The 69961-nt window shown below is 47.5% G+C and overlaps 1 protein-coding gene across 4 annotated transcripts; it reads right to left on the bottom strand.

Annotated features, from left to right (window-relative positions):
- Nucleotides 1-22931: 22931 nt before the first annotated feature.
- Nucleotides 22932-68147, bottom strand: PROSER2 (proline and serine rich 2). 4 transcript variants are annotated; one of them, XM_036074374.2, is made up of 4 exons: nt 67806-68147; nt 47288-47506; nt 27473-27713; nt 22932-25811 (listed from the first exon to the last, which is right to left on the bottom strand). In XM_036074374.2, exons 2-4 carry the CDS (start codon nt 47423-47425, stop codon nt 24799-24801), a joined length of 1392 nt encoding a protein of 463 aa, XP_035930267.1. In that variant the 5' UTR covers nt 47426-47506; nt 67806-68147; the 3' UTR covers nt 22932-24798. The 4 variants fall into 4 exon arrangements, with proteins under 4 accessions (XP_035930267.1, XP_035930278.1, XP_035930261.1 ...); XM_036074385.2 differs by lacking the exon at nt 67806-68147 and adding an exon at nt 67327-67373; XM_036074368.2 differs by lacking the exon at nt 67806-68147 and adding an exon at nt 67238-67364.
- Nucleotides 68148-69961: the final 1814 nt, after the last annotated feature.

Here is a 69961-nt window from a genome sequence, read left to right as displayed (position 1 = left end):
CTTAAATTCCACATATGAGTGAAATCATATTATAATTATCTTTCTCTGATTGACTTATTTCGCTTAGCATAATACCCTCTAGTTCCATCCACGTTGTTGCAAATGGTTAGAACCCCTATCTTCAAATACAGTCCCATTGAGAGTTAGGGTCTCAGCATATGAATTTGCGAGGGGACATAATTCGGTCCATAGGAGGACCTAAGAGACCCTCTAGTCCAGCCTCCTTATTTTCCTGATGAGGAAATTGAGGCTCAGAGAGGTTGAGCAGTTTGCTGAAGGTCACACAGCTAGCTAGCATCCCAGCCAGAATTCGAAGTCGGGCCTGACATCTCCCAGACGTGTGGCGGAAAGTACAGTGTCTTGTAGCTGATGCAGCTGTGTGCGGCGAGGCCTGCCATAGGCACCTTCACCAGCAACTCTCTGTTTACATGAGAGAGGGAGCAGAAGAGGAACAGGCCCACCCCGAAACCTGAAGGGTTTAGTTTAGATCTCAGGAAGACTTTCTGTTTGAAAAAGTTGAGTCCCCACCAAGTGTGTCCAATGGCAATTATGGTTTGGTTTGGTTTTTTTGTTTTTTTGTTTCTTTCTCAGAAAATGGCAGAAAGTTTGGCAAAGGGCTGGGGAATGGACTTCATAACTGTGAAGATCCTTCTAGACTTAGGTTTCTATGCCGATTAGGACACTATTCCACTGAAACTCCCTGAATCCAGAAGTCTTGCTGGCAGGAAATAGTCCCTGAAAAAATCTCTCCGAGCATACCTTTGGCCCAGCAGCCTGACCTTGGGGGGAGGGCAGGGACCAGGCATGTGCAGGGCTGTTTACCTTGGTTAGGCAATGCAGATAAGTCTCTCTGTTTGTGTTTGCAGGCGGGGGCCAATGTTTGGGTGGGCAAGGTCAGGTCAGAGCAGGCAGGAGAAGCTGTGGGCGGCTGGCTCCCAGGGCGGGACCCCGTGCAGGGGCTGGGGGTGGGGAGGGCCAGGCAGCTGCAGCCCTGGTGAGAGGCCTCAGCTCCCCAGCAGGCATCCCTTCTGTCTCCTCTGTGCTCTGCAGGACTTCTGCTCTGACAGCCTTAACTCTGATGTTCCTTCTCTCTCTCTCCTCTGTCTCTGTCTCTCTCCCCACCACATACCCCTGACAGCAAAGTTCAGCACTGACCCAGGCCCAAAAGACTTTTTTTTTTTTTTTTTACAAAATGATGTTTCCATTGAAAAATGAATTTTCACCGTCCCTTTCAGACCCACAAATGCCATCTTCAGGAAAATAGGAACATTCTGAGACCTGCCTGGTCGGGTCGTATGAGCGATTGGCATTCCGGAGCAGCGTCACTCCCGACTGGCAGTGGGAGAGCATGGTCTTTGGAGAGACCACATGAAGGCACAAGGATGAATCAGTCTATTCTTACTTACAGCCTGATTATGACCGGTGCTCAGTGTTTTCTGGCTCAGTGTAATGAAGCCATTGCTCCGCCTTCTGAAGACCAGGAAAGAAAGGAAGAGGCAGGAAGGGCATCTCTGGGTGGCTGCCAGTTGCTGAGGTCTCCACCCACCCCCAAGCCTAGGAGGCCACAGCCAACATAAATAGCATCCTCTCTTTATAAAGAGATTCCAAAAGACTATTCAGAACACAGATTCCTTCTCTTACACCCTGCCTTTGGGCTGGGAGAAAGTCATGCTCTGTGAGACCCCACGCTCAGCCCCTTTCCACAACTGTGCTGGATGCTTCCATCCCACCAGGCTGGTGGAAGAAACTCCCGGCTGGCAGTTGGCTCTGTGTCTTGTGGCTATGCCCCCCCCACCCGCCTTGGTGGGCGCCTGGAGGTGCGTGGGCAAAGGAGGGAGGCAGAATGTCCAGAGGCCACAGGACCCAGTGTTGGTTCAATCCCGATTTCAGACACTCGGCTCCACTGTCCCTAGAGGCGGCTCTAGGGGGAGACTGGTGATTTGGGAGATGTGGTCTGTGGGCACATAGCGTTCATTCCACGGTGTTTGGTTTACTAAAGAAACGAGTGCATTTAAGACTTGAATGGCCCCTGCCAAGGAAGGCAAGGCTTCCTGCTGATGTGGCAGAATCTGTTTCCATTCTTAGGGCTCGCCTTGTTGACCCGGGGTCAGCGTTATTCTTTATGCCCGTGTGCCCCTGAGAGTGTGGGTGTGACGCCGCCCCGCCTCCAGATCCTGTCCCGTGTGTGACTGAGATCTCTGGGCTGCAGGGATGGAGAATGTAATCTCCTCCAATGAGCTCTTGAGTGCCCTTGACCAACATCCTACCCAGCTGGACAGGATATTTGGACAGTGCCCCTGACCCAGGCACTTGAGCTCAGACATGTGGATGCGGCCTCACCAGCCTGTTGTGTCCCCTGGAGCAATCTCATCCCACACACAGGACACTGGATGGGGTGGGCCGGCTGGCGTCAGACAACTGGTGTGGTGCCCAGTCTCTTTGGTCACTTGCTGGCCCCGTGACCTTGGACCTTGGTCTCTCTAACCTTCAGCTTCCTCATCCTTCACTAGAAATGATAAGGGAAGCTACTTCACGAGTTGGTCATGAAGAGGAGTCACGGCGATCCACAGAAAGCCCTTAGCACGAGACCTGGTGCAGAAACATGCACTGCCTGTGTGGTCCCCAGGGGCCGTCGGTCATGTTGCTCCTGGCTGAGGGGGGTCAGGACCGAGTCCGAGATGTCTGCTGTAGGAGAACAGCAAGCCAGGGGTCATTTGGCCGTGAGGGGGTCCACAGGGCCTTGTCAAACTGAGTGCTGGGCACTTGGCTTTGAAACAGCCTTACCTCAGACGGGCTTTGTTGGCCCTAAATTACAAACTCAGCTTAAATATGTGAACTCCATGCCAACCCCCTTTAGCACACCCTTTAGGCCCAGGGGCATTACTCATAAGACCCCACAGGTCTAAAGTCATCCTAAACTGAAAGGGCTCCTGGGGCCCAGCGACTCACTGAACGGGCTGCACTAACCTGACCGAGCCAGCTCAATCCCCTTCCCAAAACCCCCTGAGGAAAGGATATGCAGCTGGGAGCCCGCGCATGGCCGCCAGAAGTGAAGACATTGCAGCAAACCATCCTCTGGGCCCTGGGGACAGGGTGGGGTTTAGGGGAGGCATGATGTCGTTTCTGGCCTGGCCTGTAAATCATCTTCGGGTGGGTCTGGCCACACCATTTGGGGTCTCCTCCTCCGCAAGGGTGGGGCCCAGGCAGCCCAGGAGCCAAGAGGGAATGAGGAGCTGAATGAGGAGCTGAAAGATCTCCCGAGGAAGCTGCCCAGCTTGATAATTATAGTGGCCTGAACTTCCAACCAGGTCCCAGCCAGGTCCTGCTCTCCCTGGGGCTTCACACAGCCTTCTCTTGGCAAGGAGCCTCAGAATGGAATGTTCTGGGACCAGCAGGTGTGTCACGCATGCTGCAAACGCCTGGTCCATGATGTCAGAGGATCAGGACTGACCCAGATGCAGAGAGGTGAAGGCTGACTTTGCTAATCCCAGCTTCCCTCCTTCTCCGCCCCTTTGGCTGCCCCCTCCCATCCCTGTCCTCTTTTTTCTCTCCTCTCCTGACCTGAAAACTTCTCCTCAGGGAAAGGCAGACTTTATTAGACTATAGCATTTAGACTACAGTGTAAATGACTGGCAGCACTCTGCCATCCCCCTGTCTGTCTTTTTAACAGGCTTGACATGGCCTTAGTCTTGGCTTGTGAACCGTGAATCTCTGGGGATACCTGGTTACCCCTGGTATACAAGACTTACATTCTTTTCCGAACATTTACAAAATGTTTTTGAAATTAAGGTTAGACTTTTCTATCAGCATAAACCCATATTACCCATACTGAACCTAGCACAGAGCTTAAAGGGAATTCACAAGAATGTTCTGCTTTTCTGAGCATGTGTTTACTTAAAGGCTTACACGTTTTCAGAAGGGCAAACAGGACTGAACCAGCTATAAAAACTGCAAAATCACAAGGGAAAACTTTTAATGAAAGCTTGGTAGAGAGTACAGGCTCCAGGGACAGCTGATGCTTGGAGAGCAGGGGGGAGGGGCAGCAGCAGGCCCGTCATACAGGAGCTGGATGGGGAGAGCCGGGAAGCTGTAATCAAGGCCATGAGGAGCAACCTGGGACCCTGTCCTCGTTCTACACCCACACCCAGCATGCCTTGTATCTTTCGAGGGAGAAGGTTCCCTAGCATCTAGTCGGCTTCACAGTCAAAGCCACGGGGACTGACTTGGACAGTATCTGCTTCTATTTTCCCCAAGCTTATATTTGCTCCGATGGTGGTGTTCTCGAAGCTTCCAATATTGTAATTAGTAAAACGTATGTTGGGAAGAATGAGATTAGTTGCCTTTATGGTGAGACAAGTGAAAAAATAAGTAAAATGCATTGTTTTGTTAAGGACTCCGTCCTATCTCACTTCTCATGGGGGTCTGTTCCTAGAACTGGCATCTTCCTTTTGGGAACCTTCCTCTTTTCTCCTGAGATCCCCTGGCGTCCTGGCGTGCCTCCATCCAGCAGGCCCTCAACCCCCGTGGGCTCCAGGACTGACAGTGAAGATGTTTCTCGAGAGGCCAGAAGTGCTTCCCAGACCACTGGTCCCGGCATGCACTGGGGTGCCCTGCCTGCCTCCTTCTGTCCTCTGGTGATGGTAGCACTCTGGCAGTCACTGGGGTCATGGGTTGGCCAGAGCACAGCACAAAGGGCAGGAAAGCCACACAGATGAACACAGGACCCCCTCTGCGGATTGAGCACCAGTGTGAATGCTGTTGGGGGGCAGGAGGGGATAATCATTTTCTTCCTGCTATTTATAGAGAAGCCAGACCCAGGAAAGCAGAGAAGGAAATGTATACATCAAAAACCTTCTAGAGATGCAAGACATTTTCATCCTTAATGTCCCACGCTGAGTTGTAGAAATAGTTTCCTCATTTATGTGCAAGGGGAAGCTGAGGCTCAAAGAGATTAAGGCATAGGAGTGGCTGATGCTCATGGAAAGCTTACCACAGGCCAGACACTGATCTGTGTTACCCATTTATTACTTACCAATCCCCCCACGTAGGCACAAAGATCTCCATTTTACCCATGGGAAACCAAGAACTAGATTCACCAGGTAACTTACCCATAGTCCCAAGGTAATAAACACTGGAGCCAGGACCAGAGTCTAGAAATTCTGGCTCCAAAGCCTGTATATTTCACCACCACGCTGTTCTGCCCTTCAGGTCACAGAGTCATTAAACACAGGACCCTGACTTCCCATATCTGCCTTCTGCTGAAGCCGTCCTGAATGCCCAGTGTCTGAGGCCAAACGGCACCTCCCTCAGTACAGAAGGATGCTCCAAAGTGGCTCAGTTGCAAAAGAAATGCAGGGATGCATCTGCCAGCCACGTGTGCAGCTGGGCCCTCAGCCTGGCAGCTGAGGACAGGTATCCCTGCTGTTCTTGGGCATCCGCCACTGACACAGGACACTACACGCGGGGGATGGTGATTTTTACCCTTTCCCTACGTGCCCGCAGGTTGGCTCTGACTCCAGCACACAGCACAGGCTGCACTGGGGGCTGCTTGATGAGCTGGAGAAGTCCCCCTTGGCCAAAGGAGGCTTGTTTCTCCTGGGGCAGTGGGCGGCGGGGGGGGGGGGGGGGGGCGCTGGGGGTCACCTCTCCCTGGCCAGATGGAGGCAGGCGAAGTCTTAATGTGCAGAAGGAGGTGCCTGCCAGCTTCCCCCTGATGACAGAGCAGGAGGCCCCGGGCTGAGTCCAAAGCAGATAGCATGCAGACGAGACAAGAGAGTGTGGAATGTCAGGACAGATTCCTGAGAGAGGCGAGGCATGCACACAGATCTAGTCTGGCTCAGATCCAAGTGTGCACTTCTGAGCAGAGAAAATTGGGTCCAGCTTAGGCCTGAAAGTGCGAGCACTGGAGAAAAAGACTTCTCTGTTCTGAGCTGCTAAGATGCATTACCCATGTGGCAGAATTGCTAGTCAATGCTCCAGTATGCATTTATCACATAGTACTATATTGCGTAGTACTTTATTATTACATAGTATATAGTACTAGAGTTGCTAGGTTCTTAGCTTCGCCTTTAGCTGGCTGTGACCACGTGACAAAGTTCTGGCAAATGCAGTGTGCATGGGAGTGAGGTGTGTGCAAGTTCTGGGTCATGCATGTCCTTGAAAGGAAGTGGTGTGCCCTTGCCTTTTGCCAGGCCAACCTTCCTCATGGCTGGAATGCAAACATGATGGCAGGAACCGGAGCTGCGATTTTGGGCCACAAGATGGAAGCACATGTTGAGGCTGGCAGAGCAGATAGTTAAAGGATCCTGGATCCTGAGGGTTGTGCAGCTACTATCCTAGCTCTGCCTGCCCATTTGAACTTTCACAGGACAGAGGTACAGATTTCTATCCTAAGCCAATATTATCTGGGTCTCTTTGTTACAGCAAGCAAGCTGATGTCCTACTCATGCAGCTCGAAGCTCAGATAGGCTCCCTAGGTGCCCTTTGGGTGTGATGGTTTTGTCGTTCTCCTGTTTATGAAACACCATGCTGTAAGGGCTCTGCACACACAGGACCTCATCTGCCTGGTCTCAAAGGGAGCGAATTTTGCAGTGAGTTTATAGGAAGACAGGAGAGAAGACCGGCCCAGGCAGCCTCCTACCCTGCAAGCCTGTGACAGCTTTCAGGCAGGCTGTCAGTTCTTGTAGAAAAATGGGACCAGGGGACGCCTGGGTGGCTCAGTCGGTTAAGCGTCTGCCTTTGGCTCAGGTCATGATCCCAGGGTCCTGGGATCGAGTCCCGCATTGGGCTCCTTGCTCAGCGGGGAGCCTGCTTCACCCTCTCCCTCTGCCTGCCGCTCCCCGCTTGTACTCGCGCTCTCTCTCTCTGACAAATAAATAAATAAAATCTTTAAAAAAAAAAAAAAAAACGAAAAATGGGACCAGATGTGGTTCTGTTTCATTCAAACTGAGGTTATTTTTATTATTGTTATTATCGTTTTAGAGAAAGAGAGCACGAGGTAGGGGCGAGGGGCAGAGGGACAGAGAGAATCTCAAGCAGGCTCCACGGTGCAGAGCCTGAGGCGGGGCTCGATCTCACAATCCCGAGACCATGACCTGAGCCAAAATTAAGAGTCGGACATTTAACTGACTCAGCCACCCAGGCGCCCCTCAAACTGAGGTTATTTTGATAAAAACAGCTGGTAGGGGAAGAAAAACCCTAAGGGCAGGGGGAAGGATTGTGTTCTGGTCCTGACCAGGTGGCAGAGTGGCCCTGGACCAGTTTTTTTATGTGTAAAAACAGAAATGACAGTGACCACTCTTCACCCTGATGTGTCCCTCAGGAGCCTGGGAGCACTCTTTCTATTCAAGTCTCTGGCAGGTTGCATTTTTTTAAAAGATGACTGCCAGCTTTGCTTTGATGTCTCAAGGAGTCTGACTTAAGGGGGAAAAGCCCTTCTGCATGTTGGTGTAAGGATTTGCAGCCCGGTGCCACCCCTGCGTCCTCGGAGTCATCCCACCACGGGACCTCAGCAACCTCTGTGTTCCATTTTAAATCATGAGCGTGGCATTCCAGCATCTGTGGTCTCCTGGGGCTTGCTTGGCACAGACGGGACCGTCTCACGGTCAAGGGCCAGAGCGGCGCAGGCAGCCTCCCTGGGAGAACCATGTGTCTCCTGCCACTTTCCACCAAACTCACAGCCTCCCCTTCTATCTGTTCCGTCCCCTAAAGTACACATCCTTGTCTCCCCTAATATCAATGTCTTTTCACGAGCAATATCTACCTCTCTCCTGGAGAAGACTTCTCCTGAATTCCTTCTCCACCTGACCCCCCATGCCCCCAAGGGGACCCCGGTGCTTGAATGGGCCACAGAGGCAGCTTCTCTTCTTGAGAGAAACCTAAAGATTGATGGGAGGTCCCTGGCCATCCAGGTTTGGCCCTGATTGTCAGGTCCACACTTAATTCTATTATGTTTTCCTCTTCTGATTGTTGTCCAGCAGGAATGCCCCTTACCCCTGACTTCCCCGTGTTGGGGTTGGATCCAGGACCTTTCCTGACCTGGAAAAGACCCCACGGCATAATGCAGGGTCGCGGTGGAAGGGGTGACCCCCGAAAAGGTGCAGGGGCAGCCTGCGGGGTTTTATGTCTGAGTGCTGCCATCCCCTCCTTCAGCTCCATTTATGAAACGAGTCCATTGCACTTTGAAACAGGCCCATTGCGCTTCCCGCTCGGTCTCAACTATCTCTTCTGTGAAATGGGGATAATAAAACCTGGGCCCTAAGACAGGGGACCCGACCAACTGATCTCTCGAGCCCCCTGCCATCCCTGGGAACCGTTTTTATGGAATTTTACAGAAGACTGACTGATGCATTTAGAAACGACCTCAAACTTTTACAGAGAAGTTGCAAGCACGGTATAAATATTTGTCCAGATCCATGTGGGAATAAATGGCTGACATGGTGCCGCATTCACCCCTGGACATTTCGGCATTGTCACCTTACACACAAGGACATTCTGCTACATAACCACAACACACCCGTCAATCGGGAGTGTGTCCGCTCCATTCCTACCACCTGGTCATCCTGGCCCCTTCAGATCCCCCCACTGTCCCCAGTCAGGCCTTTGACCAGATGTGCCCAGCAGAGAATCATGCATCACGTTTGGCTGTGAGCTCTCTTCAGTTTCCTACTGTCTGTAAGAGTCTTGTGCGCTTGCGTGGTGTCTAGACTTTTGAGCACCACAGACTCCGTATGGGGTGGCCCTCGGTGGTTCGGGTCATCAAGTCCCGTCCACTGGCATGTGGTCTCCACTTGCTCCATCACAGATGGATCATTGATCCCCTGATTAGGGTCCGTTGGCCAGGTCCTCGCAGGAAGCCAGTTTGCATTTGTGATTATTCAGTATTTTTGTGGGGCGGCGCTTTGAAACCATGGAAATATCCATTTACTCCTCAAGTAGAGTTAATTAATTCAAAATACGATTATGATGATAACTAATTGATATAATTAATTAATTGGCATACGTGTGGACTTGTGTTTCCTAGTCCCTCCCGTGGGGTATGATTCATTATTATTACCATGTATCTTGATGCTTAGGTTGTCCCCAGTGTGGTCAGTGGGAGCCCATTCCAGATGGCTTCTGTGTCCTTCTGACGTGTCCCCATCATTCTCTGAGCACTTCTGGATTCTCTGGCACAAAAATACGTTTTAGGCTGATCTTCCAGTTTCCTGTCCCAAGCTCTGGAGCTGGCCATTCCTCTCAAAAGCCCCAAGTCTTTCTGGCAGACAGTGGATGGTGACAGGGACTCTCCTTGATCTAACTTTACTTGGGCTCCCCTGAGCTCTCTGCTCTGCTGGGCCCCGCATGGGCTTCCTCTCTGTCCTTGTGGAATCCACTTTGAGCAAGAACTGTGCTAAGTCAGTGTATCACCACCCCTCTGGCCCACACCAACCACCCTGGCTATCTGATCAAATTCCTCGTCCCCAACCTGGACACCTTAGCACCCTGGTCTACGTTCAGCAGGAGTTCTGTGGAGTTGTCGAGCAAGAATGCCCCTTACCCCTGACTTCCCCGTTTTGGGGTTGGATCCAGTGTGATCCCTCTCCCCTACCACAGATCCCCCCTGAGTCATCCACCATCCCATCCTTAACGCGTGTCACGAACCATTTTTCTTTTATGAGGATGCCATCCCCCCACCCTCCCTGGCTCTGGGCCACCTATCCTTAACAGCCCTCTCCCCACCTCCCCTGCAGCGTGGTCCCTCCCCCATGGAGCCTTACCTTCTTGTCCCCCCTACCCCAACCCCTTCATGGCTTTTGCCTGTCCTTGTTGTAGGGAAGGCAGAGGGAAGAAGAGCCTATGAGAGCCTTTGACGGTGGAATCTTCCAGTCAGCGGTGATAGTCTCTGCTTAGGAACCAAAGACAACCCGTGGCGATGCTCACGCGGACTGTTCCCTAGAGGCTGAGGCTTTCTGGCTTGGATCCTCTGTGACCCTGTCTGTACCTCTTAAAAAGAAGAGCTACTGGTGGCATTCAAGAGAGAATAGATCCTTTTTTCCTTCTGTGCTTCCACATGAGCTTCAGGGCACAGGAGTGACCTTGGATGAGTTACATTTTAATGATCCCTCCAGCTTCGGGGCTGGTCAGAAAATTTTCCACGTCTTCCTCCTGGCTGTTCATGCTTTTGGGAAGCAGGCCTGGTGCCAGTAGTCTGGTCTGAATCTCTCTGAGCACCGCCAGGGCTCCCAGCCTCCAGCGCTCCTCTCAAAGGCTGGCTGAGAGGGGTGCAGGCTCTTTTGGGGTTTCCCTCAGACCCCCTTGCAGATTCCCCTTCTGGGGTGGGAAGAGACAGACAAGGTGCCAGTGGACAGAAGAGACTTCAGGAAGCCTGAGCATAGATAACTGGGGACTAACAGCCCCAGAGGCTACAGGGCAGGAGCCCACCCACCACGAGGCCAACGAGGCTGAAAATGCAGGGACCCTCACTTGCTCGGCCTCTTCCACAGCCTGTGTGATCTGCAGTCATGGTTCTGTAGTCTTGGTCTTAAAGAAGGATCTCCCAAATTCTCTAAGCTGTGGGCCCCACAACTTGGGCCTACCCCAGGTCTGATGCCATGTGGGATGTGACTCCAGCTCCCATGTGTCCCAGAGGGGTGGGAAAGGCCCCATGACAGGACCCCCTCCCCCACCCCCACCCCGGGCGTGGGCAAGTGGCTTAGTGTCACAGTCAAGAGCAACCCTGCCCGGGTTCAAATCTCAGCTCTGACATTTACCAGCTGTGGGATTCTGGAAGTCCCCTCCGAGGACTGATGTGAGGATCGATACATTCATCTGTGTATGTGAACTTTATCGTCTGCCTACCTGCCCACCTACCTGTCATCTGAAACACACAGACACAGGAGTCCCCAGAAGAGCACTTAGATGTATCATCCCTCCATTCAGCTCCCTGTGAAACACGGCCGTGAAAGGTACATGGCGACGTGGCATGCAGCTTGGAGAACCCTCAATCTTCCCCCCATTCTTCAAGGCCAAAGAATGTTCCCTGAGTTCTTTGCCTTATTTATGGAAGGTTTGGAAGGCTCATAAAGGTTTCAGAACATTTAGAGTTTGGGAGTATGGTCCTGGGCTGCTTTGCCAGAGAGCAGCGTGGCCTCGCCCTGACACGTGGGATCGTGTGTGCAGCCCAGGAGGCAGAGCGCTAACCGCTTGGTCCCCAAGGGAAGGGCCTGCTGTCCCCTGTCTCGATGAGGGAGAAAATGACAGGACTGGGTGCTCAGGAGGGATTAGGCTTTGGGGCCTTCAGGAGGGTTGCTGGCTGAGAAAGTGAGGAGGATATGGACCACTTTTGTGGGAAAACCCCCCAACACTAGCCTCAGAGGGTGCTCTTACCTGGGAGGTGCTCCTGCTTTGTCCTGGGAATTTTTTCTTTTTTTTTTTTAAGATTTATTTGTCAGAGAGTGAGCACAAGCAGGGGGAGCAGCAGAGGGAGAGGGAGAAGCAGGCTCCCCACTGAGCAGGGAGCCCAATGTGGGACTCGATCCCAGGACCCTGGGATCATGACCTGAGCCGAAGGCAGGCGCTTAACCGACTGAGCCACCCAGGCGCCCCTGTCCTGGGAATTTCAAGCCTCCCGCAGGAGATCGACCACGTGGGGAATTGTGACTCCACTTAGCACCGCCCTGCTTACCTCTTCCCTCATTGTCAGGAAGCTGGGCGCTAGACACTTGAATTTCACGTGCATTTCTTGCTTCTGCCCTGGCCAGCTGTGTGAGGCTACAGTGAATAACAGCATGGCCACTGGTTCTAGATGAGGCCGGCATGCCTGGGCCCTGGCTGGGCCTCAGAGCTCAGCTCCTCCCATGAAGAAACCCTCTCTAGGCGCGAGCCTGCCGTCCCAGAGCCTTCCCTTCCTATCCTGACTTCCCAGAACGCGACCTCCCTGGCCCCCACCACCATTTCCTTCCCCGCTTCTCCTCCCTACCCTGCTACCTGTCTTCCCTGCCCACCAACCAGCCTTTCCTACCCACCCCCCCTCCCCTATCCCATGCACACTGAAATTCCAGGGTCTTAGAAGGGCTGCAGCTCTTCGCTTAGTAGAGGGAGGCTGTATCATTTTTGTCCCTAACCAAGCCCTTCTGAAAATAAAAGGGGGCTGTGGGACAATGAGCACAGGCAGAGACTGTCCCGGGCAAGCTCGGCTAGGTGGTCACCCTGTTCCAGCTCTAGTCATTCCATCCTTCCCTGGCTTAGCTCCCACCAGCCTGCACGGCCCTTCTTCCTTCTTCTTCTGGAATAAGCACAACAACGCTTGTTTCCACTCAGCTCGGGCAGAGCTCCTGCCTCCTCGGACCTGCCCCTGGGTGCCGGCAAGAGCCGGCTTGCCCTGGCTGGCCGGACTGTGAAGTTTTCAGAAATTTTACAGGCCAACTGTTAAACACAGCCACCATCCTAAAATTAAATGATATGAACTCACCATTAAATAAGGCGATAAATACCCTAAATTCATCACTTGCTAATTACATTGTTATTTTCTAGGCTCTTGATGTTATTTATGTCCACTCTGTCTGTCCGGAGGAAATACCCTGGCCGGGCTTACTGCCGCAGCTTTGCTTTCCGGCTCTGTCTTCAGTGATGTCAGCTCCGTAGCTGGGAACTGGCCACAGCGGGAGTAGTAATACCACTGAAATGGCGAATGCTATAAACCAGGGCTGGATTTGTTGATTGTCTATACTTCAGAAAGTGATTCGAGAAAGAAAATGTTAGTCATTCAAATTAAACTTAAAAAAGCATATTTTGGGTCCCTAGCCATTACGTGGTGAATAATACACGAAATGGAAGGAATATTTCTCAGCATTTGAAAACTTAACTGATTTAGCAAAGAAGTTGCTCATGTCTAAAGAGGTTCCAGTTTAGGGGCACCTGGGAGGCGCAGTTGGTGAAGCATCTGACTCTGTTCAGCTCAGATTATGATCTCAGGGTCATGAGATTGAGCCCCGTATCAGACTCCACGCTCAGTGCAGAGTCTGCTTGGGGTTCTCTCTCCCTCTCCCTCTGCCCCTCCCACTTGTTCTCTCTCTCTCTCTCAGTAGATAATACATCTTTTTTTTAAAAAAATTGTTTCAGTTTTTTGTTTTTTTTTTTAAAGATTTTATTTATTTATTTGACAGAGAGAGACACAGCAAGAGAGGGAACACAAGCAGGGGGAGTGGGGGAGGGAGAAGCAGGCTTCCCGCGGAGCAGGGAGCCCGATGTGGGACTCGATCCCAGGACCCTGGGACCATGACCTGAGCCGAAGGCAGACGCTTAACGACTGAGCCACCCAGGCGCCCAAAATTGTTTCAGTTTAATAGATATAATTAGTATGAAAGGGAGAGATAGTTTATGATTTAAGGACATCAGATTTAAGGACAGTAAATTTACTGGGGAGAGAGCTGATTGGGATGCAACTCTGCTTCTCAACCCATGGTTAAATGCAAGGGTTTGGCAAAAATCGATGAAGGCATTCTATGAGAATCAGTTGGCTGTGCATAGTGTAGACTATTGTATATTTCAGCATTGTTTATAAATTGCATACTACATATCCTTTACGTCAGGAAAGTTCATGATAAACATGTTTGCATATACATAGGCACATGCAACTCTTCTTATGCACGAACTGCGGCCCACCCCTTGGCCCAGGCTGGGTTGGGTGCCTCTTTTTCCTGCTCCCACGATAAACTGTGTAGTCCATCTCACCCACTGAACTTCTTGAGGACAAGGATATCTCTGTAGCTCTAACACTTAATTCCATGGCACATATTATGTACCTCTCCTAAAACGTAACTAAGTACTTTCTGGATTTAATAGTTGAGCGAGTGAAGGTGACGCTGTGCACTCTCCATGCATTTTTCTCTTCCTGGGGAGGGACCGCATTCCAGGCCCTCTTACACTGGGGTGTGACCATGTGATGAGTTCAGCTGACTGCTGTGTGTGTGGTAGGGGGGATGCCAGCCCCTTTCAGACAAGACCCTCCAGAAGCCTCTTCCTTCTCTGCTATGGGCACCCTGGAGGCCAAGTCTTCCTGATCGGGTAGCCACATGACAGAGGGGGGATGCCTTACCCACAAGGTGAGTAAAAGAAACTTTTATTTTGTTCAGCCTAAGATCCTGGGGTTCACTTGTTACCACAGCAGAGCCTAACCTCTCCTGACTAATACAGGCGGGTGGACTGGGACAGCAACTGAGAAATGGCAGGTGGACTGGGACCAGCTTGCATAGCATGTTAGTGGTGGGGCCAGGCCAAGAACCCGTCTTCATTTTCCCTATGCAGACTGCCTCCCAACACTTTTCTGGAAGTTTAGAATAAAGTGTGAATCCAAGGTGGCTTTTGTTCAAAGCCCCATTTCAGAGGCTAACTGGTTAGGACCCACTCATATGGTGAGGCCTCCTGAGGCCACCAGCCCAGTAGGCACGCCCACCAAACATCCTCCTTCATTAAAGGATCAACAGGTATGGCTGGTGTGTGGGATTCAGTCTCCCATTAACTGTCATTAGCCTGGCTGATGTTTCACCCACAAGCACCCCTCCCTGGTCCTGTCATTTACCACTTCCCTGTGAGCGTATCCAAACAGGTTTAAGACTTGAAGGGAGAGAGAACCAGTTTTGGAAGTGATACTCTCAGGGCATAGAACTCAGGTCCCAAAGGCAAGTGGAAAAAAGAGGACCCCCCCCCGCACTGCCTTCCCTCCAGGACATCGGCTTACCTCTCCCCCTGAAGCACTGCTCTTGGTTTTGTGGTTTGTTTCTGTGTTGGCCACTAAGACGTAAGCCCCCCAGGGTCATATTTTGGGCTCTGTCTCTGTTCTGCTATCTCCCCAGCATCTAGACAGTGTTCATTGAACGGCAGGGATTGCACCCCTGCCTCACACCATTATCTTATGCCAGGACCAGGTGACTGACAGCCCCGCATGTGTGCCCTCCCCTCTGACCTTTGTACCGGCTGTGCCCTCTGCCTGGAACACTCTACTCACCTTGTAGTCCCATTAACTCCTGCATGCCCTTCAAGTCAGTCTGGCCACCTTCCCTGACCAGATCCCTTCCCTGGCCGCTGCCCCATCCTCTGTCCCCTACCCCCAATACTTCCCCTGTCACAATACTGTTCTGCCTTCTTGCAGCGAGTGTGTGTATTTGCCTGTTTTCTCCCTGGACTGCCAGCTTGGGAGCATGGGACTGTGTGTGCCCTGCTCACTGCACTATCCTTAGCCCCTAGGACAGCACATCATAGGTGCTCAAATACTCAGAAGATGAACCAATGGATGCTGATCACAGCCAACGTGTGACCTCTTAGTCCATTCCAGGGAGACCCAGAGATGCAGTGGGGGATGTAGGCTCCTTTTCTGGTTGAAGTTTCCCACTGATCCTCTCTCCTATAGCCATCGTGGGCAGGCCCAAGAGAATGGCCCATGTCTATTTTTTCTGTCTCCCTGCACTCCCCTCTCTTCCTCAAATGTGGTTATCTTCTTTCTCAGTGATAAAAATAACATACACTCATTGTAAGACTTCTGAGCTACTCTTGTCTTTCAGTGTTCACACATCTATTCTATGTAAGAGCTATAAAATGAACACCTACTATGTGCCAGATGCCACATCCAGCAGTGGGGATGCACGTGGTAGGACATGGTCCCGACCTTCCAGGATCTAACAAATTGCCCTATGACGTTCATTCTGCTGGCCAGGAGAACCACCCTCTGAGAACCACTGCCCAAGACTACAGCACTCTTGCAGTTTTCAGAAGTTAGGCACATCTCTTATCTTGTTCAGTCTTTCAGAATCTCTCACCCGACTACATTAAGTACACACAACTGGTGAGTGCTCTTAAGGCCAGGTCTTCCTGAGATGCTGGCCTCTCTTCATGGCACCTGGTGGCACCTGCCATCCCCAGCACCACAGGAGTGCTGAGAAATATGATGGGTCCGGTCGGAGCAAGGGGGCATCGACTTGCAGAGGAGGGCTCCAGGAGGACATTTCTTGGAGGGAGGGATGCAGGGTCTAGCACTGGGCTCTAGAAGGAGACCTGCTTGGGTCACGACGGGCTGAGCAACAGTGACTTGGTGCAAGAACTAGCCATTGGACCCCTCCACCTGGAATGCAGAGCAAGGCAGAGGTAGTGCTGCAAAGGAAAGGAACTGGCCCAGGGGCCTTCTGACCTGAGGCAGGTGTGACTGGGGCCTGGATCACTCCACCTGCTTCCCGGCAGCCGCTCTGGAGGCTCTGGTTGAAGAGTCCCCCTCCTTGCATTCTGCCCTAGCACCTCCCTCTGCCAGGACTGGCTGGGAGTATGCTGTGTAGGGTGGAAAGTCTGAGGGCCGCAGTCTGGCCAGCCCAGCAACTCAAAATAAGCATTTCCTCCTGGGCAGCGAGGCGGCCAAGGGGCTCTGACTGGACAATCCCCCAGTGTTCCCTGGAGCCTTTCAGGCGCGAGGCTGGGCTGGGCACTTCCTCATCTGGGAGGAGGCCCTGGGAGGTGGCAGGAGAGCTCAGCTCTGAGAGGAGCTCTGTGAGTCTCAGGCGGAAAGGAAAGGAGACATGGAAAAGTGTGAACTTGGAAGAGGGAGTCCTCTGATGTTGTGTATCTAAGCAGGAAGCCAGACCTACCCAGCTCTGGGGAAGGAAAATAAACTCTGGAGACCTATTTTTAGAAAGTGGCAAAATTCTGTTTCTCAGTAGGCAGTGGATTTTAAATGTAAAAGTTGCTTCATTGCTGAAGTAACCACTGGACTACAGGTAGGAATGGGACCGTGGTGAGTGGTGGTATCTGAATGAGGCTCTTAGGCTGGTGCCTGCTCACCCTTCCTGCTGCTGGACTAGCACAGGGCCATTCCAGAAGGCTCTATAGGAATTCTGGCACAGAACTTTGTGGTGATAATGATGATGGAGGTGGAGATGGTGCAGGTGATGGTGATCAAGATAATGGTGATGGTGATGATGGTGATGGTGATGGTGGTGATGGTGATGCTGATGGTGGTGATGGTGGTGATGGTGATGGTGGTGATGGTGACAATGGTGGTGGTGATGGTGATGGTGGTGATGGTGGTGATGGTGATGGTGATGGTAACAATGGTGGTGCTAATGGTGATGATGGTGGTGATGGTGATGGTGGTGATGGTGGTGATGATGATGATGTGGGGATGGTGATAATAGTGATGGTGATGGTGTGTGCCAGGCCAAACTTAGCATATGTGATCTCATTCAGTCCCACAACAACCTTATGGGGTGAGTATGGGTCACCCCCTATTTTTTCAGGTGAAGAAAGTGAGACTCAGAGAAGTTAAGTCACACAGCCAACAATCATAGGGCTGGGATTCAAACTCAGGTCAGGGTAACAACAAAGCCTGCTCTCTATGAACCCATGACAAGATCTCAGATTTGGAAGGGGTGACACTGAGTACAATTCCTGTCACCTTCCTGTCCCAGGGTGCTTGCACAGTCCCTGCTCGCACACCTCCACGGAGATGGGACTCACACTCCCATGAACAGTTCTCTCCGTTTCACTCAGCTCAAAGCCCCGAAAGTTTCCTATATGGAGCTGGAATCTGCCCTGTGTCATCTCTGTGGCTGCACAGGATTCTCTGTTCTGACCGCCTTGTAAGCCTCTCAAGTCTTTTCTTTCTGCGGTCTCTGCTCCTCATGAAGCCCGTTGGGTTTCAGTGTGGAGTCTGGAATCGGGCGGAGCGCACATAGGGCCAAATCTACCTTTGAAGGTGGATCTGATTTCTAGAAATAGGAAGTGGTCATTTGGAATTGCTGTGCACGTGGATGATTCAGCTGAGAAAAAAAGCTGGCTTAAAAGATAAAATTGGGTGATTTTTAAATCTGGCCCAAACTAGCACTGAAAGAAGTTATTCCTGGAAGAAATGTACCAAAATAGAATTTAAACACCAGCAACGGGGTGCCTGGGTGGTTCAGTCGGTTAAGCGTCTGCTTTCGGCTCAGGTCATGATCCCAGGGTCCTGAGACTGAGTCCCATGTGGGGCTCCCTGCTCAGCGGGGAGCCTGCTTCTCCCTCTCCCTCTGCTGCTCCCCCTGCTTGTGCTCTCTCACTCTCTCTCTCTCAAATAAATAAAATCTTATAAATAGTTAAAAAAAATAAACACCAGCAACATTCACTATTAGACAAAGCGTAGAGCCTTTCAAGGCAAGGAGATGCCCAGGTCTCTGAGAGCTGGTGCATCCCAATAAAATGTAGACAAAACTTCAACAATGCCACCCACAAGTGTTGGCAGATTTGCAATAACCCCCGACACGATCAGGGAAGGACCACCAGTTTGTGCTGCAGTTGTGTCCTGAGTGGACTATGGCTGGAGACTTACAATGGGGAGAACAAGTCCAGCCCCAGAAGCCTCCGGAGCGGCTCCCACTGGAGCTGGGTGGCTTCCGGCGGAGGGCAAGGCTGAGGCCGGGTGTGGGCTTCTGCTTTGCCTTGCCCTGCCTCAGGCCTGATGCTTGGGGCAGCCGGGTCCCGGACTTTCCACTGAAGCCTGGCGGCCTTTCCAGTAACAACCACAACTTCAGAGGACTGCCAAGGAGCAGGCCGGGCAACGTCCCCGGGGAACTCGGCTGGCTGGGTGTGCGGTGTGTGCGTGAGAGTCTTGCACACGGGGGTGTTGGAAACCACGACTGGCAATTCCGGGTTCCAGAAGCAAGTCCTGAAGGAAGACGTGGAGGCATGGAGCCAAAGGACCTGCTCTGAACTGGATCCCCCGAGGCAGAGGTCACATGCAGCAGCAGGTCCAAGCAACCCCAGCCCCGGCTGAAGGGTCCTTCGCAGGCCCGGGGAACACACCCCAATTCCCTCTCCTCTTTCCAGCTCTGTGCAGGCCACTGGAATGCTCTTTACACCAATCCAGACTGTGGAACTGACAGTCCTCACCTGCCTCCCCTTTGTTCCCCAACCATGCCGCGCCCTCCACTCCCTGTAAACTGAGGCACAGCCGTAAATCGGGGACAGGCCCTAGCGAGTGGGGGGGGGGCAGACAGAACACTACAGGAAGTGGCTCCGCGGGGGACAAGAAGGGCTCTGGAGGGGAGAAACGGGATTGTGGTCTCTCTCGGTGACACTGAGGAGGGTCAGCCCTCTCCACACTCAGGAGGAGGGACAGCTGGAAGGTAGCAGCCTGGCGAGGCGCGGGCAGCTTCACAAAAGGTGCGGGAAGCAGGGAGTTTGCACATCAGGCCACCAGGGTATGGACCCACTGGCCCCCAGGAACCCCTTGTGAAGAGAAGTCTGCGTTTTCTCATCTGTAAGAGGTCGTCACACACACACACCCCCCCCACCTGGCAGGTCATCATGAGGAACAGGTGGTGACATTTAGCACCACTCACAGCATGGGGCCCACAGAAGGACACAAAGACTTGCTGAACGAATTGGCGAACACGGTCCTATCCAGGACCACTTGGTTCACCTCCTAAGCTGTGCGAATTATTAGTTTCGGACAACTGCTTTCCACAATTAACATTTCAATTGAGCTCCTTTGGTCTTTAAGATTCCTTAGAAGAAGTATCACAAACCCATGCACAGTGAGTTGGGAAGAGCCTGGTGGAGGTTCCCCGGGCTGGGTTTAGAAAGCAAGCCCCAGGGAGGTGAGGCTCCCCAGCCTCCACAGCAAGCCCGGCTGGGGAGGCCCTTCCTGAACTTTCCACTTTCCTCCTCTTTGAAATTGTCTTCACAAGGCAAAGGTTATTTCCCTCCAACTTCAAAATGCTTAGACACCAAAGGATGTCTAAGTGACAGTATAAATTCTGTCCTATCTCATGGACCAGGAAGCTACGTAACCACAGAAAGACCAGTTGGAAGCAGGAGAGAACGTTCTATCATCCCAGTAACGTCGGGGTGTGAGTTCCATGAGGAGTGATGTGATTGATTGTACAAAGACCACGGAGACTGGAATGCATCTCTGGTAACAAGGGCCAGCCTCCCGCTGCATGTCCCCCGCTCGAGGGGCTCATACCACTCAGCAACACTCAGCGAATGCCGCGGACGGAAACCCACCAGTCGCCTAGAAGCGCGTGTGCACGCTCATGCCCTGGAGCTTCTCTGTCTGACACACGGATTCCTTGTTCACTCACCCCACCCCTTAAAGGTTATTTCCAGAGCTTCGGTTGTTACCCTTGGCAGCTGTGTTTCACCCACAAATACTGGGAGGCTGGTTTATGAAGTGTGACGTGTTTATCAATGACTAAGTTCCATTAACCTCTGCTTCTGAATGTGAATTCTTCCCTCTGGCCCGGGGCCGGACCGGCACAGCCCCCGCCTTGACTGCAAGCAGGGGGTGTCGGGAGGGGGTGACCCCTGAATACTGAACCTAAGCCGCCACACTAGGAGCTCCCGTGCCCAGAAAGTAGACCCCCGAGCCCCTCCACAAAACGAGGGTACGTCTCCCCTTTGGAAATGTTCTCTGAACCTCAGAAACATGGTCAGCTGGGGAAATGGCTGGCTTTAAGGATCTCGAAGAAGCAGTGGGTATCAGGAAAACCTACATCGAACCCAACCATGGAGGCGGGGAGATTCCTTCTGCCTCAGCTTTGCTCTGGATCCTGGTGCGCCCCCAAAGCAGAAGGGCCCGTGGAGGAATCAGAAGGCAGAAAGCAACACTAGGAGGTGTCCCAGGATCGCACAGTTTTCTGGGCGGGGCAGTGGGGTGTGGACCCTGCCCCTAACTTAGGGCCATTTGTGGTTTTCCCCCACCCAGCCTAAGCTAAGTTCTCCAAAGAACACGTGTTTGCCATTTTGGCTTTCTGGGTCATTTCCGGAAAGCTCCATGTTTCCCTGCCTTTAGCTCTTTGCTGAATAGAAGGTTCCGGGCCTGAAGGAGATCTTTACAGAGCTGGGCTGGCAGGTTGGTGCAGTGATGGTATCGCAATGGGGCGGGCTCTGCCTGGCTCCTGGGGTCGTCCGTGGCCTCCTTAGAAGGACAGTAGCCAGGACAGCGAGTGAGCCCGCTGGTGACGGCAGTGGTTGGCATTTCTTAAGCCTTAGGGAATTTCGAATATGGAGGGAAGAGCTTCGTTATCTGTTTTTTTAAAAAAAGAGACATTTAGAAGGACTGCAAACGTCACACCCAAAGGTTGACCCTTTTTATGCTGAAAAGCATGGGCTGGGAAGTGTGCTTAGGTCATTATCCTGTGGCTGGGCCTTTTCCTGGTGCAGACAAATGGTTTCTCCGCCAGCAGTTGTGCTGCCCTTGGGGAAGAGGGAGAACCTGGCGAGGGGCCGGGGAGCAGGGGTTGGACCAGACTGGTCAGCCGAGGCGGCAGGGGGCCGCATTCCCGCCGGGCCACACGGCACCCCCACTCGCAAATGCAGTTCGAGTCCCCATCTTCCCAGGCTGAGGCAGCTTACAGCCCTGCCTTCTCTCTTCTCAGGTATCTGAAAGCAGGGCTTGTCCAGCGAGTAGATTAGAAGAGGATATGCCAACTTGTTCCCATACTTGAAAGCCGGAGAAAGCCCTGCTGTGAGGAGAACAAACAGAACCTGTTTGGTGGCTTGTCATTTCAGTGACAACACGAACCTTTCACAGGTGAGCATTCCTCACACGCCTCCCCTTCCGACTGCCCCCCCCCCCCCCCGGGGCAGGCAGCGGGGGTCACAGGCCGGAGCAGGGGAAAAACACAGCAAACCAGCTCCAGAGCCTTCAGGGAACATGAGGATTTGATGACAAACATATAATATCTCAAGGGAGAGCCGAGGGAGAAAAGTGTATTACAGCTTGTCCGGGCAATCAAAAACCCTCCTAGGGAAACAATGTCCCCATTCTGCCGCCTCCATTAGGGACCCAGCACAGCAGGTACGAGTGTATTGTTTTCATATTTATCTTACTTCTCTCTCTTCGTTCCTCTTGAATAAACATCAAGAACTGATTTCTTAGATCACCTACATCAAAAACATCACCACCAAATCCTCTGTAGGGTCAAAGGCCTCAGAGCCGGAGCTGTGGGAATTTAACGAAGAGAATGCTTTCTGATTTTTCACAAATAAAAAAGCCAATCCTGAGGGTCTCCTGAGGCCTCACTTTATCAACTCCACTAAGCTCTTCGTGAAAATGGGGAGCCAACCTTAGGAGCCCCCCAACGAGGAATTTCGTGGGAAGAATCCTGTACCCTTCATGTCCGTGTGTGCCGCACAGGGAGGGAAGAGCAGGAGTGGGCTCAGGCCCGACCCACCACCTTAAGCACCTCGACAGACTCAAGACACCCCGTGTGCGGACTGTTACTGTAGTATCTGCGACGTATTGCTGTGTGTGGACGAGACTGGCCATGTGTACCTACCTTCCTAAAAGCAAAGAATTCTTTTCCCCTGATTTTGAGCATTAAGATAAAGAGTTTCATAAAAATGGGGAGTGATTTACAGGTATCACTTTGAAAAGAAGGAAAAAAAACCTGGGCACTTGAAATTCATCTTTTCTTTTCATTACAGTTTTGCTTTGAAATGTGGTCCTTAACATTCGCTTGACGATGAGCCTTTGTGAATGTCCTATCATGTAGTTATGGCAGGGGAACGAATACCTCTCTGCAAACTAGATGTTTATTTTATTTTATATTTTATTTTATTTATTTGAGAGAGAGCACAAGCGGGGTAAGGGGCAGAGGGAGAAACAGACTCCCCACTGAGCAGGGAGCCCCATGCGGGACTCGATCCCAGGACCCCGGGATCATGACTTGAACTGAAGGCAGACGCTGCACCGACTGAGCCACCCAGGCGTGCCCAAACTAGATGTTTTTGTTAACATGATACATATACTGCATTAACAGCTATCATTTGAACCTCGTACAAAACACATGGCTTTAATTACTAGGGTTTTGGGCACAAGAAATGGCCAGAGTAATAACCAGTATAATTATGAATAAATACAAGAGAAGGATGTAACCATTTAAAAGAAAATAACTGAGCGCCAAGTATAAAATGCAAAAACAAAGCTGTTTATACTTAAGATAAATCTCTAAATTTATTTTTCAAAAACATCATTGTGAGAACAAATATAGTCACGTTGACCTTAATCACAGTGAAGTCATAGGATAGAGATAATTCTCATATTTAAAGGATATTTAAAATGTTAGCCATATCAAGGCCCTCTATTTTTAAACACTGTGTATGGCATCTCACTTTGTGAAAGGTAATACAGCCCTCAAGAATTCTTCAAACAAAATCCAATACAAACAGGAGCACAATAAAAACTATTTTAAAAACCTGTAAAATCAAAGCACCTATTTAAATTAAGACCATCGAGAATCTATAAGATTATTTCAGGAAGACACGGGCTGGATGAGACACTAAATACCATAGTTCTAAGGAAAAAAATGACCATCATTTTATGGAACTTACAAGGCAAATTGAATACTATGAAAGACGTGCTTTACGGCGCATTTAAAAATTTTAATTTAAATAATACTCAACAGGAGGAAACCGAGTCTGTGACATTGGCTGAGATATAATAACAGAAGGGCATGACTTGCAACTGGGGCCCTTCCCAGTCTATTTTTAGAGGCCTAAGACTCCAGCCTTAAATAGTTTTAATAATAATGCTTGTGGCTACAACTCAGCATGTGACACACAGCCTGGGAGAAAAGCAGTTCTTCTCAGACTGTGGAACCTAGTTTGCTGGGGTTTTTTTTCCCCTTTAAAGCTAATCCTGCGATCTTACTCACAGAACATGAGGGATCTCAAGAATGTTTTCGTTTCCTTCTGTTTACTAGCTACCTTGCAACATGCACAACTAGAATTGGGTGATAAATTGAAATCAGAAGGAACTGTCTTGCTTCTCTGGAAGCCTACTTGGAATATTACCTTCCTTGGGTACAGAGCGACACATGGGTGATTGTGGAGACAATGGAGATGTGCCCTTAGAGGCTCCGATCTCTGTGTCCCGTCACAGCTGCGATGGTCGCATCCGTCAAGAGAGAGGGAAGGGCTTGCATCCTGTAGTCACTTGAAAGGGTCTTAAGAAGTTTGCAGATGTGGACTCACACATGTATGTGCGTGTGAACACGTTTCTGTAAACACACATCATGTACAGGTATATACACCATTCACGCTCACCCACATATCTCCCAGTGACAAAGCCCCTGCAGTCTGATGGGACTTGCTTCCTGAAAATTACCTTTTCCAAATCCAACCTTTCCATTCCACTCCCGTAACGCAAAATTACAGTAAATCATACTCTGAAGGGTTCAATTTTCAATTAAAAAAAAAACAAAACACACAAATGGGCAAACCAAATCATATCCAGAAACAAAGACACATCTAGGGTTAACACACCAAACTTTACCCCTGAAAAACAAACAGAAAAACCAAAGGAGATGCTTTGAGATGTTATGAAAATTGAACAGGCATTTCTGTTTTAGGAAACAGAGAAAAGGAAGACAAAATCCCTTTCATGGATAATTGAATGTAAGAGATCTAACCTGGCTTGGGTGTCACACGTCCTTGGGGTAAGAGTCTAGATGAGAGACGGGAGAATAACAAATCAGACCCAATCCCCCTCCTTCTAAATCCAAAAAAAAGACATATGGCATTTAGGGTTTTCAGGGTTCTTCTCTGAGCTCCTGGAAAAAGGAAGACAAGATACAGGGCCGGACTCTCCCAGAAGGATCGCCCTGCTCAGATGTGGCAGCGGAGTTGGGTGGCACTTCCTGTCCCCACTCCCTCCGCCCGGCCCGCGGAGTCCTGGCACCTGTCATCTGTCGTCCTCCCCGGAACCGTGGCCACTGCTCCTCGGGCGGCCACATCCATGTTAGGCCTCACAAGCCTGGCCATCGTGCCTCTCCAGCCCCCCCACCCCATCCTCCATCACAAGTTCTCCTTCAGAAGGCCAAGCTTGCGCAGGGCCTCCCGGCGGGCCTCCTCCGTGGACCCGCGGCCGGAGAACTGGACGGTGATGCCCTGGGGCCTGAACCCAACAGCCCTGGGCAGCGAACCTGACCGCTTCCTGGCATCCTGGGCACAGTCCGGCTGCCGGTGCTCGTAAAAGCTCCTGCTGGCATTCTGGCGGGCAAGTTTGCCGGCAAGCACTGGGTCTGGACGGAAGGTGACAGTTTTTCCCGTGGAGACGACGAAGGCACTGGGCTCACTCTTTAGGACGTCGTGGATGCTCTGGAAGCCGTTGGGCAACGGCAGGCACTGTTCTGTCTGCACGCCTCTGGACTGCTGCTGAGTGCTGGCGTGGCTGCCGGCCCGCGTGGACACGGTTTCGTGGACGGGGTGGGGCTTGCTCTGGCCGTGCGTCCCCTGCTCGGTGACATCAGCTCTGGGGGCCCGGTATTCCGCTTCCCCGGAGGACAGGAAAGAGACGCCATTGATGTTGGCCAAGACCCGGGCCTTCCGCTCCTGCACGTTGACGGCTGCTTTGGAGATGGTCTTGTTGAACTCCTTCCCCGCGCTGTTGGTCACGCTGATGTTGCTCGGGAAGCGGTGGATCTTGGGCGCGGGCTGGGCCGTGTGTCTGTGCCCCAGGAAGGAGTCCCCGTTCCGAGGGGCCCCCGAAGGCAGTGTCCTCCAGTCCCCAGGCTTGCCCTCCTTGGAGGGGGATGTGGGTGAAAGCGCTTCATTTCCTGCCAACTTCTCGGACATTTTCTGAGCGATTACCAGTGGGGTGGGAACGGAGCGGGGCAGTTTGGGGTGCTCTGCAGGGGGCCCGGGGGTGGGCAGCTCTTTCCTGGGGGGCGCTGCCGCTGCGGCCACAGGCTGAGAGGGTGGCACAGGAGGGGTCTGTGGGCCTGCGGAGTCTGGCGAGGATGGACCCCCGGCTTCTGGGTTCCTGCCTTCAAAGACAGGAATGTCTTCCTTCCCGACAGGGCCAGCCCCTGAAAAGGAGGCAGAATCCTCATCAGCTCCCACCTTAGGTAAAAATAAATGCATCCTATTTCCTTCTCACTGAATTTACGATGGCCTCCAAGGGACATAAAGCCGACGTCAGCAGCAATGTCAGCATCCCGTCAGCTAAACTCCCTGGCCCAGGGAAGGAGAACATTCTAGGTGAGTCTCCCCACCACGTGATGAGAAGGCATCAGCCGGTGACCATGGAAGACTCCGGTCTGAAGGCTCAGCCCCTGGGATGCACACTGGGCATTCAGGCTTCTAAGGATGCTCATACCAGGAGGGAATAACAACCTGCCTTAGGACGGGGTGCTGCCAAGGGAAATGGAGGTGGGAAGGTTGGGGAGCACCCCTGCATCAGGTGTTTCTAGATGAAGCCTAGCTGGATGTGTCAGACAGCCCTGGGCAGAACTCAATACATCAGCCTCTGAGCCTTTGTAATATCCTTACCAGATACGGATCGCAGGTTACCCAACGCTGTCCGCGCCTACATGCACGCACCTGTCTCTTGCTGCAGAACCGCAAGCCGTATCTTATTTGTCCCTATCCTTGGAATCTCACACAATGCCTGCCAGAGCAGGCACTTGCAACTGTTGTGAAAATGTCACGTAAGAGACGGATGGGCAGGGCGGCTTTCCCTCGCTAAGTATTTCCCTTGGCACAAGTATACGATCTGGCATTTTTAAAGGATCAGCAGGTTCAAGTTAGCTGTAGGAACTACACTTCAAAGAAGTGTGATAAAAATGGGAAATTCTTATTCAGTCTCTCCTTTGCTGACGTGGCTGCACACAGAACTCCACACCTGGAGTCGAGAACCCTGGTCTATGAAATTTGATGTAACACACGGCCTTGCACACACATACACACACACACACACACACACGAAAGAAAATATATTTCTAGAGGCTTGTGACAAAAGGCAGTGTTTTGTAGTAAGAGCCAAAATCCTTTCCCTTCTGTTTCTCCCTCATCCTTCCAATCCTCATCCCCTTGCCCAAATTTATTTCCAGTATCTCTTCCAATCAGGAAAAACAGTGCCAGACAATCCCACCTCGTCCATCCTGTCTGGTCTCACAGGATTCGAAAGACAAAAAGCATGCCTCTCCTTTGAGGCCGCCCTGAATCAAGCAAACCTACAAACCTACAACCTATTACATGCCAAGCCAAACTCTTGTCTGCTCTTTTCCGGTTTTCCTGAACCAGCGGACTTTTCAGTCCAAATACTCCCACTTTGAAAAGTCATACTAGAGAAACAGCGGTATAAGATTGTTCAAAATCTGAGATCAAACCCAAGGGCTAAAATAGAAGTACCTTGTCTGTTTCTTCATAAAATGAATTGTTAACACCTGGAAGTCATTTCCAATTTTCTTTCTCTTTTACTACATACACAAATCGATTCGTGTGGCCAGCTAGTCTCATTCTTTATTTTGGCCCTTTTGGGATTTCCCTTCATGGGCTGTCTCCTAATACGCTACGAAAGCATCCACTTGGTTGGACACTCAAACTACCAAGAGCATACTTCTACCCTGCAAAAACCTGATGAGGCCGCACAGCATCCATACTGGCCGCACACAGGGGAAGACCACAGTGTCCTCGAAGACACTAACGAACCAAGCCAGAGGCCTGGGGATTGGGCTTCGCTCCTCACCTGCTGCTTCCGTCCCAGCTGGGAGGCACTCCGGTTCCCCTGCCTCCGGTGCTGGCTGCACTAAATCAATGACCTCTCCTGGCTCAGACTGACCAGAAGCACGCTCTCCCAGAGACCCCAGAGAGTGGCCATCACACAGGACTTGCTCTTCAAAGTCGTCTTCCAGGGAATCAATGGTCTCTTCAAAAAACAGGATGACATCCTTTTCCTCATGGGTCAGGTACTTCAGGCTCTCATCATCCTATACAACAGGTGCGGGGATTGGGAATAGAAGGGATAAAACAAACAGTCATCTTGCTGAGGAGAAAAAATAAGACAAAGTCGGGATCTGTGCAGAGCCCCGGGTAGAATCCACGCGACTCTCAGAGTTCCGGTTGGGGAAAGTTGCCATTCAGGGGGCCCCATGGACAAACATGTCCCTCCCCATTGTACCTGCATGAAAAAGAACATTGCCAAGAAGCTACAGCAAATACAGGGTCTTAGAACCTATTAACAGCTCTAGCCTAATGGTTCCTGGTGAGTCAATGACCAAAAAAATAATTCTTCTTCAAACCTCCTTGGAACACTGTTCTCAACTGACTGCTCTCAGACGTCTTCCCATAATAGCAGTGGGGGACATCTCTGGTTGAAGATAGTGACGTGAATGCACATATTTATGTCCTCTTCCTCTGGAAACCTCACTAAAACAATGGGATTTATTTTTATTTATTTATTTATTAAATTGGAAGGATATTTGGTTAGTACATAGCTTTTTTTTTTTAAAGATTTTATTTTTTTATTTTTTGACAAAGAGAGACACAGCGAGAGAGGGAACACAAGCAGGGGGAGTGGGAGAGGGAGAAGCAGGCTCCCCACTGAGCAGGGAGCCCAATGCGGGGCTTGATCCCAGGACCCCGGGATCATGACCCGAGCCGAAGGCAGACGCTTAACGACTGAGCCACCCAGGCGCCCTGGGATTTATTGTTTTAAAGGCACAAATCACAAAGACAAAAATAATGGGAAAGGAGACATCAGCCACGAACTGTGGGAAGTTAGGCAGTAGCAGGACAGGTGTGACCGACTCCAAAGGCCCAGGGAAGCTGGTTTCAGCCGGCAGCCGCGGATGCCAGCGACCGCCCTTCTGAGGACAGTGGAGTCCCCCCGCCCCCCGCTCAGGCACTGGGGGTGCAGAGCAGTTCTGGGAGGGGAGGCCAAGAGGACGGTGGAAAGAGCAGAATTGGTTCAGCAGGAATGAGGTCACCCCGGCAGAAAACTAGATGTTTTTTCTTAAAGAAGGTAAAAGAGGGATTTGAAGAGAGCTGATCGTGAAGGATCGTGATGGAAATGGGGAGTAAATGAAGCCAAACAGATGCCCTGTGGACAGAAACCCAGAAGTCTTCCCTGGGGCATCTGAATGTCCAAGGGCCCAAAGGGGCCGACCCTATGGGTTCCCCAATGAAGCAGCTCAGCAAGATTCCCCCTTCAGACGAAGAGCACAGTCACCAAACCCCCACATAGAATTTCTAATCAGCTTCTCAACGTCCTCTCTTAAATATGTGCACACGCAGAAACTGAGCAGCTGAGAAAACTCTTTACCATGAAAGACATACCCGAATAAACAAAAAGGAAAAGAAAGCAACTTACAAAAACAAACTACGCAGAATTGATAACAATTTCTAAAAGAGGACTATTAATGTCCTCAGAGAGATGAGGAGATACTGAATCCATCAAGAATAGAATGCTCTTAAAACAAAAACCCAGAGGACCAAAAACAGCTCTTAGAAATTAACACTAGGACAGCAGAACTGAAAAATGAAATCAAAGCCTACAAGATAGAGAAATGAGTAAATAGACAATTAAAAACAAAACAAAACAGGGAAGACAAGAAAATTAGAGAATAAGTATGGGAGGCCAACATCTGATAATGAGAGATCCAGAAAAATAAATCAGAAAAGTAGAGGGGAAGAGAGTATCAAAATAAACAAGTAAAGGAACTCAAGGAGAGGACCCTCAACTCAAGGCTCTGAGTTTCCAGATACAAAAGTCACCATTAGAACAACAAAATGAACAAGAATGAAACAGACCTATGTCAAGGCACATCACTGAAATCTCAGGATACTGAAGACCAAGATCCCAAAATCTTTCCAGAGTGAACATCAGGTCACAAAACAAAAGACGAAGAATCGAAACAGCAACAGACTTCCTGGCAGCGATATCAGAAGCCAGAAAACAACGTCATGATTCCTTCAAAATTCTGAGTGAATTGAGAACTAGAATTTTATGCCTAACCAAATTAAGGCGGTAGTAAAATAAAGATGCTTTTAAGACAGGTGAGGTCTACACAATGGATCTCCCACGTATGCCTTTCTCATGAAGCTTCTGCAGGGTGGTGGGGGAGTGGGGTTGCTCCCCCAGACAAAGGAGTAAACAAAGACATGGGAGCTGGGGACCAGGAGAGAATGAGAGAAAGCCAAAGGGAATCCCAGGATGCTGGTGACATCCCCAGGATGTCAACGGTGCAGTGAACAACCAGTCCAGTGCAGAGCACTCCAGGGGGCGAAGAATGAGAAGCAAGCAAATAAAACCTGCACAGTTATTAACCACAGAAAACTAAAGTTATGAGAAAAGGCATATATCTATGAATCTGTTTGCCTATAGTAATAAGCACACATACACACACAGACATATGAATTATATTCGCATTCATAGTAGCAAGAAAACAAACAAAACAAGAAACCACCGAAAATGTCCAACAATTAGGGTGTGGTTAAACAAATCAAGGCACCTTCACAGATAGAATAATAAACGGTGTTTTCAAAAGAATATAAAGCTAAGTGGAAAAAATGCATATGGAAAAATGGAGCTTTCTCAATTTGACTTAAATATATGCATACTTAATATTTACCCCCACACCAGAAATACCGAAAGGATAAAGATATATAGTAAAATGTCGATAGTGGCAGTGGGAGGGTGTGAAGTCAAGTAACAAAGAAACAGGGTGAGTTAAAAACTATGTCCTCTAGGGGCACCTGGGTGGCTCAGTCGGTTAAGTGTCTGCTTTGGGCTCAGGTCGTGATCCCGGGGTCCTGGGATCGAGTCCTGCATCGGGCTCCCTGCTCCGTGGGGAGTCTGCTTCTCCCTCTCCCTCTGTACCCCCCTCGCTCGTGCTCTCTCTCTCTTGCTTGCTCCCTCTCTCTCAAATAAAATCTTAAAGAAAAAAGTCATGTCTTCTAGTGAGTAGGAAATGGGAGGAGGGTGCTTTTCATAACCCTGTGAAACTACTTGACCCTCTATGAGTGCAAACTTTGATAAAACAACAAAAAAAGTGGTGGAAGCAAACGTGATTAACAGCTGACCCCAGCAGGGGCGTGAGGTGGGTGGGTGGCACCTGGGTGTGGCTTCATCGGTTAAGCATCTGACTCTTGATCTCAGCTCAGGTCTTGATCTCAGGGTCATGAGTTCAAGCCCCAGGTTGGGTTCCACGCTCGGCGTGGAGCCTACTTAAAATAAAATGAAAAAAAAAAAAAAAGAAAAGAAATTGTTGACCCAGGTGGTGCAGGAGAATGCTTTTCACATTGGGATCTGAGAGGTTACACAAATGCCCACCCACCCAAAGCACCTGACTCCCAGGTCCATCAGAGAGCCTGCAGGGCTTTACAAATTTAGAGACGGTTTAAGGCATTCCTTTGTTTTTAGTATGATTAACCTGAGAATACATGCAAATTTCTCAAGCCGGCTTGGCTATATTAGTTTAATCCTGAAGGCAGGAGGACTCCGGGCAAGGTGACTGCCCACAGCCGGGTTCGGTGGGCAGACAGACGGAATGGCATGGGCTGGGTCAGCAGACAGAGCGGAGCACGGCCAGGGAGAAGCAGCTACACACACCCGCCAGATATAAAGCCACATACCACTGCGGGGTCACAGGAGTGTCTGCTTTGGTAGACACGACAAACAGCTCTCCCGAGTGCTTGTCCCAGGCGCGCTCCCGCCCGCAGGCCTGCTGGCTCTCCTTCCGTGGCAGGCACGCACCAGCGTCCCATTGTGATTTTCCATCCGCTCCCAAGAAAACAGTGTTGCACTTTTTTTTTTTTTCATAATACTTAGCTGGCTATTTGGAGATCCTCTTACAAAGTGCTGCCTGTTCCTCTTTCTATCAAGTTGTCTTTTAAAAAATATAGTACTGGGCGCCTGGGTGGCTCAGTTGGTTAAGCGACTGCCTTCGGCTCAGGTCATGGTCCCAGAGTCCTGGGATTGAGTCCCACATCGGGCTCCTGGCTCGGCGGGGAGCCTGCTTCTCCCTCTGACCCTCTCCCCTCTCATGCTGTTTCTCTCTCTCTCTCTCTTTCTCAAATAAATAAATAAATAAAATCTTTAAAAAAAATAAAAAATAAAAAAATAAAAAATATAGTACTACACGTACTAGATAGACACCATTTGTTGGATATATTTGTTGCAAATATCTTCTGCTATTCACTGGCTATTCGCTGCTATTCACTGCACTAACGTTGGATAGGCATTCTGGTCGGATAGGCTTCTGCTATTCAGTGCTACAATTCATCTGGAATGAACTTCTGTGTATGGTGTGAGGTCAAGAGTCTTTGTTTTCTAAAGTAATACCCAATTGTTCCAGCACCATGCCTTGGAAAGACCGTCCTTTCTCCCCTACAGGTCCCCTTGGACGTGTTGGGTCTGTTTATGAATTCTCTTATCTGTCTACTTGTCTATTTGTATACCAATTAAACAGTTCTATTTTTTTAAAGATTTCATTTATTTATTTGAGAGAGAGAGACAGCGAGTGAGAGAGAGCACGAGCAGGGGTGGGGTTGGGTTCAGGGCCAGAGAGAAAGGGAGAAGTAGACTCCCTGCTGAGCAGGGAGCCCGATGTGGGGCTCGATCCCAGGACCCCGAGATCATGACCTGAGCTGAAGGCAGACGTGCCACCGACTGAGCCACCCAGGTGCCCCTTAAACACTGTTTTAATTATTATAAGTGTCGCTATCTGGCAGTTTAAAGCCTTCCAGTTTTGCCATTCTTCTCTAAGTCTGCACAAGCTCTTTTGGCCCTTTTTATTTCCATGTAAATTTTAGATTCAGCTTGTCAGTTTCCATACACCCAGATACACACACACCCTCTGCTGGGACTTTGGAACTAACAGAAGTTCCTCAAACTGAGGAGAACTGAATTTTCCAGTGTTTTTTGAATCCTCGAATATGGTATACACCCTTACTTACTTAGATTAGTGGCTCTCGAGCTGTGGTCCTTTCACCAGCAACCGCAGAACCTCGGCACAGCACCTAGAACTACAAATTCTTGGGCCCTACCTCAGATCTGCTGAATCAAAAGCATTAAGGGCCTCCGGTCTGTGCATTAACATACACTCTGGGAAATACTGATGCACTAACGTTAGATAGGCATTGATTTGGTTCTTCAACTTTCCTCAAGAATGTCTTAGTGTCAAGTCTGAGATTTTATGCAGTTGTCATTATATGTCTTCTTAGGTGTTTGATGGTTTTTTTTTTTAAAGATTTTATTTATTTATCTGACACAGAGAGACACAGTGAGAGAGGGAACACAAGCAGGGGGAGTGGGAGAGGGAGAAGCAGGCTTCCTGCTGAGCAGGGAGCCCGATGCGGGGCTCGATCCCAGGACCCTGGGATTATGACCTGAGCCGAAGGCAGACGTTTAATGACTGAGCCACCCAGGCGCCCCAGTATTTGATGTTTTTTGAAGCTAACAGAAATGTTGTCACTTTAAAAAAATTTTTTTAAATTTTTAGTTGTTTTTTAAGTAAACTCTACACCCAACGTGGGGCTCAAACTCACGACCCAGAGATCAAGAGTTGCATGCTCCATCGACTAAATCAGCAGGCACCCCTAAATGGTGTCACTCTAAAATTTTTCTAATTGCTGCTGGTATACAGAAATATAAAGTACACTGATCTTGTAATAAGTAAATTCAACCAATTTGCTGTGTGATCCGGACAGTTTATTTGTAGATTGTTTTCAATTTTCTACATACACAGTGGTGTCTGTAAATGAGAGATTTTTATTTCCTCCTTTCCATTCCTTTTGTGACCCATTCATTTTTGTCATTTGCCTTATCGTACCGGCTGGGTTCTCAAGTCAGCTGAATAGAAACGGCATCTTTGTCTTGGTCCCAGTATCAGAGGGAAAGCTTTCAATATTTCTCCATCAAGTATAATGTTTGCCATAGGGTTTTTTTTTTAAGTTTTATTGTTTATTTATTTATTTTTAAGTGAAGTCTACCCCCAAACTGGGGCTTGAACTCACAACCCTGAGATCAAGAGTCCCACACTCCATCAACTGAACCAGTCAGGCACCCCTGTTGTAGATTTTTTTTAAAAATTATTTTTATCAGATTAAGAAAATTTTCTTCTATTCCTAGTTTGCTGAGTAGCTGAGTATGTTGGTTTTAATATAACGAATGGGATTTGAATTTTGTCAAATCATTTTCTTTATGTATTAGAGTGATCCTCAGCTGGGGGTGACGTTGCTCTTCACACGGCATTTGGCAATGTCTGGAGTCACTTTTGGTTGTCACAGCTGGGTGGGTGTCACCAGCATCTAGCGGGTGGAGCGATCTATAGCCTACAGCACATCGGACAGCTCCCCACAGAAAGAACCATCTGGCGGAGGAGGCTGAGGAGGCATGATTATATACTTCTCCTCTTTTCTTCTGTTAATGAACTGAATTACAATGATTGATTTTCAAACATTAAACCAACCTTGCATCCTGGGAACAAGTCCAATCTGGTCGTGATGTTATCTTTTTTATACATCGCTGAATTTGATTTGCTAATATTTTGTTTAGAATTTCTGCATCTGTATTCACAAGACCGATTGGCTTGTCGTTTTCCTTTCTTTGTGATCAGGTTTTGTATACCCTTCTTTTTAAAATGTCAACTTTTGAAACAATATGCCCTAAGATTTTAATTTTAGTTCCTAGCTTATCTTTTTGCTCCACCTTTCCTGAGATTTTTTTGGGGGTGGGGGTGGGGGAGAGGAAAGACTAAATTTAAGAATACTTTTTCTCCAGCTGAAATTAGAGCAAGTTCATATTAACTAGGTCTGTGTAATTTGATCAGTCTGCATACCTAGCAGTGGATAGTCCCTGAGAGCTTCAATTTTCTCTCTAAGAACAAGGTCAGTGTCAGGGGCATTAGAAGAGGGGCAGGGTACCATGAAGGAAAATGGACATAAAGTGTTCCTGACTGAGTACTTTCTATTGAGTGCTGGACCAAGGGAAAGAGAAATGGGTTTTTAAAAACCCAGTACGGGGATGCCTGGGTGGCTCAGTCAGTTAAGCATCTGCCTTTGGCTCAGGTCATGATCCCAGGGTTCTGGGATCGAGTCCCACATTAGGCTCCTTGCTCAGCGGGGAGCCTGCTTATCCCTTTGCCACTCCCCCTGCTTGTGCTCTCTCTCTCTCTCTGACAAATAAATAAAATCTTTAAAAAAATAAAAATAAAAAACCCAGTACCATCATCTACAGAACATGTGACTAAGGAATTTATACTTTATTCTGAGAATTCCAGTATCTGGCCCTACCTACTTTTCAAATTTCATCACCTACTACTCTCCCCTTTCTACTCTATTCCAGGGGTGGTTACTTTTTCTGTAAGGGCAGGGAGTAAATATTTTGGGCTTTGCAAGCTTTATGGTGACAACTACTCAACTCTGTCCATGTAGTGTGAAAGTTATAGACAGTGTGTTAATGAATAAGCCTAGCTTTGTTACAATAAATCTTTATTTACAAAATCAGATGGGGGGCCAGAGTTGACCTACAGGCTGTGGTCTTCCAACTCTTGCTCTATGCTCTAATCACATCAAACCACCTGCCATCTCCTGTGCCTTTTCATGTCAGCAGTGCCTGTCTCCGCATGGCCACATCTGACCTATCCTTCGTGGTCACCACACCTCCAATGTCACCACCCCTCCAGCCGACTCCATAGCATCTACTGAATCAGACATTCAAATATTTGAGCATCTACTAAGCATCAGGCAATGTAAATATAACAGTGTAAATAATGTTCTTGCTGTCTACTTGACCATCTAATGAGGGCTTTAGATAAGAAAAGAGGTAGTTACTTCAGAGTCTGGAAATGGCTCCAATGAGGTGACCACAGGGTATTAAGGAAATGGGTGTCAATCCACACTTTTGGGGAAGGGGTCTGATCTGGAACACTTGGGCGAGGAAATGATATCTGCCAATAATCTGAAAGAAGTGGGTGAGAGTCAAACACAAAGGGACACGGGGTAGGTGGATCTGTGTTTGAGAGATCATGTTGCCTATCATGTGGGAAATATCAAACGTGGGAAGCAATCTGGATGAGACTTCAAGGTCACCTAAACCAGAGCAGGGGTGATGGGAAGAGAGAGAAGGAGGTGGGATTTCAGGGAGATTTAAAATGTAGAATCAGCTCCTCATTTAAATTCTCAACTACAGTTGTTCACCATCCAGCTTTCCAGCTCTACTAGACTTCACACTTAAAAAGAGGCCTCATATAGCCAATGCCCCCTCCCCCAGACCACCCCAGAGCTTACAGGCGGTCTTGTCATGGGACCAAACTGTCAGCTGCCTCTTCACATGTCTGTCTGCTTTGTCCCTCTGGCAACCAGAACAGGAAAGCTTCATATGAAATCCAGTGACACCATTCATATTGTGATTTTTCTAGTTTCTTGAAGACTGGTGGGATCATCTGGAGGGTCACCATGGATGGTGTAGGGCATTCCTGCCTCATCTGTTCTCTACACACCTTATTCTTGCCAGACCATCCTGCCCCCCATCCGTTCAGCACACACGCTCCTAACTCTCCTGCTTTCCCAGGCTCACCCGAAGACATTTCAAATGTTTCTCCTATCCATGCAGAGTAGTTTAGCTCAGTGATTCAATGGAAAAAAACTTGCAAGTCTAAAAATCATTAGGGCTCTTAGCATAACAAAGGTCCCTGTAGTTAATAATTACAACCATCACGGATATTGTTAGGATGACATGATGATGATAACAACTATAACCAAACAAAATGTCTAAGGAAATAAATTAATGCTCTCTTCCCTCTTCCTCCTACTTTGCCTTTCCCAACTCAGTGTTTCAATAGGGCTATGCACAAGATTTTTAGATAATCTATTTTGGTTAGGTGTACAGACAGCAGAATTAAATGGGCAACTGGCCTGCAACACACCTTCAGCTTAAGACACATGCCAACTTCCCACACTGAGTGAGGGACAGAAACTATGAACAGTGTATATAAGCCCCACAGATCTAATCCAACCTCTGAGCAAGAAATCCCAACGTAAGATGGCATTTGGAAAATGGGCTTAGAAAGGGCAGCTCCTACACAACCATTCCGTGTTCTTGGACAGGCTGTAGGACCCATAGGTTGAAAGACACAACACACAGATCAGTCAGCCCCGCTCCATCACTGGAAGATGTGAAAGCTGGGCTCAGGGCCAGTGAAATGACCCCAAGGGTCATACGACTACTCAGTAGAGTGGCCAAGACTACGACTAGTCTGTTCTTGCTTTTTTATCAGATTCATTTCTGTTTCTAATCACATACTTATTCAAGATCAGAGGCCTGGGTCCTGGAAGACTCAGATTCTTGCATCCCCAACCCATCTGAGGTCTCTCCCCGGAGTTAGAGGCCGGAGCACATACAGGCCGTGAGGCTGGCGTGTATCCCCACGCACCGTGTCTGCGCTCCGCCTGGCCTGGAGTGCTGACCTAAGGGGCAGAGCCAAAAAGAGCTGTGGGCTCCGTCTGCTGCCTAATTCCCCAAACAAGAAGCTGCCCTCCACATGAACCCCCCTCTGCCTACACCTGGGAGAGGAATGAAGGCAGAAACCAAGAAAAGTCGGAGTGCCAAGGGCAAGGGAGCAGGGTATTCAGGGTCAGAAAAGGGGTGCGTGCCCTTGTGCGAGAGGGTTCCTATCTACTCCTCCAGTTCCCCGGAGATGCTGGTGCTGCAGCCTCCTCAGACAAGAGGAAGGCAAGAGGAAGGCATGGGCCTTGGTGAAGAGGCAGAGCATGAAAAGCAGGGGACTGAGAATAGGCAAGTCGATGGAGCCAGGAAGTAGGTGAGTGTTTGCTCAGCGCTGAGGGAGTTGGGGGAAACAGGGAGTGACTGCTACTGGGTGCAGGGGTTTCTCTGGGGGTGGAGAATATGTTCTAAATGTGATTGTGATGAAGGTTGCCGAACTCTGGGAATCTACTAGAAACCACCGACGGGCATACTTTAAACGGGTGAACTGTCTGGTATGTGCATGATACCTCAATAGAGCGGTCACAGAGTGAAAACAACAACAAGGAAGGCAGGGGCCTCGTGGCCCCTGTGGAGGAGGGAGGGAGCCCTGGCAGTGGTGGTCCCTGCTTCGCCGGTGGGCCTTTTGGAAGCGGCATTTGCTAACTTAGTCCCAAAGAACTAAGTAGATAGGAAATGAAGAAGGGAATTGAAGAATTGTGTTAGTATTTGGAAGGAAATAGGCTGACAGCCAAAAATTTTTTTTAAATTCCCTTTTCTTAAAAAAAAAAGATTTTATTTATTTATTTGACAGAGAGAGACAAAGAGAGAGAAGGAACACAAGCAGGGGGAGTGGGGGAGGGAGAAGCCGGCCCCCCGCTGAGCAGGGAGCCTAATGCGGGGCTCAGTCCCAGGACCCCAGGATCACGACCCAAGCCGAAGCCAGACGCCAACGACTGAACCACCCAGGCGCCCCTTAAATTCCCTTTCTATGAATGGTGTTTTTAATGTACCAATTTGGGCTATCAATCTCCAGATCTATAAGAACTCTCTAGAAAACCATACCTCCCGCCCCCATTCTACCCCGCATGCTGACTTCAGGTAATGTCCGTAAGTCTCCAAGGGAAATACCATTTTGTTTAAGAATGTGAGAGTACCGGGATGCCTGGGTGGCTCAGTCGGTTAAGCAGCTGCCTTCGGCTCAGGTCATGATCCCAGGGTCCTGGGATCGAGTCCCGCATCAGGCTCCTTACTCGGCAGGGAGCCTGCTTCTCCCTCTGCCTGCCTCTCCCCCTGCTTGTGTTCTGTCTCTCTGACAAATAAATAAATAAAATCTTTAAAAAAAAAAAAAAGAATGAGAGTACATATATTTCTACCCTAATATGTACATTATAATTGTGAAGAAATAATTTCTATTATATTCAAACCAGAAAATTCAAAACGTTAAGTCTACTAAAGTAATTGTACCAGATGCTATACATGTCTCCCATGAGGAGGACAAAGTCCTGGTCTTGCGGATGTCTGTCCACTCCTACATGAAGATGACAGAAGAAATGTCTACCTAGTCCCAGCGGAGCTCTGAGAGGAACAACCAGATAAGCTGGATGACAGACTTTTAAGATTTTATTTTTAAATTTTTAAAAAGATTTTATTTATTTATTTGAGAGAGAGAGAGAGAGCATGAGCAGGGGGAGGGGCAGAGGGAGAGGAAGAGAGAAAATCTCAAGCAGACTCTGTGTTGAGCTTGGAGCTTGACATGGGGCTTGAACTCACGACCCCGAGACCATGACCTGAGCCCGAATCAAGAGTCGGTGCTCCACCCACTGAGCCATTCAGGCACCCCTGGATGACAGACTTTTATAGCAAATGTTACCAACAGTTCTGAAAATCAACAGTCCTAGATATGCCTATGGGAGTGCAGATTTGGGACAGGAGTTTCATTTCAAGAGAAAATATAGAGAGGAAAAAGACATTTGGCTACACAAAAAATGGAGGAAGCCTAAAACACTCATACTAAAACAGCTACCTAAAAAAAATGCTGAATTAAGTTCTGAAGCTTTTTTCTTTTGTTTTATTTTTTTTTAGATTTATTATTTTAGAGAGAGAGAGAATGCAGGCGGGGGTGGGGAGAGGGGCAGAGGGAGAGGGAGAATCTCAAGCAGGTTCCATGCTCAGCATGGAGCCCAACGTGGCACCCCTTGTTTTGTTTTTCATTTAAATAAAGAAATTGGGCTTGGGGTGCCTGGGTGGCTCAGTCCGTTGAGTGACTAATTCTTGGTTTTGGTTCAGGTCATGATCTCAGGGCTGTGGGATTGAGCCCCACGTCAGGCTCTATGCTCAGCATGAGGTCTGCTTGTCTCTCTCCCTCTGCTCCTCCCCCTGCTTGCGTACGCGCGTGCTCTCTCTCTCTCTCTTAAAATAAACAAAATTTAAAAAACAAAGAAATTTGGCTTAACTGCAGATTAAGACAATGTGGTAACTCCTTGTGAGAGAGAAAAAAGAACTTGTAGAATTCATCTCTATTCCAGACCAAAAAAAAAAAAACATCATAAACAAGATTATGATGGCTAAAAATATTCTTGAGATGAACCAAGATCTCTCAACTGCCAGTCTCTTAGGTGGGGAGCCTAGAGTATTTGTTTTGGTAGAGTGTGATTTGATGTTCATATTTGCTTTTTTTTTTTTTTTAAGATTTTATTTATTTGTCAGAGAGAGAGAGAGTGTGAGAGAGAGAGAGAGAGCACGAGGTGGGGGGGAATAGAGGGAGAAGCAGGCTCCCCGCTGAGCAAGGATTCCCCATGGAACTGGAATCCCAGGACCCTGAGATCATGACCTGAGCCAAAGGCAGACGCTTAACCCACCGAGCCACCCAGGCGCCCCTCACGTTGGCTTTTTCCACACACCAAAATGACCTTCCAGACACTTGAGCAAGGCTTCACTGACCTAAGCTGATGAGAGACGCCCTCAGCCCCGCAGCTGAAGCCGAACAGGGGCCCAGAGAAGCATGTCACCATGGGCCTCCATGCAGTTCCTGACAGGCCTCTCCGGGCTGTGCTGACCTTGGCACTCTGTAAGCGCCCACGGCGCTCCCCACAGACCCGGGTAGGGGCTTCATGATGGTTCTCTCTAGCCGGTCACTGCGGTGAGTTTTCACCAGGGCTAACTGAACCCTGTACTTCTGGCCGGAAAGCAACACAAACAGTGAGGGACGAGATGTGCGCCCAGTTTTGATGACAGATCTAAAGAATCATGGCTCCGGGGACCCCTGGGTGGCTCAGTCGTTAAGCATCTGCCTTTGGCTCAGGTCATGATCCCGGGGTCCTGGGATCGAGTCCCACATCAGGCTCCCTGCTCTGTGGGAAGCCTGCTTCTCCCTCTCCCACTCCCCCTGCTTGTGTTCCCTCTCTTGCTGTGTCTCTCTCTCTGTCAAATAAATAAAATCTTAAAAAAAAAAAAAGAATCATGGCTTCGAAGGATCACCGCTGGGCTCCGGGGCTGCCTGCAACTTCCGTCCGCCGGCGCTAATGTGAAGAAGGCCTAAGACGGAGCCGCCTTGCGCGCCTGCCGTCCAGCGCCCTCCCAGACCCCCGTGAGCCCGTCGCACTGACCCAGAGCTTCACCCGTGCCGCCGAATTGCGAGCTCTGGAAAGAGGAACACCGCGTTGTACTCGTCATCTACCAGTTCTGGTGTGTAGCAGGCGTTTATTAAGGGTTTACTGAATCCAACTTTTATAAAAGCTATTTGAGTTCTGTCATAAAATGGCTGCTTTGACCAGCAAGTTGTGGGCTCAGGGAGGGTAAGGAAATGGAAAGGAAGACGGGGGTCACTGGTGACCAGTCTGCTTCTCCTTTCTTTTCTTTCTTTTTTTCTTTCTTTTTTTCTTTCCTTCCTTTTTTTAAGATTTTATTTACTTATTTGAGAGAGAGAGTGCACATGAGCAGGGGGAGGGGTGGAGGGAGAAGCAGGCTCCCCGCTGAGCAGAGACCCCCCCCCATGTGGGGCTCGATCCCAGGACCCCGAGATCGTGACCCGAGCAGAAGGCAGACACTTAACCCATGGAGCCACCCAGGCGCCCCTGCTTCTCTTTTCCATCCTCGGTTCTGTTTCCTCTCCGTGGAATCACCCAGCCCCTTCTGTGTCCGATTGCTGTGTATGACCCGGACTTCACCTAACCTAGCCACGCAGTGTTCACCACTGCTTGCTCTACCTTCTTATTCCATGACAAATGGGTGAGGCCAAAAGGCAATCAAAGGCTTTGGAGAAGGAAGGGGGTAATCAGGAGCCGGCAACTGCTGTCTGATCACAGGCTTGTTATGTGGCTGCAGGGCTATGACGTTTGTTAGCTTGGGGAGAAGGGAGGGTTGCAGAACAGTTCACTGAATAGATCTCCAAACTCTTGGTAATGAATCTGGATCATTGTTTTGGACTAAGTTAGATATAAAAATGAACGGGATGTATGCCTGGGGATTCGGGGTGCTTCTAATCCGCCCTCAAAGAAGCATGTGCATTACCAAGTCCCTTCAGAGCCGTGGGTATTAAGAGTTTCCCACTCTTTTCAAGCAGGCAGTCAAATTCTCTTCTAGAGGAAGCCCCAGGAGGCCTGCAGGCTGCAGGGCCATCTGCAGAAACAGCACCCAAGCATGCGGGCAGGAGGCAGCTGTGCGTCCCTGGGCGTTTCGTGAGATGCGTGCTCCAGATCCCAGCCTGCAGGGGTTAAGAATATAGGGAACCCTACACCCAAAGCTTCTTTTGTCCCCTTAGACAGCTATCATTTATGAATGTCTCCCAATTCTTCTAGAAACTTTTCTCCTGAATCCATATCACCGACGAAGGCGGTAAGTTCCAAAACCACACTCCCAACTTGGCCAAGATGTGCTGCCTTGTTTTGCATTGCAGTCATTCTTCTTCTTAAGTTCCAAAGGGAAAAAAAACACGTTCGAAATGTATCCTCTTACTCAAGCGTTTCGTGATTTGGCCAATCTGTTCTCGTTCTAGCTCTGCCTTTCATTAAAAAGTGTTCAGAGGCAGACTTCCTTACAAGAAAAGCAAAGTACATATACAAATACAACCTGCCTCTCGGTGAAAAAGACCGCATCCTTTGCCCTCTTGGAACGGTCCCGGTCATCATGGGGGCCATGTGGGCAGCCAGAACAAGCCTACTTGAAGCAGCTATTTTCATTTTTAGCTAGCACTGGCTCAGGAGAAAAGTTTTCATAGCGTAAAGATCTGTTATACCCCAGGCAACCCTTCAACTAGTGTTGGAAAACTTTAGTAGGATACTCTCATTTAACATCAGGCATTCATGTTTTATCTTCTTGTAAAAATAACCCTGGCTTAAAAGAAATGTCTCCCTAAGTAGGTTATCTCTTATCTAAAGAGCCTTTAGATAGAACACCAAACAATGCAGAGGCCTAAAAGCATGGTCACTGACTAGTCTTCCACGAGGTCGGGGGTGACAGGGCAATAAGTGGCAAACTACTGTGGTTGAATCTCATTCCGAAAAGATGAGTCATAAAAAGACCTGATGACTTGGAATCAATACATATAGAGCTCCTCTCCACATTTAGACTCCCTGAAAGTTCACACACATTTTTTTTTTTTTTAATCGTGTAGCTAGTTCACTGGTGAAAGGGGCCGGCTGCCAAGACAGTGCTTCATGAAAGTCAAGTCCTAATCAAAATGCCAAATTTTCTCAGCGTGCCGCTCCTCTCTAAGGAGAATATACAACTGCCAGATGACACGGGAGGCAGCTCAAGTTGGCTCAATGATCTTCCAGAAAGGAAAATGCTTGAAAACAAGCAGAGGTCTGCGTAGAAGGTGCTGAAACAGGACAGCGACGTGTCCTCCTATAGACAGCGAGAGAAACAGGGAGCCAAGTGGGGTACGTGGCAGGATTACGGGGTCACACACACCCACACACACATCCTGAGAATATACTTTCATCGTACACTTCCTGAAAGTCAAATCTGCAATGCCTTTGCCACAATTATGCTGCACTGGGTACAATGCTCGGCGCTCCGGGGCACAGAGAAGAGTCAGACACATTGCAGTCCCACTGTGGGACGGTACCGGAGAGGAAAGAACCAGAGGAGGATAGGTGTTCTGGACGTTCACCCCAAAGTGATGCCCCGGAGGGAGACTGCGAGAATTAGGAAGGATGTGAGATGCTGGGGGGGGGTGCGGGGGGCTCTCCCTTTCCGTCTCATCATTAGTGGTCAAAGGAAAAACTCAGAAGACTACTGACGAGACAGAGATACGACCCGGAGAGCACGGATCCAACAAGAAGCTGGGGCGGGCTAAAGCGGAATCACACGCAACCTGGAAGCTCAGAGGGCGCTCGCCAAGAGGCTGTCGTCAGTAAGCCCGGACTGCGTGCTGGCCGGCGCGTCCTTCCAGTCACCCTGGGGAAAGAATTATTTTCCCATCACCCCCGTTTGTAACTCAGGAAGAAAGTAACTAAGGAACACAGTGACTGACTAACCCTTCCCAGGTTCCAAAGGAGACGAATTTGAATGTGAACTCGAGCCTGTCACTAATACGCTGTGTTTGTTACTATTCTGAGCTGATTTTTAGGATACAGACTGGTTAGTAAAAAAGAAAGGAACTTTAAACATGCATAAGGTGGGGTTTTTTTTGGATTTGAGAGAAATCATAAGTATATCGGGGAATGTCCTGCTGATACCTATTCAGCCCTACCGCAAAACCTATGCAGACCAATACTGATGGCTCAGAAATCCTTCTCCAAAGGCAGTTAATGTTGTTCTCACTCTACCCACCTTGACCTTCTGATATTTATAAATGTAAGAGATTTGTAGTCTCTCCCACCTTTGAACCTAATATTTCCAATATATTACTAAAAAATGTCCATAATAAAAAGGTTTTTTTAAGATTGTATTTATTTATTTGAGAGGGAGCACGAGCAGAGGGAGGGGCAAAGGGAGAGGGAGAAGCAGACTCCCCGCCGAGCAGGGAGTCCAACTCGGGGCTCGATCCCAGGACTCTGAGATCATGACCTGAGCAGAAGGCGGCCACTTAACCGACTGAGCCACCCAGGCACCGCTTTGATAAAAAGTTTTAAAATAAGTCACTTCTCTTTCTGACTCTGGAACTGATACTTAATAGACCTCCCTTCAAACAAGAGCTTTTGTCCCTGGAGATGAATTCTTGTGTATGACATCCGACAAAGCGTCGACATGATGCATATCCTCCAAATCTGCCAGATAACAGACATTAATGTCCCATCTGCCTAGACATACATTCTATGCAAAATTCTATTTTCTATGGCAGTGTCTTGTAAACTCCCCGAGTTCATTTACAGACTTACTTCTTCCAGGAAAGATACCTTGTGGATATTCTGGTGGCTGTGATCCCCTCTACAAGCCTCCTTTTCCATTTCCCCTAAACCTTTGTGATGGTCAGTATGATGCACCCCCTCCAGATCACCGGCTGGTGAAGGACCTGATCCCCCATCTGTTGGCAGTGTTGCTGGAAGGTGGCCCAAAGCTGTTAGTCCTCTTCGGGGATTGTCTTGAGCTGAAAGAAATCCTCTTGTCAAGGTCACACGTCCCTCCAGGGGTGTCCTGCATCCAGTGGCTGATCACCAAGTGGGTACTAAGGCTCCAAGCTCAACCCGATGTGGGACAACTGAAGGACCGTCCCAGCTCCCAGCTTCCTGGGGAAGAGCTTCTCCCCGCCCCCTGCTGCTTCCTCTTCCTTCCAGGTGCTGATCCCAGGAGCACCCCTAAGAAGCCCCTTGCACTCTGTCGTCCTAACCTGCATCATCTCAGAATCTGCCGCCTGGGGAGCACATCTGCAATAGCCCCTCGTGTCATGCTGGGCCACAGTCACTAGAATGTCAGCGCCTCTGCAGTGTCCATGACTCCCAGAACAAGGGATTCGAGCAAATGTATAAATCACACACACCAAAGAGACAGAAGGTGGTGGGGAGCACAGTGGATGCCGCTCCTCACTGGACAAGTTCGTAGAGATCCATCAAGTCCTATTTGTCTCTGGAGCGTGGAGTTTGAGCCACACTTGAGATTTGGTGGAAGTAGGCATTAACTGGCTGGAATGAAGAATGGACCCTATGTGACTAGAACAGAGATTCAAAAACAGCAAATTTCCTTCCCCCAAATCAAAGCCACTTGGCATGCTTGGGATTGTGGTCTCTCCCAGCGGAAGACAGAGAGAAGGGGTTATTTTTTTTTTTTTTTAAGATTTTATTTATTAATTTGACAGAGAGACATAGCGAGAGCAGGAACACAAGCAAGGGGAGTGGGAGAGGGAGAAGCAGGCATCCCGCCGAGCAGGGAGCCCGATGCAGGGCTCGATCCCAGGGCTCAATCCCAGGACCCTGGGATCATGACCTGAGCCGAAGGCAGACGCTTAACGACTGAGCCACCCAGGCGTCCTGAGAAGGGGTTATTTTATCCTCCATCAATAGGGGCCATGCTGCGAAGCAGGCTAAGAGACTTGCCTCCAGTTCAACAAGAAAATAATTCAAATACCCCGACTGCTAACATGCTACACCCATTTCCTTAGATAGCGCGGGTGCCTGAGAACACTCTCCGTCGTATTCCATCACCACTGGCACGGATGGTCTCGTCGACTACAGGACCTAAGTCACCACCCCAAGTTTTAGAGACACCGTCTACATCGAGTGGGCTGCTTCCTAACTCATACTTTGGAGCACATACTCTGCTAATTGCTGGCAAGCTCATCGGTCTCTTCTACATATTCTTTTAATATGTCCTTTGTATATACTTAAATTTAAAAAGCAGGCCCAAATTCCCCATTATTAAGGATTTTTAGGTTCCCAGATATTCAGGGAGTAATTTGTAATATATGTTTCTCTTGGCGAATCAAGATAGTATTTATTTCATATTACCATGATGATTTAAGAAAAGATGCAAAGTAGGAGTCTACAAAGTTCTATCATTACTATTAACTGCTCTCTATGCCATATATACTTGTCTTATATTCAGCACAATTGGGGTTAATTTTAGGACTCCATATGTCTGAAGGAAATTCTGCCCCCATTCCAAGGGACTGAGATGAACAACGGAGACCGTTCTCAGTGGGTCCAATGCTATCTCCCTCCTGTCCTTCCCTCTGCGAATATAAAGGGTCTCTCTCCTGAAAGATGAGTATCTTGAGGGGTAAGGGGTGCAGAAGGATCACCTTTAAAACTAAAGACCCTTTTTGTAAATGTTGCCAAAGCTTTCTGATGCTGTATAAGGGCCTGGATGCTGAGAGAAAGGGATACAAAAGCACTTACATTTGCAAAGGAGGTAGAAATCTGTTTCAAAGTGAATTTGTTTTTGCCTGTGAGATGCTTCTCTCCTTTCAACACCCCCCCCAGCTTTTTAAAAATATTTTTATTTATTTATTTGAGAGAGAGACAGAGATACAAGAGAGAAATCGGGGAGGAGAGGGAGAAGCAGGCTCCTCGCTGAGCAGGGAGCTCGACCCCGGGGCTCAATCCCAGGACCCTGAGATCATGACCTGAGCTGAAGGCAGACGCTTAACCGACTGAGCCACCCAGGCGCCCCTCAACCCCTTTTATAAAAAAAAAAAATGATTTATTTACTTATTTAGAAAGAGAGAGAGCATGAGCAGGGGGGAGGGGCAGAGGGAAAGGGAAAGAGAATCTGGGGCAGACTCTGCACTGAGCATGGAGCCTGATGCGGGGCTCGATCTCATGACCCTGAGATCATGACCTGAGTCGAAACCAAGAGTCCGATGCTCAAACCGACTGAGCCACCCAGGTGCCCCTCCTTTCAGCCCTTTGAGCTGAAAGGCAGCGGGCCCTTGCCGGGTGGGTTTCGGCCTTTGGGCACAGTCTTCTCGGGGTCTCAGCAGCCGGGTTACCAGCCACAGCGTGAGAGGTGCTTCACTGCTGAGCGGAACACTGCATCCGTGCAAATCTTAAGATGATTACAAATGAAATGCCACTTCACAAAGTAAGTATGCGGAGACGTAGAGCTCGTGAACCCAGGAGGGTAAGATATTCCTCAAAGGGGAGGTGGTTGGCACAAAACCAGGCAGCTGGAGCTTTAAAGAAAGCGGTCACTCACCAAAGTCAAACTCCTAGAGCGGGAGCTGCTGCTTCGGCTGTCCAAGCTGCCCCCTCTGCTCAGGTCACTGAGCCCGCAGCTGGGGGACACATCTGAGTCCATCTCCGACGAGTCTGACTGCTGGCGGTTCACAGGCATTCCTGGAGACACGGCGGCCGCTGGCCCGGTCACAGGAGGTGGGGAAGGGGCCAGGGTCCCATTCTCAAGGAGCAACTGCCTCTGGAGAAACCAAGCACAGGGGGACAGGGTTAATGCCTTATCCCCTGAAACGGAAGGCTCGGCCTGGGTCAGAGTCATCTCAGTTTGCAGCCTCGACCATCGAGACGGAATTAGGAGCCCCTAAGTCAACGTGCTTTGTTCATTTTCATTTCTCCTTTATATCCCTTTCCATCATGAAGATGTGAATCATTTTTAAGGAAAAGATGAGCAGACTAACAATTACTTTGTTGCTGAAAACCTGATAGGATAATGGTCTGGCTCCCTCCTTTGCACCGAGGACCTGTACTCTCCTGCTCTTTCCCACGTGGATTCAGGATTTCCCTGTGCTCTTTATTGATTCTAGTCTCTTCTACCTCAGACACCACAAAATTATGGCTCCTTTTCCAGCTTCACTGCAGTTCAGAGTTAAGTGAAGGGACAAGAGCTGGTAAATTTAGCAAATGGAAGTCTGCTTGACATCTCTGAGATTCTAGGTTCTCTGGAGGCTGAGATGCTCTTGCAATTTCTACAGACGATATTAAGGTACCGTAAGTTACTACTACAAGGAAGTTCATATTTTTACTTTCAGGAACAAAGACAGCGAAATTTCCCCTACCAGCCCCTTGGTTTCATACTCTGACTCTTTTAGCAGGAAATTCAGCTCAGTCTCTGAACAATGGACAATGGAATTCAACAAAACCTTCTAGAAGACCAAACAAGATTAATAGGGAATAAGGGAATAAGCCTCTTGTGGAGGCTTAGGGCAAGTGGAGAGATACAAGCCCACGTCATTCATTCCTAAACTGAAAATACTGCCAGGTGGCTTTCTGAGCGCCTTTAAGAATACTGAGGGGCATGTGAGCTCAGATAACCAGGGGCACAACTGTGTGTGTATTAATTTTTAATACAAACATGACCATCTGTGGAGAAAACCCAATCAGTACGGAATACTTCTGGGTGGACTTTGTCATTTAAAACTTCTAAAATTACCGTGAGATCTTCTTAGGGAAATCCTGAAGGTGTGAGAACAGCTTAAACAGGAAACTATTCCTCGCCTGGTTTCTCTTCATTTTTCAGGTGAATCAGCCCCAGTTAACTGGCAATTTAAGAGCAAGACTAGGGAACAGAAGATTCTGAGCATATATATGCTTTTTGGAAGTCGCCATTATTCCAAATGGTTAAAAAAAAGGCTTAAGAAAATGTTAAAGTTTTTTCTTTTTTTTTTTTTAAGATTTCTTTATTTGAGCGAGAGAGAGTGCGCGCACAAACGGAGGGAGAGGGAGAGGGAGAGGGAGATAAGCAGATTCCTTGCTGAGCGGGCCTCGATCCCAGGACCGTGGGATCACGACCTGAGCCGAAATCAAGAGTTGGTTGCTTAACCAACTGAGCCACTCAGGCGCCCCCCCCAAAATGTTAAAGGTTTTAAAATTTAATAGTAAGCAAGCCTAAACAATGCGTAGACTGTATCTAAACCATCTACGTAGCCAATAATATGCCCCATCCCTGGGACGGCGAGTAGCTGGGGCCTGGGTGAGGTGGGCAGGAGATGCAGAGAAGACCCATGGACTCTAATTCATTCCTGAACTCAGTAAGTCACTGCTCCAGGGAAAGGAGGGTGATGCGGGGCAGTAAGTCTTCCCCCCACACGACAGGGAGGTGAAAGATGGGGAAGTGAGATGCTCATTAGCCCCACAAGAGGAAGGACCCCAGCGGACATGCCTTGTCTGTGGCAAAGGGTCTGGAATTTTGCAACAAGTCTGTGCGGTAAGAACAGCACTCTGAGGGGCACCCGCGGTATGGCCGGAGGGCGGTAACCTCCCACATCATTTGAGAACACACCTTTTTCTTGTGTTATTACAATTTTAAAAGCTATTCTGACACCATAAAACTGTAACATTTAGACTTTTACAAATTACTGTCTTGAAAGAATACGAGGAAGCGAACTAGAATTCTCCAGAAGGCAGAGGTTGTCGGGGAGAAAGTGAAAACCTTGGTCTGATATCCTTCACAGGTTCGAGGTGCCATTCTTCTGTGATCTCTTAAGACATCAAGAATGAGGGGCTCCCTAGTCCTAGTTCCCTGGGAACTAAAAATATAGAATTCCATGGTGGTCCACGGTGGAGAGAGCAAAGTTTTCTGAAGAGGAAGGGCAAGGAAGCAGCCTTCTTCTCTGGTCCGCCCTGGAAAGGGAATAGGGCAGACAGGTTTGACAGGAGTGACTCCCCCAGTCCTATGAGTCCGGGATGGTCAATACCATCCTAAAATATTTAGTCTCCTTGTCCAACCACGGGTTCACTCTTTGGGTTTACAGTATAGTTTATAACAAGTGAGACTAAGCCCCGTAGGTGAAGAAGCTGACTTCCACCAGCGGCAGAACCAGTCTCGCTGAGAAGTCCCAGCAAGTCCAACACCACAGGTGCAGAAATTTGAGCCACTGTGCTCACTTTCTTTTTTTATTCTTTAATTTTTAAAATTTTATTTATTTATTTATTTTGCGAGAGAGAGAGAGCAAGCAGAGGGAGGAGCAGAGGGAGAGAGAGAGAGAGAGAGAATCTCAAGCAGGTCCCATGATCAGAGCCCCAGACATTGGGGGCTCAATGTCAGGACCCTGAGATCTTGACCTGAGCTGAAATCAAGAGTCAGACGCTTAACTGCCTGAGCCACCCAGGTGCCCCAACAGTGCTCACTTTCTGTTTATTTTCTTGTACTTCCCGTGTTTATTTCTCATTATTTACTAGTAACATCCTTGTTTGGAAAGGTCTAGTTTATCAGTTGAGCAGAGAGAATGAGGACAAGGCCACAACTGATCTACAGTCTTAGTAAATCTACATCTGCCAAGCGTGGCAGGTAGGAAGGACAGTAGCTATCCGGGCTGCAGGGCCCGGTGGGTCTGGTGGGGCTGTGGGAGTTAGGCAAGTGAACCCCCTCAGGTGAGTGCACTGCAGCCAACCGAGGAAGGCAGCTCCTTTCCTTCAGCTTCCCCTACATTCCAGAAAGATCTAGAATGACCTAGATGCATCAAGCATGAACCCTCCTTCACCATCACCCCACTCCGTCTCAGTTCCTACCAATCAATACATGCTTCAATTTGAGGCCTATCTTGCCTTCTAGCTCCAGCATATTCTCCAGATATTTGCTGTCTTCCTACCCCACACTGAGCAGACTCCAGGTACCAGGCAATAACCCATGAGTAAGAATCACTTCTTCCACAGAGGAACTCGATGTAGCACTGGTTCTTAATGCAATAGGGTATCAGGCCTACTGAATGCGTGTACGGGGGTAAAGCCTGAGCATGTGTATTTGTTAAAAGTAACAAGGAATTCTGCCACATGGCACTAACTCCAGCAGAAGACGGAAGTGTAGGCTATGCTGAGCGCCATTTCGGGGAACATGGAGGCACAGAGCAAGGGGTGCCAACACCCCCTGCAGGGTTCAGAGACTTCACAGAACGGTGACAACTGGGCCAAGCCCTAAGAGATGTTTAAGATATAGGAGACTGTCGGTTAAACACACGGTGATGGGCATTCCAAACAGAGAGAATAAAGTAATGATGATAACTGAGCACCACACACTGTTTAAAAAAAAAAAATGGGGCAGGGGCGCCCGGGTGGCTCAGTCGGTTAAACGTCTGCCTTCGGCTCAGGTCATGATCTCAGAGTCCTGGGTTCGAGCCCCACATCTGTCAGGCTTCCTGCTCAGCAGGGAATCTGCTTCTCTCTCCCTCTCAGATAAATAAATAAAATCTTTGGGGAAAAAAAATGGGGCAGCTGAGTGGTTTCCAGGACACATTTTGTGTGTGGAAAGAGCAAAGGAAAGAACAGTCTTGCGTATACTTCCACTTGAATAGGGAAATCAATGAGAAAATATATATGTTTATGCTCTTGTGTGCAGAGACGCTCTCTGGAAGGATAGATAGTATCTATCTGGCTGTCTGCAGGGAGGGAGAAAGGGATGGCCAGGAGGCAAGGGTGGAGATGACGCTTTCACCAAATGATCTTTTCTGTCTTTCAAATGCTGCACATACTCACCGTCCAATAAATAATCTATTTCAGGGGCAATCAAAGCAGTTATCAAGTTATTTTACCAGTTCACATAAGAAATGATAACGACTTGGAAACTACTGTGGCCCTAAGGTTGGAAGAGAAAAACGTGAGAGATAGAAAGGACTATGAAATTTTCATGACTAACAGGCAGGGCAGGAGTGTATTTCAAGAACAGAAGAGAGGGGGACCCTGGCTGCCAAAAGGTGCAACAGAGTAAGGACTAAAAACTGCCCACTGAACTCACTAACCTTATAAAGAGCAAGCAGGAGAGAGATGATCCAAAGCCCCCCACAGTGGGCCAAGGCATGGACAGGAGAAGTGGGGTGTGCATCGAGTCACTGGGGGTGTGCTCTCCGGGGGGGATGGGTGAACTAGGTGATGGGGATGAAGGAGGGCACTTGTCGTGATGAGTACCAGATGATATATGGAAGTGTTGAATCACTGAATTGTACACCTGAAACTCATATAACATTGTATGTTAACTATCTGGAATTAGAATAAAAACTTAAGGGGCCCTGGGTGGCTCAGTTAGTTAAGTGGCTGACTCTTGATCTCAGCTCAGGTCTTGATCTTAGGGTCCTGAGTTCAAGCCCCATGTTGGGCTCCACACTGGGCATGGAGACTATTTAAAAAAAAAAAAAAAATGAAATAAAATAAAAACTTACAAAAAAAAACTTGAGATGTGACGGGAAAGACAAAAAAAAAAAAGGCAGTAGCTACAGGGACAACTGGGTTGGAGAAAGGTATTTTGAGTCACTGGTTTTGTTTACCTATTTTGTTTTGTTTTTAAGAGTAGGAGAAGCCTACTGATTAGCTAAGGGGAAAAAAGAAGGTAACAGCCCCGTGGAGAAACCCTCATTTCCAGAGTCTGGTGGATAAGTTAGCCTGGCTGGTCTATTGAGATGGTTTCAGATGCTGAATGCTGTATGAAAAATACCTCTGACAACTCTATTCCTCGCAGAAGGAAAATTTCTCATCATAAAAAATGACCAGGGTAATTTGAAAAAGAACCAAATTGAACTTTAAAAAAAAGTTAATAGCAATTTAAAAACACAAGTGGATAGAGTCAACAGAAGATTTAATACCTGAAGCACTGGATGAATTTAATATTAGGCACAATTTTTTATAAACTTCACAAAGTATGAGGGGAGAACTTCTTTTAATCCAATAAAAGATATCCATAAAAAAGTATAGCAAACATCACACTTAGTGACAAAACATTAAAACCATTCCCATTACCACCCCTGCTGTCCTCTATGCTGTATTGTATTTAAGTCCTACCCCACATATAAGACAAGAAAAAAATGTGTAAGGATTGAAAAGGAAGAAACAAAAATGTCAGTATTTATAGATAATTATGGTCATTGTAGAAAAACACTAAAAATCTCACAAATTACTAGAATCAACTAGTGTTTTCTACAAAGTCACTGGATATAAATCAATATACAAAACATCATTTTCTATATGCCAGCCACAAGCAGTAACTAAAAAAAAAACATTTTAAATAGCATAAAATAAAAAAATAAAAGCATAACACATATATACATAAATGTATTATATGTATTATATTACTTAGATTTGCACAAAAAATGTGCAAACTTTTTTGGAAAAAATAATAAAATGTTATTGAAAGTCAATAAAGAGATACCATATTCAGGACTATAAGAGTCAATATCATTAAGAGGAGATAGTCTCCTAAAATTGAATTGCTCTGAAGCAATAGATGTGGGTTGCCCAATAAAGTCTAGCCATGTGTGGTTACTTAAATTTAAACTAATTAAAATTAAATTAAAAGATTCAGTTCCTCAGCTGCACTGGCCACATTTTAAGCATTAATTAGTGGAAGTTTTCCATCATCCTAGAAAGTTCTGTTGGACAATGCAGCCAACAGAGCAATTGAAATCACAATAGGGTTGTTTTTGGAGAAATCCAGTAGGCTGGTTTTTAAACTTATTAGGGGTTTAAAAAAAGGAGAAAAAATGTACTGGGAAGAACAAAGAGCTAAGAACAACCAGGAAACTCCTGAAGAATCTGGAGGAACTGGCTTCATCAAGCTTCCAGAGTCATTATAAAGTAATGGTAATTCAGACACAGGTACTGTCACTAGATCAGCAAATACACCCATGGGACAGACTAGAAAGCCCATAAATTGTTTGGTATAAATTGCAAAAATGTTTTCTTAATTTGTACACTGACTTGGAGAATTTTTTATTTATTTATTTTTAAGATTTTTATTTATTTATTTGACAGAGAGACAGCGAGAGAGGGAACACAAGCAGGGGGAGTGGGAGAGGGAGAAGCAGGCTTCCTGCCAAGCAGGGAGCCCAATGCGGGGCTCGATCCCAGGACCCTGGGATCATGACCTGAGCCAAAGGCAGACTCTTAACGACTGAGCCACCCAGGCGCCCCAAGAATTTTTTATTTTTAAATAGTTGGCTTCATCAGTCTTTTGGTTTATACCTTATGGGTTTTGTAAACTTAGAAAGGCCTTTCCTGGGGCACCTGCGTGGCTGAGTCGGTTAAGTGTCTGGTGCTTGGTCTCAGCTCAGGTCTTGATCTCAGAGTCAAAAAAAAAAAAAAGGCCTTTCCTTATTCTAAGGATATAAATGAAATACTTCCCGTATTTTCTACTTAGCATTTTTATGGTTTCACTTTTCATATTTAAATATCTGATCTAACTTGAATTTATCTTAGTGCAAAGTGTGAAGGAGAGATCTATTTTCCCACCCCCAAGCCAAAAGGGCTATGCAGTTACTCAAATGCCAAGTATTGAAAAACTCATCTTCTCCACTGTTTTGAAGTACCAAATGTTATTTTATGCTAAATGTTTATGTGGCAGGTTCTATTTCTGAATTTCCTATTCTGCTCCATTGATATTTCTGTTCATTAGGACTCAAAAAACCACAAATCCTAAGGAGAAAATTGCAGTGAATCTACATAAAAATGGAAGGCACTGTAGGCCACGTTAACAGAAAAGAGGCAGGCCAGCGGAAAACATTCAAGGTCTCCTAAAAGGAACTGATCGCTAGAATATACAAAAAATTCTTGTAAAACAACAGGAACAAGACAGGAAACTCATCAGAAAAAAACCATATACAAGGAATATGATTAAGCAGTTCACAGAGAGGAAACCCAAGTGACTAAGAGGTATGTGAGACTGGGAAACAAAAGAAATACAAACCTAGAACTACTGTAAGACATTAGCCTATACCTACTGGATTGGCAAAAATTAGACAACTGAAAAATAACCAACACCAGCAGGAATGTGGGGAAACAGGAACCTTCATGTACCACTCACTGTTGGGAGTGTGAAATTCATCCGAGCTCTCCATGGAGCAATAGGGCAGTGTTTAATTAGTGAAACTATGCTCCGCGATCCAAAAATCCCACTGCTCAGTCTACTCCGTGGGAATTCTCCAGGAATCCAGGGGAACTTCGCTTGCAGCGGAGTAGAGCTGGTGGGAATCTAGATTCATCGCCCACTAGGAACTCCCAGAATAAGTCAAAACCTGGTAAACGCTTTTACTATGGAACACCGTGCCTCAGTCCGAAGCAATCAATTGGACAATGGCATTGATAGGTCCTAAGATGTTTTGAGTGAAAAGTTATAATCAGGTTGTTAGCACAATTCCATTTATATCAATATAACACACACACAACACTGTGTTTTATATCCATACCCAGAACACAAGCCAGTGGCAGGGATGGGCAGGTACAACATGGGCCCATCTGCTGGGCGATACCTTCTGGTTTCCTTCATGCACCTACCTCCCACTGCCGGAGAAACAGAAAAGGAAGATGGCCTAGAGGTTTGAAGAGTAACGATTTACCAGATCATTTTATCACCTGGGAAGCGTCTGTAAGGTCCAGCATTGAAGGAGATGATGCCAGACAGATGAGTTCGGACTTAATGAGGGAAGAGTAGAAGACATATGTAATCTAGAAACCCCAGGGCAATGCAGGGGGGAAGCGCTTTCAAGGGAAGTAGAAACCACAAAGATAAACTTTTCTTGGATGGCGGTTTAGCCTGAAATCAACCAGGGAAAGGCTGATCTGACCCAGTTTGCTGAAGAATTTAAGCTAGAACAAATATATTAAGTTCCTTCACCTTCAACTACGAATAGTTGTTGTACCTTTGTACCTACTAGGTCGGGGGGAAGGGAATCATACCTTACATGGCTTAGATGCCCTACAGACAGGCTAAACAAAATCACAAGGGTGATTATTGCCTTTGTTCGTTCTGAACATAAATGGAAAAATTATCCACCTTAACCGAGTGATGTGGAACTAATTTTTGCTCAGCGTGCCTACAGGACACTTTAAAAAGAGAACTGCTCCCGCTCCTTGCCAAGGTAAACTCTTTAAGAAAGAAAAGATCCAGGTTGGGTCCTAGGATTCTGAACCCCTGGACCTGTGGTTTATAGACCCTCACATTTTGTCTAGATACCGCCGTTAACCGACAGTGCTAAGATCCAGTCAGCAGAAGCAGAGCCGAGCTGGGAAAGCGGTAGAAATCATCTTAGAAACGGCCCCTTTCCCACGTCAGGCGGTGCAGGAGGGTCGGCGTGCGCACCCGTGAGTAACTGGGGCAGGATCCTGAGTCTCTCCTGCTTCCGTGCACAGGAATTCTGTGAAGACTTGTTCCCAAACGTAGAAAAACAATCCTAGGAAAGGAATGATCTTTAAAGCTATAGCCTGAGAAATCCCCATATGATGATTTAACAGCCAAGCCGCTTTCAAAGGTATGGGTTCTTGGTTTTTTGTGTTTTTTTTTTTTTCTTTTTACCTTCAAGAACATTAAAAACGAAGCCGTTTCACAGTGGGAATGGTTTCTGAGTCACCACAGCTCATTATCATGAATGGGCTTTTTCATATGGTTAAGCAGTGGGTGAAAATAAAAAGAACAGCCATTTTTACTGGAATGTACACACTCCTAGATGAAATTAGCAGTAAACACAAAATAGCCATTGTTAGCCTTAATTCTAGTAGCTCCTGACAACATTCATTCATGTGAACACCAACGAATGTGACAGGCACTTTGCCTTGATTTCCTCGACCAAAAAAGCAGGAGTCCTACTGTCTTAATTCCTATTTTTATGTCAAGAGTGTGTGTGAAAAATGAGTTATTTATAACAAAAAATTAACTAGAAGATGGAGCTATGAATGGTACCGACAATTTTCTTTCTTTAAGATTTTATTTTTAAGCCACCTCTACCCCCCACATGGGGCTCAAACTCACAACCCCAAGATCAAGAGTCCCATGTTCCACCGACTGAGCCAGCCAGGCGCCCCTTCCACTGTTTTTTTTTTTCCATTGTTTTGTATTAACCCAATCCATACGTGAGAAGGAAACGGAATGCTGATATTCTCTTTTCTGTCATTCAACTTAATTAGGGCTTTAACAAAATTCTTAGACTAAATGCACCACTTCGTTTCTCCCCTAAAAATAATTTACCAAACTGAAGTCCGTAAAAAATGATTTCACAGCAGGTGTCCCAGCACACGTGATAGTTATGAGAACAGCTCCGGGATCCCGCTCGCACTTCACACCCCGCGATGTCACGCGCACCACGGATCTGGGAGAGAGCGAAGTGTAGCTGTTGGTCCTGCACGTTGTCTTCCGAGTTTTCTACTCTCAAAAACCTTGCTAAAAATAAAACCAATGCTCAGTGCAGCATCCACCGGTGAACCGCAAGGACAAAAAGACCCCTTCTAAAATGCTGGATGACTGGAGCATCTGGGTGGCTCAGTCGGTTGGGCGACTGCCTTCGGCTCCAGTCGCGATCTGGGGGTCCTGGGATCGAGCCCCGCATCGGGCTCCCTGCTCGGCGGGGAGTCTGCTTCTTCCTCTGCCTCTGCCCTGCCGCTTTCCCTGCTTGTGCTCTCTCTCACTCTGTCTCTCTCAAATAAATAAAATATTTAAAAAATTAAAAAAAAAATCCTGAATGATTGCTGCTATCACAGGCCTGGCAGTTCGGGCACAGTCCCCGTCTCCCTGGCCTGTCCTGCCAAGGGTCCTATCTGTAAGAACACAGAGCATTGAAGTGTCTCTAGAACCCTGCCTACGTGTATCTCTTCCACCCTGTTTTCCACAATAGAAACCCTCTTATCCAGCCTCGTCTGCTTAATATTCTGCTCCATCGTGAGCCAGGTTTTGACAGCCGCCCCTGTTGCTCGCCTCCAAAGCCTCGCTCAGAAACTCCACCAAACCTTCTCAAACCTTGCTTCCTGAGGCTGCTCATCGCTGACCTCTCCTCTGGCTCCTTGCCTACCTACTGTGTCTATTTCACCCCTTGTTGATGACGTCACAGCATCTTCGTCACTCTGATGTAAACGATCACTCCAGGTTTCACTCTGCACAGAATCCTTTTTTCTTCAATTAGACTGAAAGCTCCTTGTGGGCAAAGAGCTCTCTTTTATTTTTCAATAGAGCCACAGGACTTTGGAAAACATTTGTCACAAAATAGAGACTTACTATTCAGTACTTCACAACATTCATATTTTAAAATCATCTTACTATTATTATTTAAATTAGAGTATCCTTAAAACAGACCTTCGATCTAAACGAAAGGCTTCAACACTTAGGAGTCCTTTCAAACATGGTAACTTCATTGGGGCGACCATCCTTTATCCCTCCATCATACTGATAGACCAAAGCAGTCAGATTTAGATGAAATTACTCTCATTCAACCTATTTCAATCAAGGGCAAACTGGGAATACAAGGGAAGTAACTTTAAATACAGTCATAGAGGAGACGCTTCACTTAGCTTCACTAATAATGATCTGTTAAAAAGTCAGTGCCAATAAATACATCAGACGCACCAAACCAGCAATGCTTCCCAACATTAACATGTAATAAATATCAGTATAAATGCAGCCATGGGTACAACTGTGCGTAACCCATACCCAAGATTAACTTAAAAAATAAGCCTCTAACAAATAAACAGCTGAAGTAAAATAAATATATAGTTACTATTCTTTAGCATGGGCTCTTTTTCAGTGTCAAGAAAACAAAAACCTTGGAAAGAGCTTCCAAAAAATATTGACTGAGCCAACTGGCAAACTCCGACTGGACCCCAGCCCTGAAGATCAGAGGAAAGTCCTCCTCAGATAGAAGTTGGTTGGTGCTAGGAGTTAGATTTAGTTTTGTTCTGGAATTAAAAATTTTTTTTAAAAGTATTTTATTTATTTATTTTATAGAGAGAGAGAGAGAAAGCATGAGCAGGGGGAGGAGCAGAGGGAGAGGGAGAAGCAGACTCCCTACTGAGCAGGGAGCCCGATGCGGGACTTGATCCCAGGACCCTGGGTATCAGGACCTGAGCTGAAGGCAGATGCTTAACGACTGAGCCACCCAGGCGCCCCTGAAATTTTAAAATGTTAATGCAGCCAACAGTTTAGCATTCCTTACACGTGATTTTTTGCTTTTTCTCTGAGTTGGGTTTTTTCCCTTAGTACTGAAATGTCTGCTGTAAGAATTTAGGACCTTAAACTCTAACTGGCACTCAAGTGTATTAAATACAATTACACATTTTTAAGGCTAGTAATTTTACTTCTCCGGAACAATTATCATGCTTTCATTTAGACCTTTTTTCTTTTGAAAAGCTCTTTCTGAACGATGTTGAAAAGCAAGATTTCAGACTGTCTCAACTGTGAATAGTTTCAGCTGTTTATAGGAGGTGGTAATTTACTGAGGGCCTGGCAGCACCTGAGAGTAATTGATGTGTCTACACTTAAGCAAACAAGTTCAGGGTTGAGGCCTCACCTAGCTAGGATGGGTTAACAGGCCCTAAGGGAAGATGCCTCCTGTTATCCGTTTCCTATCACTGAACAGAAGATGTGGAAATTAGATTTTCCTAAAGTGAAACCTCACCTGAAAACAACCTTGACTAGATTTCAGATGAGTTCCTTGTAACAAAAAGGAATGACCCTTGCAACACGAGGAAGCAAACAAAAAAGCATCGACAAGAGCAAAGTCTAGTTCTACCTGATGAATTACAAATTTCATTTGTATACAAATGTATACAAAGATGGACACTTCAAATTTAATTCTTAGCTAATCAAAAAGATTGACATTCTATATGCTTATTGCATATTTCTGGATTCTTAAGGAAATTTTTTTTTTAAAGAAGAAAATCCCCATTTAACTTTTACTTTTGTTAAATAAGTTTGTGTGCTTTCTCTGAATTTATTCAGCAAATATTACCAGAGCACCCACTACATGCTACAAGGGTGAAATAAAATGTCATACTTTTTACTTAGAAGTAATAATTATGCCTTATTATTGTATAATACTGTTTCTTTCTGAGAAGCTCAAAATTCTTAGCTGAATGTTTCTTTCATCCTCACAACAAAAATAAAGCCAAGGTAGAGTATGTTCATCTAGTATTGGTATTTATTACACCTGGTTAGATTGGAAGTAGAGATCTGATTGACATGTCTTATCTCAAGTTGAATAGATTTAAATCCAAGCCAGGCGGGGAGCAAAGCTCACACAAGACATCCCGCTGGGTCAACCCACTGCATTGGACCTTTAACCTCATCTTCCAAGACTTCTTTGCTAGCCCTGCTGCTGTGGATGTATATACAAAGGCTCTCTTCTTCTCTCCAGACTCTTCCTAGACACCTTCTGGGAACACCGTCTGTAAGAACTTTCATCCTGAAAAAATGGGAATTAGCTAAGAAACACAATATTTAAATACACTGTGTTTTTCTGTGAATTTCCAGTTCACTGACTACATTCTTACAATGGTTGAAAAGGGAAGGGTCTAAGAACTGGGCCACAGTTATTAGATTGAATCCTATGAAGTTGCCATATGCATAGGCCAAAAGTAGCTGAATATTGGTAATTTTATATGGTTAACCTAATGTTCTTGGAATAGAATTGATAACTAGTCATGGCAAAAAAAAAGTATATTCCCTAAAATGAAATTGTGGCTTAAGTATGATTTACTACATGTCGATACAAAAGTGTTTTTCCTGGGATGCCTGGGTGGCTCGGTCGGTTAAGTGTCTGCCTTTGGCTCAAGTCATGATCCCAGGGTCCTGCAATCAAGTCCCACGTCAGGCTCCTCGCTCAGCGGGGAGCCTGCTTCTCCCTCTGCTTCTGTCTGCTACTCCGCCTGCTTGTGCTTTCTCTCTCTCTCTGTCAAATGAATAAATAAAATCTTAAAAAAAAATGTTTTTCCTCAGAAGACACTTCTAAAATCACAATGGGAGGGGCGTCTGGGAGGCTCAGTCTGTTAAGCGATCAACTCTTGATTTCAGGTCAGGTCATGATCTTAGGGTCCTGAGATTGAGCGTCAGGCATGGAGTCTGCCAGAGATTCTCTCTCTCCTTCTGTCCCTCCCCCCGCCCCCCTGAAAAAATAAAATTAAAAAAAAAATCAATAAAATCACAATAGGAGTCTGCAGGGAAAAAAAGTCTACTACACAACATATGTACCTCAGATACACTGTAAAGACATCTGATTCATAAAGTGAAGTTGCCTGCATTAGCAGGACCTCAGTCACCGAAGTCATTGGTTATCTAGTGTGTGTGGAGGGCAGTTTACCAGGTGAGGAAACTGAGGTCCGAAGCCCTAAGTCAATTTGGCAAGTCAGAAAGAGTTCTCCACTCTTAGTTCTCCACTCAGGAATAATGCTTTTTTAAACTCTTCTTGCACCAAAACATCTATTCAAGATTTGACATTTTCAGTGCCAACCCCCTGTTTGTACCATCTTATCTCATATTTCTATCCTCCCTTCCTCAACCCTGAACATCCTGTTCAATGTCAAGTTACTCCCTGGGTATACAAAAGTCTACTCCACAGTAAGATAAGACCTGCTGTCTTTCATGGTTCATGCCCCCAGATACAAGGCTAACCTCCTCAGCATTATAATCAAAGCCACCATTCCACCACTCTGATTTTCCAGTATCGTCCCCTTGTTGGCCCAGCTTCAATGTCACATTCTCCAAGAGGTGTTCTGATGCCCTGAAGGAAAGAATATCTCTGTCCTCTGCTCCCAAAAGAGAGCAGAGGGTCGCTGCTATTGACTCCTTTGGACATTTATCCTATCTCCTTTATTAGATCATGAATTTCTCAAAGGCAAGGTCCACCCCTTATCCATGTCCACATTCCCAGTTGTGCCTACCATGGTAGGAACTTAAATGCTCACTAAACCTCTTCAAACCCTCTGAATCTTTACAGAAAAATACCAAGTGCACCATTTTGGAAGAAAGCAATCGACCAAACTCACCTGTGTCGTCTAGTGGAAAGGAACACAAGCATTATTTTTTTTCCACACAAGAGAGTTCCTTTAAGTAAACTGGGCAACATGAACTATTTTCAGTACGCTTACAGAATTAGGTGTGCAAAAGAAAACTGTCATGAATCCTTAACTTATAATCATCGGTTTCAAGGTCTTCGGGGCCGGAGAAGTCATTTAGTCCTACCCCAAATTTCACAGACCAGGAACCCAAGTTCCAGAAACAGGAGGTGGTGAACCCTACAAAACGTGAGACGGACTCCCTCACCACCTCGAGTTGAGTGCTGCTCTTTTTCCCTATGCCAGGCTCTACTAATCTGTTAATTAAGAAAAATAAAACGTATCTGCAGACATCCAAAAGAGAAGCATATGAGGACTGGTATGTTTGTATACCCAGTGACTAGCTCAGTGCACAATACAATGCCAGCGGCCAGTCTACAAATACTGCTGAATGAACAAAGGAACCAACCCAGGCCTTTGGAACAATAACTAAATTAGGCAGAATATGAAATATTTCAAAGCACTCTTCAGACAGTCTCCTAGGAGGAACAACAGAAGCTTGAAAAAGAAAGCAGGGGGAAAACCCCCAAAACAACAGAATGAAGGTTTGAGAAGGAATATAATAGACAAACCAAGCCCTATAAAAATAACTACACTTACGCACATGTAAGATTTTGGCAATATAAAAGCAAATACAAAAGAGAATCAAGTCCTTGAATTGTTATTTCTCCAAAGAAGGCCTCTAAGTGGCTAACAAGCACATGAAAAGATGTTCAACACTATTAGTCATTAGGGAAACGCAAATCAAAACCACAGTGAGACACCACTTCATGACCACTAGGATGGTAATTTCAACACACGCACACACAAACAAGTGTTGGCGGGATGTGGAGAAACTGGAACCCTCATACATCGCTGGTGAGACTGTAAAATGGTGCAGCTGCTGGGGAAATGGTCTGGTGATTCCTTGATAGGTTACACACAGCATTACCATATTACTCAGGAATTCTCCTCTTAGGTACAGACCCCAAAACATTTAAAACAAGTGTTTGAACAAAAAATTGTACACGGATGTTCATAGCAGCACTACTCACAACGGCCAAAAGGTGGAAACAACCCATATGCCTATGAACTGAAAAATGGATAAGCAAACTGTGGTCTATCCGAGGAAATATTATTCAGCCTTTAAAAAAGGAATGAAGTGGGGCACCTGGGTGGCTCAGTCGGTTAAGCGTCTGCCTCCGGCTCAAGTCATGATCCCGGGGTCCTAGGATGGATGGAGCCCTGGGTCAGGCTCCCTGCTCAGTGGGGAGTCTGCTTCTCCCTCTGCCTCTGCCCCTCCCCCCTGTTTGTGCACTCTCTCGCTCTCTCTTTCTGTCTCAAATAAATAAATAAAATCTTTAAAAATAAATAAATAATAAAAAAGGGATGAAGTACTGATGCATGCTCTCACATGGATGAATCTTGAAAGCATTGCTAAGTGAAAGAAGCCAGCCACAAAGGACCACATGCTATGTGATTCCATTTACATGGAAATATCCAGAACAGGGAAATCCATAGAGAAAGAAAGCAGACTAGTGGTTGCCAGAGGCTAGAGTGGGAGGAAATGGGGAGTGACTCCTTAATGGGAATGGGGTTTCCCTTCAGGGTGATGAAAAAGTTCTGGAGCTAGATAATGGTGATGGTTGCACAACATTGTGAATGTACTTTTTTCCCTTTTTAAACACTTTAAATATGTGCAGTTTATTGACTATACCTCAAGAAAGACATTTAAAAGAAAATAATGATGGGAAAAGGTAACATCAAGCCAATATTCACAACAGCAACAATGAGAGGGTCACTTCTGGCTATATTACATCAGGCACAATAGATTTTAAGGCAAAAATCCTCATTAGTGATGAAAGTAACTATGTAATAATAAAAGCTCAATTCCTATTAGACACTGTGTATCTACCAATATAAACTTACAGATGCACATTGTTAGATTTTCACATATAAAGTTGTATGCACAAAGTCTCAGAATATTTTCTAGCTCAAAATACAGGGAGATAGTGACAAATCCCCCATTTCAGTGTTATCTTTCAATGTACAGATCTTCCTTGACTTATGATAGGGTTATATCCCGATAAATCCATATTAGGTTGAAAGTGCATTTCATACACATAACCTATTGATCATCATAGCTTAGCCTAGCCTACTTTAAATGTACTCAGAACACTCATATTAGCCTACAGTTGGGCAAAAGCCTCTAATACAAAAACTATTTGATAATAAAGTGTCGATTATCCCATGTAATGTACTGAATGCTGCACTTGAAGAACAGAACAGTGATGGGTGCAGAATGGTTGTCGGGATGGGTCGTCCGCCCTCGTGATCGCTGGCTGCCTGGGATCTGCAGCTCACCGCTCAGCATCCGAGAGAGGACTGACTGCACGTCGCTAGCCCGGGACAAGATCCAACTTCAAAATCCCAAGTACGGTTTCTACTAAATGCATACCACTTTCGCACCATTGTAAAGTCTAAAAATCATTAAGTGGGGGATGATCTGTACCTCTCTCAATTATTGACATGTTAAATAGGCACAAAGTTAGTGAGGAAGAATTCAATTAATACGTTTCATTTAATGGATATCTGCAGACCTCTACAGAAAAAAAATTAAAACACTCTCAAGCACATAGAATGTGAATGTACTTAATGCTACTGATTTGTACACTTTAAAATGATAAATTTGATGTTATATATATTTAACTACAATTTTAAAAAAATAAGGAGATTCAAGTCTTCACAGTGCTAGGATCTTTGGAAATATCCCGTCTGAAGATCTGCATTCATAAAGCACTATCGCGTCTCTCTCCAACAAGGTGGAATGTTTTGCCCTACACATTCCTTTGCCACCAAGCTTGACTGCATGGATTATAAACCCAGCACCTACTTTCTTAAAATAGGTTTCAGTATTAATGCTGTGAGCCTAGAAGGGGGACAAGGGCATCACTGTGGCTTTCCACAGACGGAGGCTACTATCAGTGATTCCACGATACTGAGCCTGCTGCGTCAGTGTGGACAGAGGCTTCTCTGCAATGGCCAGCAGACGCACTCAAAGATTCAAGAGGGACGGACGTGCTGCCGTGTGTCAGAGGCAGGGTGGCAGGACACATCCTTCCCTAGAGCACGCAGGCAGCTATGAAGCAGCACTCCCACCAATGGAAACTGAAACGCAATGCTGCCCTTCGGCAAAGCAGAGAGCTCAAGTTCTGGGATGCTCCTAGGATTCCCTGGCACCTACCCCTGAATGGCCTCCGTGTCCCTGGCGGCTGTCCCACAAACATGTAGATAAGATGCACTTGAACTTTTGTTCCAGAGGCTCCTCTGCTCTTAGCTCTGCTCCACCCAAACCTTTCACCTCTCTCCCTTCAGGCTTCAAGGCTCCACTCTACCTCATGCAGTTAGTTATTTGAGATGATCTTTAGAATCAACACAGAGTGCCAACGATGGACTCCTTAGGTGTCTGAGAACTTTGGAACCGGGGCCAGGTGTATCTTCAGCTCCTGATGAAGGCTTACTTGATCTGATTTTAATCAGTTTGGGCCATATGGCTGTTACCTAGATATGCTTGTGTGCCCAAAGATGAACTCAGTACTCAGCACGGTGTAGGTGGTCAGTCTTCAAGTATCGCTGAATGAATTAAAGAGCACTCGGTGCCTGCACTTAAGGACGTCACCGTGCCTGACACACTCAAATCTTCTTAAAAGCATCTCTCATCTTTCCAGCCTTCTCTAAATTATTACTAGCCAATGTTACTCTAATTTTTGGCTTCCTGATTTTTAGTAATGGAGAAAATGTGTTGCTTTTAGAGTATCAGCATCCAAAATTTTCAAAGAAAAGCTCATCTGAAATGCTGTTACCAAAGAACCTATCCAGTCACTTAAAAGTGGCTATTACTGGTCTGGGCAAGAAAATACACAGGATTCCATACATACACTGTCAAGTTTGGCAAGAGAGATTTTAGACAACTTCCGTCCTTCCCACCCAATCCCAAGTAAACAGGGCATTTGTTTGTATTTCCACATTGGCCTCACCAACGAAAATACCTCCTCCACCTAGAAAAACAATCTGTAACATTCAGGCATGGAACTCTGAGGGCTAACTTTTTAGTACATGCTCGAGCCCTATGTATGCAGTGCTTTTAAAAAAATAAAGTAGAAAAGCATCTTTAATAAACATTTCTCCTGTGAGCATCTTTCCCAAGTTTACACTTACACCTGGCTTGGTATTTCTGATTCTTTCAGAAATACAGATTAAAAAAAAAAGTTCTCCATTAAAATTGGAGCCAGAAGGAACTTTTCTTCCTACAGTCTCCCTGCAACAGACCTGAACGTTTGTTTTACTGTTTGGGAGGGTGGCCGGGACGGGGGTAAGGCACAAAAAAAACTCCCTTTCTTTACTCACTGTAAGTTTTCTGCTCTGTATCAACTATCCTGCCTGGCAAAGAGTTAAGAATTTTCTGAGGTTAGTTCCTGCGGTTAAAAAAAAAAAAAAAAAAAAGGTTAGATGCTTAAATTTAGACTCCGTAAAACAATACTGGGAAACTTTCAAAGCCTTGGAGAAATACTGGAGTTTATTGTATTGCCTTTTGTTAAACTGCATCACATCGGGTCCCATTTTCTTCTTTTTTAAATCCCCCCCGGCCCCGATTCACTGCGGATCCTACGCATTCCCACTTGATTCAGCTACCTGCTGGCGATGGGGGGTTGGAAGAGCGGGGGTGGGGACCCAAATCTAGTGGTCACCTTGCACCCAAGTTTAACAGGTGGCTTTGGCTACCTCCTGTCAGTATGAGAGGCTCCCACCCTCCTGTCCACAACGTGAGGGGCAGAGCTCCCGGGAGTTCGAGGGCCGCGGCGGCGAGTCCGGCTACGAGTCTCCAACGACTCCGGGGAGGGGCCGTGGGGACCGGGGAAGGGTGTGAGGGACAAACCGTAACCGCTCTGCGCCCCCAAGTTAAACACGTGCCTCGGACCACCTCGCGCCCCCCAACAGGACAACCTCGGAGCCGAAAAGCGCCGCGTTCTCCGCACCTCCTCCGACCTGGGGCGCACGCGAACCCCTGCAATTCCAAAGGAGGCACTGTTCCCCCCGTAGATGAGGCCACCGGGTCGACGACGGTCCCTCGGATTATGCGTCTTTCCTAACTTCCAGGAAGCTGGGCGAGCGATGTGGAGGAGAGTAGCGCGCAAGAAGAGATCCACGCAACCGGGGCGCCGGCAGGGAAGCGTGGGAAGTGCAGACAGCCGGGCCACAAGAAAAGGGGGTCACCCTTGTCTATCCGAAACCCACCCGAGCCCAAGCCTCCCTCTACAGACTCCAAACGCCGCCCCGCTCACCGACGTGCCAGGCGAGGCCACCGGCTGCCAGGGCGCCCGCCCGCCGCCCTGACCCAGTCGGGGATCGCAAAGTCCAAACTCACCTGGAAGGAGCCCCCGCGCCGGGGACCGCAGGTGCCCACCCGGACTGGGACCCAGAGCCCGGCCGTCAGCCAGCGCGCGCGCGTCTCACCGACAGTCCCAGGCCGCCCTGCCGCGCGCTCCCCCCGCTGCCGCGCGCTCCCCGCCGCGCGCTCCCACGCCTGCCCGGCGCTCGCACCGCCGCCGCGCGCTCCACCCCCACCCTCCCCCCACACGCCGCGCGCCCGCTTCTGCGCGCTGCACCGCCCTGCCGCGCGCTCCCCGCGCCCCCCAAAACACACAGCGCGCGGGCTGGGCATTTAAAGGGACAGGCGCCCCCGCACGCCGCTGCTGCCCGGAGGCCGCCTCTCGAGGGGCGGGGGGGTCCTCGGTCTCCGCGCGAGGTCTGAATTGGGGACCTCTCCGGGTTACACCCGCCGCGAAGAGCAGTAGGGGTCTGCGTCTGGAGCTCCGAAGGAGACTTGTTTCCCCCGCTGCATCGTCGTCAGCTTTGAGAGCTTATGTTCTATTTAGTGATAATAACTCCGAAGTATAGAATTTTATTACCTTCGGAAAGGACAATGAACGTACCCATTATTTCACGTAACCCTTAGAACAAGCCTCTGATTCTGTGCCCCGTTTTACACCGAGGGAAAACTGTGGTTCAGAGAGGCGACGAGCCTCCTCCCGGAGCTTCTGACCCCGTTGCTGGGTGCTATTTTCTTCTTCTCTCCATCGCCGCGGAAATACCGACCGAGGTTAACAGCTGGTTGTGGAAGGTTCTCCTCAAGTTGTTGAGAGCTAATGGGACCAGTGTTTCCACCGGGCGGCACAGCTCCGGAGGGAGGCAGAAAGCAGGAGTTACGGGGCTTTATTAATTGTAGGGCTTGTTGGGGACTCCGCTGGCAGACGTTACAAAACCTATATTCCAAAATGCTGTGTGTGGTGTATCCCCATTGTACAGAGAACCGAGGAAGGAAGTGGTTGGCGGCACGGCAGGGCTGAGTCACGGGCGGCGCTCAGGGCTGAGCCCCAATACCTTCGTCCTTAGCTCATTTCTTTGCCCTCCCCAGGAAGACACACCTGATTAAAGGAGAGAGACCTTTTTTCACTAATAACACACTGGCCTCATCTAACTCCCTGCATCTTTAATTAATGTTTACAAAGCACTTTAATCTACCCAACATGCTAGTTAATTAGGCAAGTACTATTACCCCCCTCTTTCCGAACCAAATCCAGGAGAGAATCAATATTGTCAGTCCTTAATCCCTGATGAATAATGGGCCTAAGCTTTCTGCTGTTTATGGTTTTTTTTTTTTTCCAAATTGTGTCCCATATTGTGTTAAATACTAATTCATTTAGCATGAAAGGGCTTACTAAAAGTCAGAGACTATTAAACACCTGCTGGTGAGAGGTAAAATAGACAAGGATTTCAGATAAAGAAAAAGACATTTTGTCAAGTGCTTCCCAGAATTTTTTTTTCTTTTTATTATTGTGCTATTTGCTTGGTTGGGTTTTCATGATGTATAAACATATGTTTGGCTTAATCTTTAAAGTTTACTTAAAATTTCTGATTTACACATTATCTTTTGTGTAAAAATTAAATTTTACTCAGTATCTTTTCTTACAGGTGAAGAAGAGATAAGAAGGAAGAAATTGAAGGATGGTGGGATTGGGAAGGAAGAAGGAGAAAAGGCAAAAAAAAAAAAAAAAAAAAAAAATCAAAAAAATCCCGGACACCACCACCACCACCAAAAGAACAGACAGAGAACGAAGAGGGAAATAAGTGAGACAGGTTTCAACCGGGTGGCTGTGGGGCCATGAGGCAGCCCCTGCCTAGCACACCCCAGAGCTTTGTGGGAATTACAAACAGGTGGACCTTCCTCTGGGCTGGTGCGGACCTAGCCAGGGCCCCACAGTGACTACCCGAACACAGGCTGGCTTCCGGTCCCCACTGCACCCCTGTTGAGGGACCTTTGGTGCCACCGAATAACACAAAGGGACTAGAACAACAGGACGGAAAGTAAGAAAACAAGAAATGGCTTAGAGGGGTAATTGAAAAATAGTTATTCATGAAAGTATTTACATGACGTCAAGGGAGAAAAAAGGAACAAAGAAACATCTGGAGGGTCTTTGTATCTGTCATTTTATTCCTTTAAAACCCATGGAATTTACAAAATTTTACTTTATATTCACTTGAGTTTTTAATCAATGTCTTCCGAGGCTGCTCTTTGTTAAGAAAATCCTGGAAATACATGACCCCCAAATATCAGACAATATCATGAACTTTGTGTAAATTAAAAATAAACTAAAAAAATTTAAGCTAAAAGTAGGTGTATGTTTTATAAAAATAATTACTGTAGATCATTGGCTCGAGAAACTGCAATATCTGTTTTGGCCACTAGAGGAGGCACACAGGAAAGAAGAAGGGTTAGTAATTTTCATGTTTCCTTTACTAAAAATTATAACATTGTAGAGCTGAAAGAGATGTCAAAAGAAATGATTTTTTTAATTTTTTTATTGTTATGTTAATCCCCATACATTACAGCATTAGTTTTAGATATAGTGTTCCATGATTCATTGTTTGTGCATAACACCCAGTGCTCCATGCAGAACGTGCCCTCCTCAATACCCATCACCAGGCTAACCCATCCTCCCACCCCCCTCCCCTCTAGAACCCTCAGTTTGTTTTTCAGAGTCCATCGTCTCTCATGGTTCTTCTCCCCCTCCGATTTCCCCCCCCTTCA

This window comes from Halichoerus grypus, chromosome 6, assembly GCF_964656455.1.
Source record: "Halichoerus grypus chromosome 6, mHalGry1.hap1.1, whole genome shotgun sequence".
NCBI lineage: Eukaryota > Metazoa > Chordata > Mammalia > Carnivora > Phocidae > Halichoerus > Halichoerus grypus.
The sequence above is the reverse complement of the archived record's forward strand: the minus strand, read 5'-3'. Positions and strand labels throughout refer to the sequence as shown.

Coding starts and splice junctions, on each gene's coding strand:
- PROSER2 (XM_036074374.2), bottom strand. CDS start 47,425: ATGCCTGTGAACCGCCAGCAGTCAGACTCGTCGGAGATGGACTCAGAT. Junction 27,714..47,287: donor GCTCTAGGAGTTTGACTTTG/GTGAGTGACCGC, acceptor CCTGTTGTATAG/GATGATGAGAGCCTGAAGTA. Junction 25,812..27,472: donor AGCTGGGACGGAAGCAGCAG/GTGAGGAGCGAA, acceptor CCTCCTTTTCAG/GGGCTGGCCCTGTCGGGAAG.